This window comes from Sminthopsis crassicaudata, chromosome 4 (assembly GCF_048593235.1).
Source record: "Sminthopsis crassicaudata isolate SCR6 chromosome 4, ASM4859323v1, whole genome shotgun sequence".
Lineage (NCBI taxonomy): Eukaryota > Metazoa > Chordata > Mammalia > Dasyuromorphia > Dasyuridae > Sminthopsis > Sminthopsis crassicaudata.
Genome location: NC_133620.1, coordinates 376909766 through 376981854, shown reverse-complemented (window position 1 = coordinate 376981854; position 72089 = coordinate 376909766). Strand labels below are relative to the sequence as shown.

The 72089-nt window shown below is 33.7% G+C and overlaps 1 protein-coding gene and 1 pseudogene across 1 annotated transcript; both read right to left on the bottom strand.

The window, feature by feature from the left end:
* Window positions 1–13281: 13281 nt before the first annotated feature.
* LOC141540859 (olfactory receptor 10J1-like) lies at window positions 13282–14211 on the bottom strand. The gene has a single exon (XM_074264795.1). It carries the CDS (start codon window positions 14209–14211, stop codon window positions 13282–13284), a length of 930 nt encoding a protein of 309 aa, XP_074120896.1.
* A 29320-nt stretch (window positions 14212–43531) lies between these two features.
* LOC141540858 (olfactory receptor 10J1-like) lies at window positions 43532–45390 on the bottom strand (annotated as a pseudogene).
* Window positions 45391–72089: the final 26699 nt, after the last annotated feature.

Here is a 72089-nt window from a genome sequence, read left to right as displayed (position 1 = left end):
CCACAGAGTTTAGGGGATCAGACAATCATGCTACAGGCCTTCCTTTAAATCAAATATGTAATGAATTTAAATAAATAAAGATGTAAAAAATATTCTTAGCTTTAGGATACTGCAAATTTAGGTGGCAAGGGAGATTTGGCCCTCTGGCTGTAGTTTGCCAACTCCTATTCTAGATTTCTTCAGCTGATATAGATACCCCTGGAACATCAGACTTATCCATTGTTTCCTCCCCATGCTTGTTTCCTGATCAATTCTTTGTCTTTCTTGTTTAGCCAATACAATCATTTATGCCTCTTCTGCAAAATTCTTGTGAGGTTATGAGTTGCAGCCTGCTCATTCCTACTATGAGCCTCTGTTCTTCTTTGGCCACATTCAACTTTAATTCTTCAAATTATAAACTTATAAGATCAGATATTTAGAGATTTAAAGGACTTTTATTAACATCTAGTCAAATTCTATTTTCTCCATTTTTACAAATGAGGAAACTGAGGTCCAGTTAGTGTGACTGTCCAAGGTTATATCGATAGTAAACAGCAGAACATTGTGCTGATCTTCCTGAATCTCAGTCATATCTCAGCAACAGAAAAATGTCAATGCTAAGAACATGACCATTGTTTCTAGGAGAAGTTTGTAATCATTACCAGAACTGCGTAAATTATCCAAGACAATCCAGCTGGTTTTCCTTCACTTTTTCTCTTTTTCCATTCTGGATTCAGATTTTTATAGATAAGTTAATTAAATTTTAAAAAGAATTAGAAAAAAACATTATGGATATCTTAATCTGAAACTAGAACTAGTCTAATTCAATAGCAGACTGACACCTTTTGAGTATTTGTAAATCTTATTTATGAAGCTCTGCAATGTTTCATTTTTTCTTTTTAAAAATATTTTGTTATCTTTTGTTTTCATATCACATGAATTTCCCCAGAGAGATAAACAAGATAATAAATTATACTTTAAAAAAACACAAAAAAGAGGAAAAGAAAAAAATCAGTAAAAGTGATCAATATTTTGAAAAAGTCTGAAAATATTTACCATGTTCCAGATCCAGGGGACCTCCTATCTCTGCAAAACAGTGTGAGTGTATGTGTGTGTTGTCTTTTCATATCTTTTCTCCAAATTCAATTTTTGATTGTTTTGTGATTATTTTTTTTTCTGTTTACATTGTTGTGGCCATTGCATATTGTTTTCTGGACTCTGTTTACTTCATTTTGATTCAGTTCACGTCTTTCCAAGTCTCTCTGTACTATTGTATTCATCATTTCTTAAAGTAATATTCCATTATATTCATGTACCACAATTTGTAAGCATTTCCCAATTGATGGGTATCTATTTTGTTTCTAGTTCTTTGCTACAACAAAAAATGGTGCTATAAATATTTTGCTATATTTGAATATGTCTTTTTAGTTATGACCTCCTTGCAGTTATATGATATATTTTTTTTAATTTTCAGAAATTTTATACATCCATGCCTCAACAACTATATGTAGTCTTCTTATTTTTCTCCTAGTTTCCTAGCCTGCAGTCTGTTTTCCTTCCAATTCTTGCTACACACTGTTGTCTAATTAATCTTTTTCAATGTATCACTCCAATTACATGACTCTCCTACTGAGAACCTGTCAATGGTGGATGTGTTATAGAGAGAATTTTTATGCAGGTAGAGATTAGTATAGATGAACATTGAAGTCCTTTCCAGCTATTAGAGTCTGTGATTCTGAGAGTTGAAATATTAATGAAGAAACTGAGCCCTATAATGCTGATAATAAAAACAAAACTAGAACACATAATGAAGTTGTGGCTAAATGTATTGATGGCATAGATCTACTTAGAGAAGCAAATGAAGGAGTTGGTAGAGTTCATTGCATTGCATACCCAAAGGCTACAAGAATTGTAGATTAATGTAGTGCTTTATCTCTTCACTTTATGGTGCTAAAATGAGCATAAACAAAAAACAAAAACAAAAACACAAACAAACAAACAAAAATTCATGAAAAGAATTGCAACTTATATGCCAACACCTGTTGTAAAGGATCTAGAGGTATGGGGATTCTATGAAAAATTTCCATACCCAATATCTGAAAAGGTGAATATAAAGAAGCATCTTGTAAAATAATATAGTTCTGGATTAAGAAATTAAAGAATCCATAGGTTTGTAAACCTCTAAGCAATCTGACCTCTATACATACTGGAATAACTTTCTTCTAAAATAAATGTTGGCAGGCTCTGAACATAGTAAGTATTGTACAAAAATGTTGACTGTTTTAATAGACAGAAAATGATAGAATAATAATGTGGAGGTTATTCTTGAATCAGCTGCCTCAATGCATTCAGATCACAACTTGCAAAAGCAAAGTTGAAGTCAGCACTAAATAAACAGAAAGATTAAAAGTTAAGAAGACACTTTACATAATAATTAAGTAGTCTTACCTGACTTATTCAAACAAGTTATCATCACTAGAAATGGGAAGTGGATAAAAGGGAAATCGGTATGGATTACCACCATTTCCTAATATAAATCCAAGAGGAGCTATCCAAAAGCTTCCCAGGAGAAACAATTTCCTTTTCAAAAGGAGAGACACAATAGGCAAAAGCAATGTTACCTTAGAATATTAATAAAAAACCAAAGAATTATATGGGATTTTGATAGAAAATTGTGAGCATAAGAAGCAGTACATAAGACAAAAATGTATGGGCAGCTAGGTGATGCTGTAAATAGAGCAATATTCTTGGAATCAGGAAAACTCAACTTTATGAGGTTAAATATTTCTCACTTACTAATATTTCTCACTTACTAGCTGTGTGATCCTATACAAGTTATTTCTCCCTATTTGCCTTAGTTCTGCATGTATAAAATGGGCTGGAGAAGGAAATGGCAAACCATTCCAGTATCTTGGCCACCAAGACACAAAAAATTGGATATGATTGAAATGATTAAACAAAATGTACAGCTTTTGTGTGTTACTAGTACCCAGGGAATGTTGAGAACTAGAAAAAAGCCGTATATGAAGGATTTTACAATTCAGACATGGACAAAAAAGAAACAAGATTACACTAAGTAGATGGGTTTTCTGGCTATACCATTTGAGGGAGTATTCCCATGGATGATTACAGATTCCACATAAACTTCCTAACATGGCTACTTCCTGTCTTTCCTAGCTTCTCACATGTTGCTCTCCTCTACTGTTGTCCTGAAACTACAATTTCCATTTCCATGACTTCCAGGCTTTCTTCCCCTGCCTGGAATGATCTCCATCCTCACCTTCAACTCAGTTCAAATCCCATCTTCTTCAGGAGTCCTTTCCTGTATTGTTCAGTCTTTTTCTCACCCAAGATGCTAGAGCATTTCTTTCTTGGGTTACTTTACATTTTCTCTAGGTGTATATTTCATCTCTTTAGTATTTTACATCCTTCTAGAATATAATCTCTTTGAGGAGAGGGATTGTTTTTGTTTTAATATGTATTCCAAGTGCTTAGCACAGCACCTAAAGCATAATAAATGTTTAACTATATTGCTACTTGGCTTTTCAGGGTTTTATGTTTTGCCTTTCAAACAAGATTATGAACTTCTTGAGGGGTATTACATAATCATAACTTTCTTTGTAACTATCCCCATCCATCTCCTAATCTGGTAGTTTCTGAAGTAATTTCTTACGTATAGTGATGGATTTTTTAAAATGTCCTTTGAGCAATAATAATAGCTAATATCTATGTTACACTTCATGGCTTATAGGTGATTTAGAGATATTATCTCATTTTATCCTTACACCAATGCTTTAAGGTAGATGCTTTATTTACTTCCATTTTATAATTGAGGAAACTGAGACAGACAGGGGTTAAATGACTTATCCAGTGTGACATGGCTAATACATGTCTGAGGCTGGATTTCAGATCTTCCTATCTCCAAGTAGGACATTCTCTTCACTGTGCCATTTAGAACTACCTAGCTTCTCACAAGTTGGTGAATTGACTCCCATGAATTAAATTCACAAAAATCTAATCAAAATCAGACTTCAACTAGCTTATGGATGACTATTTTTGTCAAATGAGCAGAATATTCACAATTACTCTCTAGAATAACATCAAAAATCTAATAAAATGGTGCTACACTAACAAAAATATCTAACACATTAAGTGTTTTACAATATAGAATGTATTTTTCTCTTGACTAACTTTTGATGATAATAGCTGGCATACTATATGCCAGGCAATGTACCAAGCCTTTTACAAATATTATCTTATTTGAACCTCAGTACTATTGTTATCTCCATTTAATAAATGAGGAAAGTGAGGCACAAAGAGGTTAAAATTTGCCCCAGGTTTCATGCTTAGGTGTCTAAGGCTAGAGCACTCTATCCATTATTTCATGAGTTACTTTTTAAAAATATAAATATCCAATATTATATGTGATAATAAATTACATTTAATTGTTATATATAACAAAATCATCATATAACATAACATAAAATTTATTAGAAATATGTAACCTCTAACATAGTCTATAATACATTAAATTATATATAATATTGCATATGTTATATTTGTACATAGTATATCATACCACATGTAGTATAGCCGATAAATCATAGAAAAATGTGTATTATGTTAAATATATGTTCTATAAATGTGTCATAAATATATAATTATAGATAGAATGCACATTAGTATTATATGCAATATATGATTAATATATAACAGCATATTATAATTTAATATGAATACATTAATAAATTATATGTAATAAATATCTCTCAAATCTCAATTTTATTATATAATATGTTATAGCTAAGTGTTACAATGGATAGAGTGCCAGAGTCAGAGAGACGTCTCTTTCTGAATTAAAATCTGATCTTAAAACACTGGCTAGCTGGGTAACTCTGGCAAGTCACTTAACTGTTTCCTTCAGTTTTTTTTTTTTTTTTCTGTAAAGTGATATGGAGAAAGAAATGGCAAAATACTCCACTATTTTTGCAAAGAAAACTCAAAATGGGGTCATAAAAAATCAGAAATAACTGAACAGCAACATCATGTGATATGATTATGAACTATATATTCTATATATTCTACCATAATATTATACATAATAAAATAAATTAATTAATTAAATCAAATAAATAAATACATATTATATCAATATCAGAATATTATATAATATAATTATAGTCCATATTATAATACATATAAGTTTGGTTACATAAATTACCTATATCAGCATATAAGATATATATATATATATATATATCTTTAAGTCTCTGGAAGCAGGAATCTTGGAGTGCAGCGAGCAGTCTGCCTCATGGGCAGCTGTTGGTTCTAGTTGATGCCAGGAGTTTGGGAGATTGCTGATTCTGGGTGTTCTTGACTTAGGGACATAAATGGTGCCAGGAAGTGTATGTGGTAATATAGTAAATTATATATTGTTATATGCTACATGGTATATGAATGTTTTATATAATATATTGATATAGTTTATAAACTCAGAGGACTACATAGTGGCATTATATCCTGTGGAGTCTTGGTGGTGAGTAGAGCAGTGGATCCCAGTGGGAAATGGGTGCCTGCCTCACAGTTTGCTGGTACTGGCCATCCAGGTGATCTGTGATTGTGACTGCAGAAAAGGAATGCCTATGAAGTCTGCAGTGAGAACAGTGAGAGATGGACAACCCTGGTCAAATGGAATAACAAGGCCCAGATTGAACGAGGGGAAGACTCCTCCCTGCCCTCATGGAGGTGGGGTGGGGGTACTGAGAAATTATCTGAATGACATAAGTGACCATGAGAAGATTTTTCCTCTTGATATTCCAACTTTTTATAATTAAAAAATATAATTTCAATTACATAAATAGAACATAAAATGTACAATGTAATTTCAATGTAATATGTACTATTACATATTATAATATTAAAGATCTATTATTAAATAATAAACATAATTTATTTTGCATCAATGGAAATTAATTTATTATAGTGATGGATATGAAATACATAATGTATTGCATATTACATCTTGCACATTATGTTACACAGCTTAAGAATTATAATATTATATTCATATGTATTCAATTATGTATAGTATCTGAATTATTATGTATAAAATAAATATAATTCTATATCATAGCTAATATGTGATAGCATAATTAATTATATAATACATATAATTATAGAATCCTAAAACACACATGATAAATATAAATTACAGATTTAAATTATATATTTAAAATATGTTATATCACAATGACATAAGATATATTAAATAGAATTAACTGATATGCAATTATATTTTTATATATACAGTGTCATACATTATAGATTATATAAAATAGTATATAATGTATGAATGAATTGCACACTTATAATATGTTAATATTATATAGATGACATAGCCTGTATCATGTATTCATATAGAATAAAATTATAGATAGAAACTTTTTTTAAAAAAATTTTATTAATTTTTATAATTATAACATTTTCTTTGACAGTACATATTCATAGGTAACTTTTTTTTTTACAACATTATCCGTTGTACTCCCTTATGTTCCAAATTTTTCCCCTCCTTCCCTCCACCCCCTCCCCTAGATGGAAGGCATTCCCATACATATTAAATATTTTATAGTATATCCTAGGTACAATATATATGTGCAGAACCAAATTTTTTTGTTTTTGATGTTGCAAAGGAAGAATTGTATTCGGAAACTAAAAATAATCTGGGAAGAAAAACAAAACAAAACAAAACAAAACAGTGCTCACAGTTTATACTCATTTCCCAGTGTTCCTTTTCTGGATGTAGCTGATTCTGTCCATCATTGATCAATTGAAATTGGATTAGCTCTTCTCTATGTTGAAGATATCCATTTCCATCAGAATACATAGATAGAAACTTGAAATATATAATTGATGTGATATCCAACTGTATGACATAACATAATATAATAAATCATGGATGGATTATAATATATATGTTATATTATAAGCTAGATATATTATATATCTCTTGAAAAGGAATATATTATATATTTTGCATAAAATAATATAGTTTTTAAAGAATTTAATATACACATGCAAGTTATACTCACTATATATACATAAATATATCTAACACATGTTTATCTTATATATTATACTATAAAAACAATTTAATCTACATTCCACATTCAAAATATAAATATAATGATTTTGTATATGATGTCAAATATAAAAGGTGTTTTTTTACATAAAATATGTATACTATACTATATCACATGTAATTATTTTACTCTCCCTTACTAGCATGTTCATCCAAGTACTAAAGTCTCCAGTGAAGAATGGCAGGAGTGACTGCTAAGGAGTAGAGAGGTTTCTCTATCCTTTCCTATGTTTTTGTGGCCAGAGTTGATACCAGAATTGAGTTGGGGAGCAGAGTGGTGGTTGTTGACCTTGGAAGATCTAGTTGCATACACAGTATAAGGTAGCAGTAGTCAAATGGAATAGGAAAGTCTCAAAATGGTCAGTGAAGGGAAGGACCCCTTCCTTCAGGGCAGGCCCTGAAGGATTGGGTAGTGGGGTGGGAAAGGACCAGTCCATATAATAGTACCAGTCCCCATGAAGAGCCCTTTGGATAGATTCCCAAGCACTAAAGAATAAAGTCACTAAGTATTTTATAATTTATTAATTATAATATGTAATTTATAATTGCATAAATACAGCCTATAAATATTATCTTTATAGACTATATATAACTATATTAGAATTATTCTTATATTTTAAAAGTTTTTTTCATTCATTATGTATGAATGGCAGAGTAATAACTGACTTAACCAGGTTGATACATTATATGTGTTTCTATACAGGGTTACAATATAGGAAATCTATTAATTATTATATAATTTATACAAATTAACCTAATTAATATAACTTTCTAGGTCATATAAATATTAAATATATTATAGGTAATATGTGATGAAAAATTAATCATATTATAAAAGCATAATTTTATATCATATGTGATATAATAAATTAAATGACTATAAAATATATAATATATCCTATGTACAACATATACTATGTGATATACAACATATAAAATGCATTATATAGTATATAAAATACAAAATGTTCTATATTAAAAACATGTGCTTGTGTTTATATAAATTAAAGGTTGGAGACAATCCGTGTATGAGTCTGGAAAAAGCCTCATTGCAATAGCACCAGGTGTCTCTAAGTTACATTATGTATATTCCGTTGTAACATTGTAGCTAGACAGTAATATTAAATGGTAACTAGCAATAACAATCTGGGTACTACAGCATAATCATAAATTGTCTAGTTTGTGATGCCTTATTCCTGTTCCATGCATTCATCATCAAAGTTATATTGAATTTATATCAAATATGTTTTCCTCATGCTTACATATTCACATAGGTAATTTCCAGATTTATTACATCTTTGTGCTAACAGCACTTGTTTGATCTAATCAGTCAACATGTCCTATTCTCAACCTTGGTTGCAGAAGAGTGGTGAACCTGCTGCACATTAATCCACAACTGCACAGAGGGTGTTAACCCCTGCATAGCATTTTAGAAGATCTGCTTGTTCCTAACCCTCTACAGCAGGTCATGTATGTCTTATATAAAATATGCTACTTATTAAATGTATAGCATATTAAATATAATACATTTATTTGAATGGAATAATGTTGTATATTCTTATAACATATAATTAGATGTAGGATATATAATTGGTATGATATATAATGTGTTGCATAGCATATTGTAATTATATAAATTATCTTTCATGTGAAATATACTTTAAATATATTTAAAAATAAATCATCATATATCTTATCCCATTATTATGACTGTACACATTTATGCATCTACATGAATATATGTATATATGTGCATATGTATATGTATAGATACATGCATATGTATATACATATTTATACTGTTCTTCGTGGTTATCATCCTTGCTTCTGGACTGAGGAGGTCAGGGAGGCAGTGGCAGTTGAGGGGATGGGAAATGCTAATGGCTAATTCTAACTACTGGAGATGGTAGTGGCTGTACCTAGCCTTGTCTACAAGATGCAAAGTACAAGTATTAGTAACCTCCATTTTATGAATGAGGAAATTGAGGCTAATTAAATAACTTTCCTATGATTGTATGGCTAATACATGAGAAAAGAAGACTCAGGTCTTCTGATTCTAATTTTTATTATAATTCTAGTGCTCTTTTTGCAATACTATGTTGTTTGTCTTCATAAAATTCTGTCAAGTCTATCTTTCTATTGATCAAATACATGGGCCCAATAGATAATCTCTAACATTTGAATTGTACTGAGAAATCCTTATGTCCCATTCCACTTTTTTCAGATGTAGTGAGAATCATCACTAGTCTTTTGCTTCCCTTTTCCCACTAAATAAAGGCAGGGGACTACATTTCCTCATCTATCATTTAAGAACTTTTAATTTATTTAGCCTTATTGCTTGCTACTTTTGATATATCTTCCAAACAAAAAGAACTGTTTTTACTTTCCCTTTCTCATTTTATCCCCTCTTGTCTCTATTACATGACTCCCATTGACCCCCAAATTTTGAATATATGCTTCTCTCCAATATTTCCATCTCTCAATGTCCTTCAGTGTTCCACTCAAAAATTACCTCCTTTATGAAGTCCTCAGCATGTGAGGGGGTGAAAATAAGCTTTCCTTCCTCAAATTTCTCATATCTTTTTATAGCTCTTCTTTGGTGTTATCACATTTTATTCTGTATAAGTTTTGTATATGTACACATCTTTTGTCCCTCATTAGACTCTAAGGTCCCTACAAGCACTGCCTTCAGTGCCTGTCACAAAGTAAATGGATATTTAAAGTTTGTTGAACTGAATGATTAATTAAACTATTATAATTAAGTCCTTTCTTTCCAAAAGATTCATTAGAGGTATGATTCCCATATCTATAGATTATACTTTTGACTGGTTGTTTCCTGATGATTCCTAGGGTCATTTGACTGTTACCAGTACTCATGTGCAGTCTTGGAAGCTTCAGTCATATTAATTAGATAGAAGCACTCCTTAACTTAACCTCTATGTTCCAGAGTCCATATTTCTATAAAGCCCATATTTTTCTGTCCATTGACTGGAATGTTGAGATAAGTAGGGTGGCTCAGCAGATAGACTGTTACATCTGCAATCAGAAAGGCCTGAATTCGAATTCAGCCCAACATGTACTAGTTATGTGACTCTGGGTAAACTATTTAGTTTCTATCTGCTTCAGTTTTCTCACCTATAAGCTGGGATAATTACAGCATTCATAATACTGTTGTGAAGACCAAATGGGATGATATTTATATGAACTTAAGTATAGTGACTGGCACAAAATAGACACTTAATAAATAAGTTTATTGACTTTTCTTTCTTCTCTACCCATCCAGAGCCACTGGAAGCATTCCCCACCCATTCTGTTTTGAGAACTCAGAATACCTAACATTTTTTTACACAAGCTCAGTTTTTTGGCAAATATATTAAAGGAAGTAAAGGAGGTAAAGGAGAAGGGGCAGTGTGAATGTCTGACTATATCTTTCCCATTCCCTCTTTCCCCCAATATACACTTGGTATGTTGGAATATAATATTGAATATGAGACTTATAGTGCTAATTGTTGTTAGCATCTTTTCAATCATAAGAATCCAAACCAATGTTCAGCGGCTAGAAATGATTTTCTTTTGAGTCTTCTGTGAGCCTGAGTAGGCTAAAATTTGAATTTTTAAATCATCTCAAATGTTGCTAAAGCCTACTTGATATTAATGTTGAATCTGAAGAAGCCATGGGAGACCTTCATTTTGTGCCTCCCTAGACTCTGACAAGGTCTTCAGTTTTACTACATATATTCAAATTCAAATTCAACTTTAAAAAATCCTTAAAGATAGTGTTTTATTTTGGGTGGGGAAATGATGTCATTCAAAGTTGTCCCTAGCTCATGTTTCTGAGTGTACTTCTGTACTTTTTATGAATTAGCCTCAGTCATAAGAATTTTCACCCTTAGATCTCATATAAATCTTGTTTTGCATCTCTCACTTGCATGTACCAAGAAATATTATCCATTAATTTCATCTGTGTTCATGTTCTATCTTTTCCATGCTAGAATTCAAGGTCTATCAGGAGTTATGTCTTTTCTGAACTTTGGATCTCTCATAGTGCCTAACTCAGTACTCTGCACCTAGCAAGCACTTAGTAAATGATTGTTGAACTGTTTTATATTGCGTCACTGAGCTCAGGAAAAGCCAAAGGAATGGAAAACTTGTGGAGGTCAGGATCATTTTAAAATTGGGACCAGACAGGGTATATTTAGTAAGGCCCTATCCTTTATTGGAAAGATTGGAGATCTCTACATATATTTCTCAGAAAAAATGAATACTGTAAGCAGGTTATGTTTAAATGTTTCCTTAATGGGCAGAATCAAAATGAGACAAAAGACTACGTTCTGTATGTAAGATTAAGTCTCTTATATTCAGATAGACATAACAGGAAATTTGAGTAATAAATGTGATAATAATAAGAATGAATTATTTTGAGTAATTCCTCCCAAGAGAGGGGACAAACCTCAAATTATTTGGACTGTTACCCTCACTGGGAACTTAGTGGTTCCTCACTTTGGCAGTTGGGGAATTCTTTCAATTGAGAGAAATCATACTACCTAGGAGGAGGCAGGTCTGATGACTGTGGGTCAAAAATTGGAAGCCAAATTTTAAAAAAGAAATTTATTAGCATGTTAAGGAATACTGTTCTTGTTGAATAGCAGCTTCAATTTTCTAGGGTGAAAATTTGGTTTTTATGACATTTCAGGCCCATTTAGAGTACACAGTGAATTTGCAACATTGTATAGCAATTTAGAATAGATAAACAAAGCACTTCACAGAAAAAGGATGGATTGAGAGAAGGGAGGGAGGATCAGCCAAGGGAGAAAAAGAGAGTATTTTGAATGCAACTGGCAAAATTTATTATGAAAAATATTTTCTGTTCAGTAATAGGAGACAAGAAAAAATTTTCAGATCTTTTTACAATTGTGAAAGAAGTCCTTTTAAACAAGGCTGTATGTTTTTTAATCTAAGGACAACAAGTTTTTACAGAAATGGATAAAATCATCCTCTTTATCATATCCTTGTGTAGTTGGTTATATTTTATTTCTCCTCCAATTGGAGTTGAGGATTTCCTAATATTATATCCCAGTCCCTCAAAATGTAAAATAATTGTTTATCTTATTTTCCCCTGTCATAACTATATTAGCTCTCTCTCTGTCTCTCTCTGTCTCTCTCTCTTTCTTTCTCTCTCTCCTCTCTCTGTCTCTGTCTCTGTCTCTCTGTCTGTCTCTCTTTCTCTCTTCTCCTTCCCTCCTCTCTTCATCCCTCCTTCTTTCTCTGTCTCTCCATCTCTGTCTATCTGTCTCTCTTCCTCTCTCTCTGTATCTCTTTCTCTCTGAGCTTTATATTTTCCTTCTTAGCTCCTTTTTTCCTTTACCCTTTGATTCAATTTCCTTTGAAAAGAATAAAAAAAAACCAAACCTCCCAATACCTTATCTCTGTTACTTAACTTTTACCACAAATCATTCTAATTCTGTATCCCACCCTCCCTATACAATCTTAGGATCCTCATTTTTTTGCTATAGTAGTTCACTTTTATAACCACTTGACCAGAGTTACTAGCATCTCTGAAAATATAGTTTGGATCTAGGTTAGAAGAGGGCCAATATGAAGATGAAATATATTCCTTTTATATTTTTTGTTAAGAATTGTTTGTTGGAGAAGGTTTCATTGGACCTCTCTCAGAGGATAGGCCACTTGGTGTTAACAAGCCCTATGGTCCCCTTCCCATCCATCCTTCTGCAGTTGAAGGAAAGTGGGAAGAAGTGTATGAGAACCATCTCCCTTAAGATTTGCCAACTCATCAGAGTCTCACAAAGAAATTCGAGGGGAATTTGAAAAGAACATATTCCTGCATCATTTCTTAGTCCTATCTCATTTTTCATTGTTCCCTTGTATGCTCATATTTTTATCATTGAAAAAACTATAATCACAGGCTCATACCTTCTTTTTTCTGGTTCTCTTCCAGAGGTAAATTCTTCCATCAAAGAATCTCCCTCTCCTCCCCTCCCACCATTGATTGAGATTGAATATCTGTTTTTTCTTCCAATAAATATCCTCTTGTTGTCAGAGCACAGCTCCATGAACCTAAATTTGAACAACAACACTTAAAGTAGTGCTCTTGCTTTTTATATATAGTGTAATGGTTAAGTGCTTCATGATAATTGCAGTTAGGATTAGGGCTGTTTTTTACCAAAAACTCGGAGCAAAGCATCCTTGACTTCTTTGTTCCTTAGGCTGTATACAACAGGATTTAGCAATGGGGTGATGACAGTATAAGTCACTGAAATTAGTTGGTCCTGGTCTCTGGTGTTCTCTGACTTAGGTTTCAGATATGCAATGGCAGCACAGCCATAATGAACAATGACCACGGTAAGATGAGAGGCACATGTGGCAAAAGCCTTTTGCCGACCCTCAGCAGAGGCAATTTTAAGAATAGTGGAAATAATGAGCACGTAGGAGATAAAGACCAAGCCCATAGGGACCAGAAGGACCAAGACACTGATTATTAGAGTTAAGATCTCATTGATGGTAGTATCAATACAGGAGAGTTTCATCACAGGACGGATATCACAGAAAAAGTGGGCCACTTCTACATCACAGAAAGGCAGCCTGAACACAGATGTTACCTGTGTCACTGCTACAATAAGACCTATGCTAAATGCCACCCATACCAGCAGGGCACACACCCTCCCATTCATGATGACTGTATACCTCAGTGGATTGCAGATGGCCACATAGCGATCATATCCCATTGCCGTGAGCAGGAAACAGTTGTTGATGCCAAAGGTGACAAAAAAGAACATTTGAGTAGCACAGCCTGCCAGGGAAATAGACATATCCCTGGATACAAGGCTAGACAACATTCGTGGGATAATGACCAATGAGTACAAGGTCTCAGAAGTAGATAGCATGCTCAAAAAGAAGTACATAGGTGTGTGCAAATGACTGTCAATTCGTATGATTATCACAATAATGACATTGCCAGCCAAGGTAAAAATGTACAGGGCCAGGAAGACAACAAAGAGTGTGATCTGATGCTCCTGGAAACTGGAAAATCCTTGGAAAAAAAACTCACTCACCTCTGTGCAGTTAAGTCTCCTCATTGAGTGACCTTCAATTCTGAAGAGGAAAGAAGGAACAGAGTTGGAGGGCTTTCCACCAGAAACATTCTCATATTCTCATAACTAAATAAATTCAGATTTTCTCTGTTAACTTAGGGATCACTTATTTCCTTGGGACAGGAGAAATAACATGAATTTTAGAGTCAGCCCTATGGTAACACCATAGCATTGCTAATTGCTTGAATAACTTTGGATAAGTCACTTCTTAAACCCCATCAGTGTCATAGGATCACAGAGATAGAGGCAGGAGGGACTTCAAAGACTATCTAGCTTAACTTCCCTCTTTTTCTAGCTGATGAAACTGAACTACCAAGAGATTATATAACTTATTCAAGGTCTTAGAGGTCCCAACTTCTTAAATTTTACTTCACAACCCTATTCAGGATCTTGTCATTGAATGTGGGGGTCATGAAATTGTGATTTATTATCAGCAAATGTTTAATTGTATATCAGTTTTACATATCTATACATCTCAGGCCATGTAAAAATTTCTTGGGTGAAAAGGGGTCACAGGGAAAAAAAGTTTAAGAAGCCAATAGAGCTAGTAAATGGAGGTAGATGGGATTTGAACTCAGGATCTCTGACTTCAGAGTCAGTGTTCTTTCTCCTGGACCATGCAATCTCTTATTGTATTTTTTAAAGAGAGAGAACTGAAATAGATGATTTCTAAGGTCTTTTGCATCTTTTCATCTCATGATTCTCTGTTCTTCCTTCCTAAATCACAGCTTTATTGAACCTTTGTGCAGAAATCCTTTTTGTAACCAATAATCATCACAATCAACCACACATGACAATTTCTTGTCTCAGGGTCAGTATATTTTCTTTTCACACTTTTCCCTATACATGCTTTGTTCATTCTCCTCTTCTTTCCCTAATCCCCCTGTGATTTTACTCATATAGTTCTTCCTACCTGAAATTATCTATTTTCATTCCCTTTTCCTAATCCAACAATTCCTCCAAAGACTAGCTTGAGTCTTATGTCATATATGAAATCTTCTCTGATATTTCTATTCTCTGAACTCCTACTGTACTTTAAAAATTTTATTCTGAACTTAAGAAATAAAACAAGGGACAACAGTGGCACAGAGCACCAGCCCCGAAGTTAGGAGGATCTGAGTTCAAATGTGACATCAGATACTTAACATTTCCTGGATGTATGATCCTGGGCAAGTCACTTAACCCCAAATGCCTCAGGAAAAAAAAAAAAAGAAAAGAAAGAAAACAAACAATTCTGTGCAAATCTATTATGAAGAACTTACTATTCCTTTTAAATATATATTAAAATGATTATGTAGAGTTCTGTTTCCCCCTTTTTTTCTTTCTTACCTTCCCCTCATATCTTGATGATGCATGCCATTAGTTATACAATACACATATGCATACATCATTCTAAACATAATTTTAATAATCAGTTCTTTTCCTGGATGCAGACAGCTTCTTCCTTTATAGATCTTTCGTAGAGTAAAAATGATTTAGTTGCTTAAAGATGCTCTTGAAATGATATTGCTATTACCATGATTTGAAATGTTTGAATGAGAGAGTGGCAAATGTTGGAGGGAATATGGAAAAATTGGGACAATAATTCATTGTTGGTGGGGTTGTGAACTAATCCACCCTTTTTGGAGAGCAAAGTGGAATAATGCTCATAGAGTTATTAAACTTTTTATATCCTTTGATCCTATTCTACTTAACAGTTTTATACTTGATTGTCCTTTAATTTCTTTTTGTAGGTTAGTGCTGTGTGTCTATCTAAAATGTAGGCTTTCTGAAAGTTTTAAGTCATGTTGTACATTTCTGTGTGTCCTTTATATAGATTAGCACTCTGTTGGGTAGATTAGGCTCAAAAAAAAGCTAAAATCCTACTATCCTTGGCTTCTGATTGGTGGGCTTTCATTTTGTCTTGCTCAAGAGTATAGCATGCTATTTCCACGGCATGCCTTTCCTATGCCTTTCAAACACACATGCATACGCATAACATATACACCACATACACAGTGTAAAATAGTGACTCAACAATTAAATTTGAAGGAGATCTGAATTCAAATCCTGCTTCAGACATTTTACTAGGTGGGGGACCCTGGGAAATTCACTAAACCAACAAACTGGAATCTATAAAGTTGTAATAATTGTAAAACCAACTTACTAGAATTATGGTAAGGATCAAATTTTACATATCTATCTATCTATATATCTTTTAAACTTGATATGTATATGTATATGTATTTGTTTATATTATATATAAAGTTGGGTAAACCTGATTTCAAATTTGGTCTCAATCACTGTGTGAACTCACTGTGTGACTCAGTCCCTGTGTGACCCTAGACAAGACACTTAATTTCTCTGAATCTCAGTTTTTTTGTTTGTTTGTTTGTTTATTAGATGGGGAAAATAATAGTGTCTATCTTGCAAGGTTGCTGTTACATGAGATAATTTGTGAAAAATATTTTGCAAGCAATATGTTATACAATGCTATAATGATGATAATGATAATTATGATGTTGTCTAGCTGGAGCAAAAAGACAGATGATCATGTCTCTCATATTTACTGATTTGATTGATTAGAACACATTGCTCTAGACTTCTTACTCATGTGACCAACAAGATGAAAGTAATCATACTTTGCTCAATTCTTATGATTTCTAAAAATCTAACCCACGGTAGTGAAATGCACTAGAGATAATATAATTTCAGCTAGCAAAATGATCCAAGTCATCAAGAATCCTAATGAGGTAAAAACCCAATGAACTAGTATCAGAGAAGGCTAATCCTTAACCCAATTCCCCACTTTAACCCCTGCTTCATAACTCATAATCCTCTGGCAAAGCTGCACAAGCCAAGTTGCAGGCTTCTTACAGAGTTCAACTCCCATTCTATCTCCTCCTCATACTGTCACAGAAAACCAAAACATAGAATTTCACTCTGTCTGGCACTGTTGTATGGCAATATTCTGTGACAGCAGTGTTCAATAAGAGATTTAAGGAAAGAAGTGGGAAGCAGGACAAAAAACTAGAGAGTGTGTGGAACCACCAGGGTTGTAAAGGGCCCAGAATCTAGCTGGTGAAAATTATGTCTTTCTAGTAGTCACCTAGGGCAGAGATTAAAGCTTGTAAAACATGAATCGTCAGATATTGAAGGAAGCTAAGGCAATTTTAAGATCTGGCTCTCAGCAAAACCACCATCAAAGGAGAAGAAATCAGAAAGTGAACAGTAGAGTAATACAAGGGGAAAAGAATGGAATTATCCAAGATCTTAGGAGGGAGAACATTTAATTAAAGAACCAGAGCACAAGCAAATAAACCAAAAGAGACAATATTAAGAAGAGAATATGGCCTCCAAAACAGCTGAGTGAGTCCAGGCATGTTTGGATAAATATTGCAAGACAAGAAAGAATAAAACAATACCTGAGAAGGCAAAGGACCTGGAGATTATGAAGAGAGTATGGATCACAGTAGGGTACTTCCAAATTGTTTAATAGAGAAATAATAATTGTGAAATAATTGGAAAAATAAGAGAACTTGAATTAGCTATTACAAGTTTTACCAAAAATATAGAAGAAAGAATAACTGATTAGGAATGTAACAACTACCTGGAAATAAAGGGTAATGTGGAAAAAGAAAAGCAAAAAGCACTAGCATTAAAAAGAAATATTATCATCAAACAAGCAAAAAGTATTACTCACAAAGACAGGATGCAAAGAAAATTTAAGGATTTAATTTGTTGTCTCTTAGAGGAACACATCAAAAAACAAAAACAAAAACAAAACCCAAACTATGAGCATCACAACACAAGAAATAATAAATGCTAGGAAATTGTCCATAACTTTTGAATAAAGAAAACAAGCACAAATCAAAGTAATCCACATATTGCTTCTGGGAAAACCAAAACCAAAGCCAAATTTATCTTAAATATTCTAAGACACATGGTTGAATTTAACAATTTTAATGACAAAATATTCTACAAGTGATGAGGAGAAAAAGTTTCAAATAAAAAGGAAAGAAAACTAAACTAGACTATTCTGGAGATATAGCCAAGAACGCAGAGTAAAGGCAGGGACTTGCCTGAGCTCTCCCTCACATCCCTCCAAGTGCCTTTAAAATAATAACTCTAAGGAAATTCTAGGCAGGGATTCTCAAACTACTGTCTGTGGGCCAGATGCGGCCCGCTGAGGACATTTATGTAGCCCACCGGGTTATGGCAAATGGGCTGAGGGGCGGAGACAGTGTGAAGTTTTGTTTTTACTATAGTCCGGCCCTCCAACAGTCTGAGGGACAGTGAACTGGCCCCCTATTTAAAAAGTTTGAAGACCACTTGTATAGAGCATCAAACCCCACAAAAAGATGGAGTGAAGCAATTTTCCTTTTCAAATCAATTTAGAAGGTCAGCATGAAAGATCTGTTGCACCAGGATGAGAGAGGAATGCAGCTCTGCACCAGGGCAGATTAGGTTCCAGCAAACCAGGAGTAGATCTTGGCAGCAACTGAATCAGCAGTAACAGTGGCTGCTTCTGTAACTCTCAGCCCACACATTAAAAGGGGGGCTGAAAAATTAGTCAGAAAGAAATTACAGGGGTCTCTTTCCCTGTACTTGGGACAGAACTCTGTATCAGGGCAAAGAAGAGCACTAGCATACCAGAGCTTGGAGTTCCAGGGGAGCAGGAATCCTGGTCACAATTCTGGGTTGAAAAAAGTGCTTGTAGTTGCTCATAAACCTGTACAGTACAGGAAAGTAGGAAACACTTCTCTCCCTAGATCAGACCACCTTGGAAGAATCAAAAGTTTACAGATCTCCAGAATTATCTTTGAAATTCTTTGAAAATATCTACACAAAATCTGAAGCTTAGGATGGTGCATCCTCCATTTCGGAAGCAGAGACCCACTTTAGTATAGAGTTAAAAGTCAAATAATACGCTTGGAAAATGAGTAAACAATAGAAAAATAATTATGGCTACAGAAAGTTACTATGTTGACAAGGAAGATCAAAACATAGACTCAGAAGAAGATAAAGTCAAAACTTCTGCAAACAAAGCCTCTAAGAAAAATAGGAATTGGTCTCAGGTCATAGAATAATTTTAAAAAGATTTTGAAAATCAAGTAAGAGAGGTAAAGGAAAAATTGGGAAAAGAACTAAGAATAAGAAAAGAAAATGATGAAAAAAGTCAACAGCTTAGTAAAGGATACAATCATAAAAAATGAAGAAAATAACACTTTTAAAAAACATACTATGCCAAATGGTAAATGAGGCACAAAAACGAGTGACAAAAATGCTGCTTTGAAAAGCAAAATTGGCCAAATTGTAAAAGAAACTCAAAAATTCACTGGAGAAAAGAACTCCTTAAAAAGTAGATTTGACCAAGTAGAAAAGGAGGTGCAAAAGCTCACTGGACAATAGAAATAAAGGAAAGATCCATAAATACAGCAATTTAGAACAAAAAGAAGAAAATATCAACAGAGAGACCATGAAGAAATTAATTTGTAAAAGTATACTGAGACAAAGGTGAAAACAGAAGTCACATAGAATTACTGGTAGAGAAACAGACCTGAAGTATTATGGTTTATCCCTCACAATACGTTGCCTACAGGTGCTTATACATGAATCAATTTCTTTAAAACTTAAATTGTAGAATGAAAGGACAAATAAAAGAGGATAGGCAGGAAGAAGATAAAAAGGATTGTGTGATGCATTTTAATCAAATCAGAGATTAACTAAAAAGAGAAAATGACTGTAGTTTCTCAGGAAGAAGCAGGACTATAGAAGAATGGGCAAGGAAGCAAAGGGAGGGAAATAATGGAAAGAAAGTAGAAAGCATTTTTTCAGTAGTGGGAGGGGATACTATTGAAGAATGCTCTCATGAAGGAAGATAATTATTCTAGAAAGGGAATTGGGAATCTTATAATGGGCATAAACTTCAGAGATTTGTTGCCTAAGAGATGACTCATTTTGCCTACAGAGAACAAGAATCAGCATTCTTGATAGCAACTGACACTTATAAGAGAGGAAAGTTAGGGGCATGGGGAAGAGAATTCATGGCAAATGGGAAAAAATCACATTTAGAAGGGCAAAAGTCAATATTGATCTGGAAAATTGGAGAATAGGAAAATTACTAGTATTGGAAATAATCTTGCTATCATTGGTAGGAACTGATATTTCTAAGAATGAGTTATCATAAAAAGGGATCCAGTAGTAAGATCTTCAAGGTAATAACATAGAAACTGTTTAGAAAACAGTATTGGAAAATAAATAATGAAAGAATGAATGAAAAAAAAGTTGTTTTTTAATAAAAGGCATAAATGAGGAAACTACAGTGAAGGAACCATAGGCTATCAATTCTTGTTAATATTAAACTCCAAATGCCTTAGAGAAAATTTTACTTGAATTACAAGAAGATATTAGGAGTAATAAAATAAAAGGCAGGAGAATTCAATGTCCCTTTCTCAGTTTTGGAAAATAAAAACAAAAAAAGAGAAAAAATAAAATGGAACAAATTGCTAGAGAAAATAGAGCTAAAAAGACTTATGGTATCTTTTAAAACTGGGCTGCTAAAAATAATTCTTTTTTCTCAGAACCACATAGAATTTTCTCAGAAATTGACCATGTATTAGGGCACAGAGAGACTTCAAAGAAAATTAAAGGGAAAGAATAGTAAACAAATCATTTAAAGACCATAATCCAAAAAAGAAAAAAAAAAAAAAAAAAAAAAAAAGGAAATCATATCAGGAATACAAACCAAAGACAGAGATTTGACAATGTAAAAATAACTGGGTTGAAAAACAAATCAAAAAGCAATAGTTATGTGAAAGAAATGGTAATGAAACAAAATACCAATATTTTTGGGATCCAGGGAGAATTATCATATCCTTGTGAATATACATTAACAACATAGAAAAAAAGAGTATTAATGAATTGAATATACATTTAAAACCTAAGAATTAAACCTAAAATAAGCTCAAAAGAAGAGATATTAACATTAAAACAGACATAGATTAACTAGAAAAAATATAGAAATGATAAAACTGAAAGCTATTTTTAACTAGCAAGTTTGATTCACAGGGCAAGTAGTATAAACATGTCATAATTTCCATGATACTGAAATACTCAAATGGATCTTAATTGCATTTATTTGATAGTTCCCTTCAATGATATGGCTTTCAACTTATATATTAAGCAACGCTTAATGCTTATTAATTTATAATGTATATATGCATTCATATATATATATATATACAGTCGTGTGTTATAGATGAATGTGTATACATGCATGCATATATAGAACATGTATGCATATGTGTACATACATGCTATATATTATTAAAATATATATATATATATATATTATTATTATATTTTCATCAATGTGGAGAAATTCCAGGTAGAAACTCCTTCTACTTTTAATTGAAATAGTGTATAAATTATGGTCTTAATCATTTGGAAGACTGAAGAGTTAAATGACTTTTCCATGGTTATACAGTTAGTACACATCAAAGACACAATTGAACAGTTTTCCTGACTCTGAGGCCAGTCTTTGTTGAAAACTATCCAGCAAACTCATTTTCACAGGAGGGTGAATTAATTATTATAATGATTCACAGATGTTATTAACAATGGGAGAGTCCTATTTTAACTAATTATTCTTGTCAACTGGATCATAAACTCAGTTGTTTCTACTGTCCAAACTCCTGCTCTCTCTAAATTTCTGAATTCTAGGACAAAGTTCTAGCTGTTCATGTACCCTTAATTATCATTCTGACAAACCAAGTTCAAACATTACTAATTCAGAATTAGGTGATGTTTATTGGTCATGTAACCTTATAATGGCATTTAAACATTTTGCTAAAGGTAGCTATACATGTAAAATTACATATCGTCCCTCTCTGGAGAGAGAATAAAGATATTGCTTGTTTCAATCCAGCACAAATACAGCATGGTTTTTCTGAAAAGCACAATGGATTTGGAATCATAATGGATTGTTGGAGTCATGACTCTGCCATTTGTTAGCTATATGACCTTGGTTTCCCTGAATCTCTAATTCCTTATCTGCATAATGGTAATAATAATATTGCTACCTACATTATCTGCATAATGGTAATAATAATATTGCTACCTACATCAGTGTTATTGCAAGGAAAATGCTTTTAAACCTTTGAGCATTGAGCTGTAATTAGAATAAAAAGGTATGCTATGCAGAAATAAATTTTGTGTTTATTTGAGATTATTTTACTAAAGAATTTATTATATGTTGTTCAGTCATTTCTGTCATACTTGACTGTTCAGTTTTAGAAAAGGGATTTAATTTGTGAATTTTCACATTTTCAGTAATATGTTTAGTATTTATTGACATTTTACTCTGATGTTTCATGTCCTGGAAATGACTCCAAGTTCTTGAAATCTATGATAACAGAAGATAAACTTTGTATGATCCCATGAAATTGGAAAGATTCTTTTAAAATGTGGTCCTCATATTGTACACCATCTGAGTACAGCTAATTAAGATGACGGAGATTAGTAGCTAGAGGTAAAAAAGTCACCCTATCAGAGAATTGATTTTTCAGCCATGGCAACTTATGAAGCCTCTCATGATTCTTTAAAGGGATTGTCCTTTACACTGGCAGGACACAAGGCACAAATCAAGGAAATCATCTTTGAAGTATGGAAGTATCAACTCTATAAAGTGAAGTCAGAGGGAACTTTCCGAACTGGAGAAAGTACAGAGGACATATATGGTTAAAATGTAATTGAATAGATTGAGATTAGAAATCAAAATAATTTTTGATACTTAAATTTACTTAAAATTAGAATTTATGATAAATGATCATAGTTTACCTCCCTTGATAACTTTACTACTGAGAACTTAAAAAAAAAAATCTCAGTTATTTTTGCTTTCAGTTAGTTGTCACCCTCAGTTCATTCTTTTCTCTAAACCTTTCTCAGTTACATCCAACTTTTTATTATAGTTCTATTCAGAACAGACAGTTAGTGGCACAGAAAATAGCTCTCTGGACCTGGAATCAGAATGACCATATTCAAATCTGACCCAGACACTTAGTTATATGATCTTGGGGAAGACACTTCTGATTGCTTCAGTTTCCTCAATTATAAAATGGGGTAATAATAGCATCTACTTTGAAGGATTGTTATGATGATTTAATGAGATAACATTGGTTAAGTCTCTTAACATAGTGTTTGGCATGTAGTAGGCATCATATAAATATTTATTCCTTTATCTTTCCTTATATGTTATTTTCCTTGATAAATTCTAAGCTCCTTAGGGTGGAACCTGCCTTTTCCAGGCATGGTATTTTTCTAGAATTTAGTCCAGGGTTTTGTACATAGTAGGCATTTTAAAATAATTAGGAACTAGAGGCAGCTAGTGGGTGTGGTTGATAAAGCACTTGGACCTGCAGGCAAGAAGATAAGTATTCTAATGTGGTCTTAGATATTGCTAGTTAGGTGATCTTGGGCAAGTTGCTTAACCCCTATTTGCTTCAGGTCCTCATCTGTAAAATGGAGACACAATAGAGAAGGGAATGGCAAATCAGTCCTGTATCTTTGCCAAGAAAAGCCCATGGACTTTGTCTATGAAATCATGTAGAATCGGATATGATTTGAAAGGCTGAACAAGGCACTTAATATTCACTGTGGGATCACATATCTAGAGTTGGAAGGAACCCTAAAGATCACTAAGACCAAATTCTTCACTTTATAGATGAAGAAACTAGGATTCACAAGGTTTAAGTATCTTGTTCTTGCTGAACAACTAGTGAACGTGGAATTTAAACATATCTTCATGACACAATTCCAGTGTCTTATTCACTCTACCTAGCTGCCTCTCTTGTGTTTTATTGAATTGTACTATATTGTGTTCTGTTGCATTTTGTTTTGTTGTTCGGTATTGTATTATATTTACACTTTGTTTCCTTTGGAAGACTTTTAAGACTAAGCTAGAATAGAATTTGTCTGTTTTTTATATGATAAGAATCCTATCTGGAAATGGAGGATAGATAAAATAATCTATAGACTATTATTACTTCCAACATCATAAATTTACTATTTTTTAGAAGGAAGTATAATTTGGAAGAAATAGAAAAGAAAGTCAGGTAAAAGACATAGGTGAAATTCAGGGCATTTATCCCAGAGAGGTAATTAAATAATTTCCCAGTATAATTATAATAAATCCCCATTTTATTTACCTACCTTAAAGTATCACTTACATTTGCCGGCTAGCTCAGTTAGAGCCTATGATTAGGAAGGGGAATAAAGGGATGGTAAGGTCTCTCGGCCTTGGTTAGAGAGCTGTAGACACAGTGAAGTAGCTAGCTGGCAATACAGGCTTCTGTAAGAACCTCATCAGTCTCTCTCTCTCTCTCTAGTGATTGGTCAGGATTTAGAATGAATCTGAGAGCGTGAGTCATGAACTATAGTCCCTTTGTAAAAAAAGAGACTTTTAAACTTAGAATAGTAACTGGAGTTCCCTGAAGAGGAGCCAGTGGGGGTCCTGGGCACATTCTCTGAAGAGATACTAACAGTCGCCCAAGGGCCAAGAGGAATCTGAATCCAAACACCTAGTTCCTCAGGGAGCTCATTATAATTTCCCCAATTCTATAATTAATGCGAAGGAAACCTTTCAGCACTTTCATCCCAGGCAGGAGCTACCTTAGAAGGAATTTGGGTTAAATAGTGAAATTCTCATTTTAATGAGCAGGTTCTATTTTTTATATTTTGTGGAAATAATCTCTAGGAGACGAAGCTTTGTTAAATCTAAGGAAGCTTCGTTGTAGCTTGTTATCAGCTGGCATTGTGTTACCTTCACCTAGTAGTAACCTATAAATAGGACAAAATTCATCTCATTTAAAATAAAAACTCCATGTAATTAAGCACCTGATAAGTACAAAACAAGGTGCTAGGCGCTAGGAGATTCAAGGATATTAAGACATTGCCCCTGCTGTCATAGAATTTATAGTCTGATAATCTATAATATAGATGAAAAATTACAATACAAGATAATATGTAAATGTTATGCAGATCTTCTACTACATATACCTTTCAATTTTTCTTAATTTTATTGCTTTCCCTTTGTTTATTTTTCCTATTGTATACATATATGTATGTATACATATATTCATACATACATATAAATAAATACATACCTATAGCTATATTGATCTTGTTTGTATACAGAGGCTTTCACATTGTCTCCATTAGATTTTGAGGGCAAGGATTGTCTTTTGCTTTTATTCAAAACCCTTAGCACAGTGTCTGGCACATAATAGGTTCGTTATAAATGTTAATTGATTATTTCTCCTGTCATTCCCTTTTTCATTGAGAAACAACTCAGAATCAATGATTATTGGATCAATGATTATGGAGGGTTATGGAGTCAAAGTTATGGACTTTGTTCATTCACTCATTCATTCAATACACATTAATTAAGAAAGTATGACATGCAAGGCTTTGTGTAATATAGTGAGTAAGATTCAAAGAGAAATAATACAACTGACCTTAAAATGGTCACAATTTAGTAAAGGAGATATGAGATATGTATATGAATTGAAGAAGGATCAGTGACTTTGTCAGTTTGAATAATGCCTGATATTATGAGAACTTTCCCCCATCCTAAAGATCATAATCCCTCTATAACTTAGTAGATGAGTTATCTAAGGCACACAAAAGTTAAGTGGCAACTGGGATCATATATCAATTACATGTCAGATGCTGTATTTGAACTCAGGTCTTTCTGACTCCAAACCTAAAATATTATCCTCTACACTATACTGCTTCTATAAGACATGAACAGAAATTACCATACGATACCTAGATAAGTTTGCAGGGCAGGTTTCCAAGAAAAGGCTACCCCAAGGTCAAGCTGTTTTTTATCCACAAACTATAGTTTCCAATAGCTTGCAACTATAAAACTATAGCTTACATGTTTCCCTCACTGAAGCATCTACTTCAGTGTTTACTTATTACTCAGACAACTTTTTAAAAATACAACTATTTAAAAATACAACTACTTAAAACTACAATTATTTAAAAGCAAAAGTATATTAATGAAGTAGAGCAGGAAGAAGTGTGTTAATAAAATATTTTCTACATAAACCTATGTCATACACTCACCATAAATATATACAGTATCAGTAGGAAGAGGGAACACATATGGAATATGAATGGAGAAGCATACATAAAGAGAATATTTGGGGTCCAGGAACACGTATGGAGGGACAAACACATATCCTGAAGTGGAAACTGCATGTAGTAAAGAGTGCACTGAACTTGAAGGCAGGAGGACCTAAGTTGAAATCCTGTTTTAGATACTAGATGAGTGAAAGTTACATGACTGTGGATAAGTCTGAAGCCCTGTTTCTTCATCTAAAAATGAGGAATGGGATGGTGTGTTCTCAATAGCATCTAAGATCTTTTCCAGTTCTAAATCTTTTATTCTATCATCCTATGCAGGGAATATATGTGTCCAGGTACATTCATAGAAGGGTAATTTTCACTGCAGATGCTTCCAGATTGCAATATCTTCTAATATAGACCAACACCCATAAAAATGTTGATAACCTATATAAACTCATTCTTCAATGAACAGTAAACTAGCCTCTCCTCCCTTTTTCTCTCACTTTCCATCCTAGTTATTCTGAACAATCAGTTGTCATTATTCTTTTTTTTTTTAATAGCTTTTATACATGCATATACAAGGTATATGCATGGGTAAATTTTCAGCATTGACAACCGCAAAACCTTTTGTTCCAACATTTCCCTACCCTCCCTTCACTCCCTCCCCCAGATGGCAGGTTGACCAATACTTGTTAAATATATTAAAATATAAGTTAAATACAATATATGTATACATGTCCAAACAGTTATTTTGCTGTACAAAAAGAATTGGACTTTGAAATAGTGTACAATTAGCCTGTGAAGGAAATAAAAAATGCAGGCAGACAAAAATAGGGGCATTGGGAATTCTATGTAGTGGTTTATAGTCATCTCCCAGAGTTCTTTCTCTGGGTGTAGCTGGTTCAGTTCATTACTGCTCTATTGGTAACCACAGCCATCAGAATTGATCATCATATAGTATTGTTATTGAAGTATATAATGATCTCCTAGTGCTGCTCATTTCACTCAGCATCAGTTCATGTAAGTCTCTCCAGGCCTTTCTGAAATCATCCTGCTGGTCATTTCTTACAGAACAATAATACTCCGTAACATTCATATACCACAACTTATTCAGCCATTCTCCAATTGATGGGCATCCACTCAGTTTCCAGTTTCTGGCCACTACAAAGAGGGCTGCCACAAACATTTTTGCACATACAGGTCCCTTTCCCTTCTTTGAAATTTCTTTGGGACATAAACCCAGTAGTAATGCTTCTGGATCACAGTCAAACCTCATTCTTTAATGGCTAATTCCAAATTTCCCTGGAATCACTCAATGACCTTGAAATAAATTCTTCCATTCCTTGAGGTTAACTCAATCCATATCTATCACAATTAAAATTCTGGTAGCTGTTATGTATTAACTTGTATGACATTCCCTTTCTTTCCTCCATGAATTCAATACATGTGAACGGTCTTTCTGTCCCAACTCATAGCTTCACAATAAGGGATCTTAACTCAAATACTCTAATCTTAGAAATCCTCATTTTACTAATTTCACAAGATCTATTCTTTGATCCTATCTCAGTGCCACATAATAATGGTCATACAATTTATCTAACCATCCTCACCCACAAATGCATCATTTTCATGTTCATGGACTCTGAAATCTCCTTGTCTCATTATCATTTACTGTCTTCCCATGTTTCCTTTTTCACTGAAACACTCACACTATGACCTCTAATCCATTGAGCCTTTGTTTTTTTCCCATACCATCATCCACATATTAGTTACACTCTCCTTTTCCCATTCTTTTATCCTCTTAATGAACTAGTTCAACTCTATACTGTCTTCTTTCCATTCCTTTATGCCTTTTCCTGTTATTGATCTTTTCCTGAGAAGACTCATACTTGGGATTATTCTGCTAATCTGCTATCTTCACTAATGTGCAGCTGAACAAAGGTGGAGAAAAATCATGAAATCATTCTGCCTGGCTCCATTACAAATTTGTTACATGATTTCAACTGGGCCCTCACAGTAGCAAGGCAATTTTTTATGCTTCTCTAATTAACATACTCTTCCACTCACTACAACAGCTTTTACAAACCTTAATCATCCTTCCTCTAATCTCTCATGGTTCTATTCTCTAGATCCTTTCAGCTAAGATTCTTGCTTCATATTTCAATATAAAAAATTGAGAGCATTAACCAAAATTTTCTTTTCTTTTTTCTCTTCATCTCCTATCATCTAGATACTTTCTGCTGCCATCTCCTCCTTCATTGTTTGTTTTTTACATGAAAAGTGACCTTTTTCCCCCCCACAGTTAAGTCCTATACATGCACAATTGATCCTATTCTGTCCCAATGTTTCTATCTTGTTCTTTCTACAATACTCATTCTCTCCTTTATCTTCAATTTCTTTTTGCCTACTGACAGTTATCCAGGGACTCACACCCTTGAGTCCTCAATCTCTTTCAATAACCATGTTTAATATACTATCATGTCCTGACAATTTTATCTCATAGCACCTCTCACACACTCCCTTCTCTCCTTTGATGTTATACTGATTTAGTCCCTTATCACTTCATTCCTGGACTATTCTAATAGCCAGCCAAAAGGTTTCCCAGCCAAAGACTCTCACAACTTCAGTCCATCTTCTACTTAGCTATTAAATTAATCATCCTAAAGTACAGATCTAACCATATCATCCTTTTCCTATATGTATAAATGCTATTGCTATTGTTAATTATTATTATTATTGTTGTGTTGTTATTGTTACATCTTACTCCCTACCACATACTCTGTCATCTACTAGCCTCTTTGTTTTTTCCTCAAGCAAAATGCTCCATCTCTTAATTCTACGCATTTTTCCTATTTTCCATTCATGCAATGCTCTGAGTCCTCATCTATACCTCTTATCTTCCCTAATTTTTTTCAAGTCTCAGCTAATGCCCTAATTTCTATAGGAAACTTGTTCTAATTTCTGTTTATTCTAGTGCCTTTCTTCTGCTGAATGTTTCCTCTTTCTCTTCCCCATATCTTGTCCACACTTAGTTATTTGCCTGTCATATTTCTTTTTCCTTTTTTTAAGTCCCCAGTTCTTAGGACAGTGCCTGATCCATAGCAGGTGCTTCATAAATGCTTACTGACTTACAAAAACATTGCATTGCCTCTGGTGGATGCTGCCCCATTAACCACTGTTTCACAGTATGTGTATTTTCCATCAGATGGTACTCTGTTGCATCTTGCTACATTGAATGACCTCCTGACAGCTACATAATTTCCATTGTATGGCTTGGTTTTACTTGATTATAGTCTTTAGCTGTAATGTTTCTCTCTCTCTCTCTCTCTCTCTCTCTCTCTCTCTCTCTCTCTCTCTCTCTCTCTCTCTCTCTCTCTCTCTCCTCTCTCCCTCCTTCCTTCCCTCCCTCCCTCCCTCTCTCCCTTCCTCCTTCTCTCTCTCTCTCTCTCTCTCTCTCTCTCTCTCTCTCTCTCTCTCTCTCTCTCTCTCTCTCTCTCTCTTTTTCTCTCTCAAGGTTTTTTATCCCCATGTGGAGATTCTTTACTCAGTATGTTTTTCCCCACCAGATAATCACCTGAACCTCTCTGGATTAAAATTTCTTGTGCAAGTGCTTGTATCTCTTTGTCATAGATCCCATGACTTATTACTATTCCTGATGCTTCCTTATTTTAATTTGTTATGGCTAGACTATGCCATAACTATGTTGGAATTACTTTCCCCAAAACTACCAAAATAATCCTGGGGTTTGATGTTCTTTAGTTTCTTAATCTTACAGTTTCTTTTACTTTCTCATTTAACCAAAAGGTACCGAAATAAAACTAATCATAGGAATTAAAGCCATTAGATAAATGGCTAGTTTACTTTCTCAGACAATCCCTGGTCTTCAGTATGGATATGGGAACAGCTAAAAATAAAAGGGGCTTTGAACTCACTCTTACAACATGTATGTGTAAAAGAGATACAAAATACTATGAAGGTTCCAAGAAGGAAAGCATCACTCTTGGCTAGGAGTGTCACAGGAAGTGACATTTGAATTTGACATTGAAGGATGGGCAGGATTTTAAAAAAAAATGGACTTGGAGGAGAAGATATATCTGGCACAGACTATGCTTTAAGTCTAATGAGGTGAAAAAATTTAGGACATACTAGGAAGACAAGTAATTCAGTTTGACTACATGTAGGAGAATAGCACAAGATAAGACTAGAAAAATAAATTGAAGCTACATTTTGTGGGGCCTTAAATGTTGGCCAGTGGATTTTTGAATTATAATGATAATTTCTTTCTTCAATAGACAAAGTCAAGAAGGTAACTACTATTCTTATGATAAATAGGATCTTGTTGCTGAGATAGAAATGACAGAAATCTTGAAGGGAGTGACCATTTTAGAAATCATGATGGATGGGAAAGTGGGAAAACTTGGACATAATTCCTTTCACATGAGATTTTGGGATAATAAATTTTAAAAGCTCAGAAAAAAAGGCTAGGATCCTTTATTTCAAATTCTTCAGTTGGTTGTTATCCTAGTAAGGATGAAATATTCTCAAAAATAAAAATAAAATTCTGAACATAAAAATGTTTCCAATTTGGGAAGAAGAGATGACATGCTTATATAACTCAGCTGTCACCCAAAATGGGAGGATGATGGACCTTGCTTAAGTGGAGGGAGATCTTATTCCTGAGGGGTAGAGAGAGGGGTATATGCTGTGTACCTTTATAAATGCACTGGGCCTTGTTAGATTCTAACTAAGTGCTGATAAGGATTTTTGCTTATCCTGACAAGGACTTATTCTGAACCCTTCAGAGGAGCTAGCTGGGACCTTCGCAATTTGGCACCCGAACAGGGACCCTCAGACAGACAAGATCCTGATTCCAGTGGAAAAGCCTCTGATCCCGATCTCAGTGGAAAAGTCTCTCTGACCCAGAAGCATGAATAACAAGGAAACTTTGTTAAAGAGCTAAAGTAGAATTTTCAGTGAAATGGGGCAAATGCCTTCTGTTCATGGAAAATGTTTAGAGAGAATTATCAAGGTTATGAAAAGCCAAAGATTGATTATAATTTTGGAGAAGATTACTGAACTTATAAAAACTGTGCAGGTCATATGTCCTTGTTTTTCTCTGGAAAAAGAATTGGATCCAGATGAGTGGAAATTAGGAGAGCAATTAGGTGAACACTACAATTCCAAACCAAACTTAATTTCCAAAGATACACTTCATACCTACAATTTAATCCAAATGGCTTTAAAAATTGTTAGACTAAACGAGCCAGAGGGGGAGGATCCAACTAAACTAGGTGAAGAGGATGAATCAGATAACAATGGAGTTAAGTACAATTCTGAGCCACAGGAGCATTTCCCATCTCCTCCCTCAATTAATCCTTCAGGGGTAGAACAAGAAGGAAGAGGGGAAGAGGCAGAAACACAAATAGAACTGCCTTTTAAGCAGCCTATGACAAGATTAGAAAAAGCATTGGTTAAAGCTAAGAGAGAAGGACAGGATATAAGTGATTTTATACATGCATATCCTGTGATTGAAGATATTGACTCTATAGGTCAAAAAAGGAGAAGATATACACTTTTAGATTTGAATAAAATTAAAGATTTGAAAAAAGATTGTACCCTTTATGGGGCTACATCAGCTTATGTTAAAATGTTACTAGATGGTTTGTCTTATGAAGTCCTAACCCCGAATGACTGGAAATCCATAGCAAGGACATGTCTAGAATCTGGACAAAACGTATTATGGCTTGTGGAGTTTCATGAATTATGTAAGATCCAAGTTAGATGCAATATAGAAACAGGAGTTAACATACAATTCACTTTTGAGCAATTAGCTGGTGAAGGTCAATATGGAGAGAATTCAGAACAGATTAATTATCCCATGACAGTGTATGAGCAAATTGCTAAAGCTGCAATAAAAGCTTGGGGTTCCCTCCCCAGATGGAAAGATCGGGGAGAGGCTTTTACTAAAATACAGTAAGGTCCCAATGAACCTTTTGCAGATTTTGTGGGACGTTTGCAAACTGCTGTCAAAAGAACTATTGGAGAAAATGCAGCTACAGAAATAATGACCAGACATCTGGCTAAGGAAAATGCCAATGGGATTTGCAAAATAATTATATGGGGATTAGACAAAGATGCTCCTTTAAAGGACACCATAAGATGATGTGCTACAGTGGGAACAAATGCTTTTTACACCCGGACTATGATGAACATGGAAAGACAGGATCCCTCTTGGCAAAAGACTTCTAGAGAAATTCGTCGATGTTTCCAATGTGGAAAAATTGGACATCTAAGAGCTCAATGTAGATATGGAGATAGAGTGAGAAGACAGGGTGAAAGAAGACCTAAAACTCCATGTCCAAAATGTCACAAAGATTTTCACTGAGCCTCAGAATGCAGATTGACCCAGGGAAATGAGAAGTGGGGCCCAGCTCCAAGATATCAATCAAAGGATAGGTGGGGCATGATTGCAACTGAGGTTACACCCAAAGAGCCTTTAGAAGGTCAGGACTCTGATGTGATCTATTAGCCAAAAAACAATCACATGGAAAAAAGGGATTACCTGATCAGTCAGCCAAAAGGCAATTAGATTGCAAAAATGGATTACACTTGGGGAGAATACAGGCCTTTTAAACCAACAGGGCTGTGTCCAGTGCAAACAACTCCAATGTAATTGCCAGATGATGAGAAGAGATTTAGAAAGTGGTAAACAGAAGGAAATTAGATAGGTTAACTGCCTGGGAGAGAGGGTTTATTTGTATTTTAACAGACAAAGGAAACAGATGAAGAAGGAAACAGATAGGTGGCAACAAGCACCTGGAAAGAGACAGAAAAAGAGAAAAACCTCGAAACAAAGGAGAAGATTTAAGAAACATCTGACACTGAAAGAGCATGGCTAATAAAAAGACTGTTAAAGAACTTTAAAACCAGCAGGAATCATTGGATTTCCTAACACAAGATGAGACTAATGGACAATGGACTTATGGACATTTATAAATTCTCAATTTATGATTATTTAATCATGTTATTTGTTACACACTTCTAGCATGTATTATGTTACTATGTTACTATGTGTTTATGTAATCTATATAATTATGTGTAATACCTCCCATATTGATGGATTTATGTTTCAAGGTCATGACCACCCTATGTTCTAAATCAAAAGAAAGGGGGAGATGTTAGGTTATTACTAAGTGCTAATAAGATAATGAGATGTTAGGTTCTTACTAAGTACTAAGTCGGTACTTAACAATTCTCTAATTCACACCTTTTGGTTCCGGCCTTTAAGGGGAGTTTATCCCTTTGAACTTCTGAGGAGTTTACATATGAAAAGGAGTTTACACAACCTTTAAAAGGAGCAAGTTCATTGGTTGAAGTAATTTTCTCATAAGTCCTTGAGTTCTCACACACCCCTTCTCTGGGAGGATAAAAGAGACAACACTGGGCCTGGAGAAGTGAGTCTACTTTAGGTCAGAGTTAGGATGGCTCTCTACAGAAGAAGAGTCTGGCTGGGAGATTGAGTTGATACAGCAGATATCTTCCCAGAGAGCAATCTGTAGTTTTTGGAGACAACAGAACATTACATTTTGGCATCCACAACGTGGGGCAAGGACTTTTGCTTATCCTGACAAGGACTTATTCTAAGCCCTTCAGAGGAGCTAGCCTGGACCTTTACAGGGCCTGATATCAGGAAGACCTGAGTTCAGACCCATCAAATCTATCATTACTAGTTGTGTAACCATGGTAAAAGACACTAGATTGCTGCCTAAATCAATTACCTCAATTTTAAAGTAGGGGCAATAATAGCACTTACTTACCGGAAGTGTTGTGAAGATCAAATGAGGCAAAGTACTTAACATACTGACACATAGTAGATAATTAATAAATTCTTGAATTAAAAAATATAAGAGAATTATTGATTTAGTTCCAGACTTCATAAGACAAATACTTTGATTGAGATACTCTTCAGTCCTTCCCCTACTATGTGTTTATGTAATCTATATAATTATGTGTAATACCTCCCATATTGATGGATTTATGTTTCAAGGTCATGACCACCCTATGTTCTAAATCAAAAGAAAGGGGGAGATGTTAGGTTAAACCATATGTACAAGCATAGTCTTAGGCTTCCTCATGTATAAGGATCAGATCTTATTTGTCTCATACCACCTCAATGTTAGACTATATATTTAGCTAACCTTTGTGTATTCATATATTATGCATAAGATTCCATCATGGGAAACATAGAACTAATAAAAATTCTGGCTGATTTTCATACAATTATTTTCATTTACCAGTCAACAAGCATTTACTGAATGCTTAATATGTGTCAGGCACTATACTAAGAACTGGGGATACAAAGAAAGACAAAACCTGCCCTTGTCCTCAATGAACTCATGTTTTTATGTTTACACAGCTATGAACAAACAGGGAAGGCACTAACATTAAGGGGGACTAGCAAAAGTTTCTTGCAGAAGGGAGGATTGATCTTAGCTTTGAAAGAAGTCAGAGAAGCCATAGGAATTTTTCTTAGACTTTTCTGAAATAATGTATTTTTTTTCTCCTCTAGGAGGAAAGAAAAGAGGATGGCCCAATTTTTTCCAGAAAGATAGTCTTTAAGTAGCACTTCAAATTAAATAACTCTGGGCTCATGCCTCTATCTATAAGTGGCTCTGTAGACTAAGACTTTCATTATTCAGTAGCATTATTTTCATTCTAGAAATTGCTTTTCCAAAATTCTTTTTTTGGTAGTTAGTTTTCTTTTAAGACAAAGATAATTTAAATTTTTTACCTGATTATTTCTGGGAAATTTTTTTTAGAGAGTGTTTCTTCTAAAATATTCCAGTTATTATAATATTTATTTAATGTTTAATTATAAATATTTATATAAATAAATATTTAATATTTAATTAGCTTAGTTTCATTCCCTACCTTAGGCTAGCATGAAAATAGGGTTATGCAGTTTGTGTTTTGAAGACTTTATTAATATTTTGTCTCTAATCAAGTTTGCTGAATGCATTATTAAAGTCTATATGTTAATACGTGAAAAATATATTGGTACTATTCCATGATCTGAACTAATTTCTGTTACTGTAAAATTCTACTGTTTAGTATATTAATTCTGTGATATCTCATTGTATAGTATATTAATCCTATTGGACAATGTTGCTATGATAATGCACATTTATTATTTATTTTAATATTTTAGCATTGATGCAGCCACATTTGAAGTCATCTCCAAAAAAAAGATGAGAGCTGAGACAGTTACACTGTATTGTTGCACATTTGCACTTGAAAAACAGAGGTCTTCTAATAGCAAGAGTATACATAGATCTTAAGAATAAAAACATTTTAGGGATAATAGGAAGAAATGTGAAAGAAAGAAACATTCTCATTGCAATTGTCCTTTCAAAACAGTGATCATTATGAGTCAACTTATATTTATACAAGTGCCTACCTTGTGTCAGGTACTTTACAAATATTACCTTATTTGATTCTTGGATTGTTCTATTGTAGCTTTAATTGCTACTTAGGTATTCTTAATACAAATCTATAATTCCTACACATTTCTAGCTACTTGAGTCTCCTTTTAATCTTTTCCCTCCATCACATAAGTAGGCTCTGATTAGAAAATTAATACCAAACAATGTTATAAAAGGAACTTTATTATTTTTTCTCAGTATTTTATTTTTCCAAAATACATGTAAAGATGTTTTTAACAACATTACTTTTCTTGACTTTGTGTTCCAAATTTTTCCTCTCTCTCTTCCTTACCACCCCCTCACTAAAACAGCAACCAATCTCAGATAAGTTATGCTTATACAATACTTTTAAGTGTATTTCCATATTTGTTGTATTGTACAAGAAGAATCAGACCAAAAGGAGGAAAAAAACTATTACAAAGAAAAAGCAGGTAAGCAAGCAAACAAATAAATAAAAAAGATAAAAACACTCAGGTCCAATCCACATTTAGTCTCTCCTTGTTCTGTCTCTGGATGCAGATGACATTTACTGTTTCAAGTCTATTGGAATTGTCTTGGATCATTGCATTGCTGATAAGAGCTAAGTATAATCTTATTACTTAGTGATAGTTATACAATATATATATATGTATACATATTATACATATATATAGTTATTACTATATCTAATGTTCTCCTTGTTCTGCTCACTTCAGTCAGCATCAGTTCATTTAAGTTTTTCCAGGCTTTTTTTTTTTTTAATGAAATTAGCCTCCTTGTTATTTCTTATAGGACAAAAATATTCCATCACATTAATATACTATAACTTATTCATCCATCCCCCAATTGATGAGCATGCACTTGATTTCCAGTATCTTGCCACTACAAAAGGGCTGCTACAAACATTTTTGCACATGTGGATTCTTTCCTCTCTTTTATGATCTCCTGGGATACAGATCAGTAGAGACTGCTGGATCAAAGGCATAGGTTTATAGTCCTTTGGGCATAGATTCAAACTTCCCTCTAGAATAGTTGGATTATTTCACAACTTCACAAACAAATGTTTCAGTTTTTCCACATTCTTTCCAATATTAAACATTACCTTTTCCTGTCATCTTAGCCAATCAGATAGGCCTGATGTGGCACCTCAGAATTGTCTTAATTTGCACTTCTCTCATCAATAGTGAATTAGAGAATTTTTTCATATATTTAGAAATGGCTTTAATGTCTTCATCTGAAAATTGTCCATTCATATCCTTTGATTATTTATCAATTGAATGATGACTTGTATTCTTATACGTTTGAATCAATTCTCTCTATATTTTAGAAATGAGACATTTATCAGAAAGTGTCTGTTAAAATTGTATCCCAGTTTTCTGCTTCCTTTCTAATGTTGACTGCATTAGTTTTGTTAGTGTAAAAACTTTCTTAATTTAATGAATTCAAAATTATCCATTTTGCATTTTGTAATGTTCTCTAGTTTTTCTTTGGTTATAAATTCCTGGAGAAAGAACTTTAAAGATTATGTAGCCTTACTCACTTATAGAGGAGAAAAATATGTTGAAAGAAGGGAAACAGCTTGACAAGATCACATAGATTTAAAGTAAAACAGAATTTAGATTGTTAAATTTCTTTCTATTGTATCATGTATTCAGTATATAAAAGTCACTTATTTCTACAACTGTTTTTGCTCCTGTCACAACTATATTCTTTTAATTTTTTCTTCTTTTTTCTATTTTTTCTATCTTTTCTATTTATTTTTATTTTTTCTATCTTTTCTATTTATTTTTATGAAAGAAGAAATGTTCCATTTTTTTTTCTTTTTACCATTATTTCTAGGCCAAGACTTTTCAATTCATGAAGACTTAGGATTTGACCTCTTTGTAGTTGATTTTGGTTTGGAAAAGTAATATGTGAAATGAAAGAAACATGGTTTTGACATCAGAAAATAAGGATTTGAATCCCAGCACCTGTGTGATCATGGGTGGCCACTTCCCTTTCTTTGCCTACTTCCTCAATTGTTAAACATTGAAATTGGACTAGATAATTTCTAGGGTCTCTTCAGGTAATATATCTATGATACTATGAACACCTTTACTTTGATATAGTCTTCCTTATATGAAGAAGCTTTCCTTATTAAGACTTTGTTTTAGGCTTTATGCCTTTCTAGAAGGAAATGTTTTTTTCTGAGAAATACTTGCTAGATGGATAAACAAAATAAAAGGAGAAAGTTCCCTTATTATTCTTTCTAAACCCATATCTGCTTAAAGTCTATTATCTCACAATTTTAATAGGAAAAATCACATATTATGGGAAGATTCTGAGAATGAAAATAAGTTTTATTCTAATTGCTCTTCTTATCTTTATCATCCTCATCATCATTTTTCCCCTTTTCAGACTTTATTTGAATAGAAACAAATGGAAAGAGAAAAAGAAAGAAAGAAAAAAATTTACATTCACAATAAATATAGTTTATTCAATAATTTTACAATGATTTGTTGCTGTATAGTCTACAATTTTTTTCTCTTTGAAGAAATTTCATTTTAAGGATATAGTCAATATTTGCAGGTATCTCACATACTATTCAATATAGTATTTCAAAGAGAAAATAATTTTAGTGCAAGTTTTTCCTAGCAAATAACAGCTAGTTTTGGGTTTAGGTAACTTATAAAAATATATTTAACCTGAAACTTGACTCTTAACCTAGAATTTAGTAATAATAGACTTCATGTTTTTAACTATTAGAAATAAAAACTGATCTAACCTGTCTAGGTGGGAAAGATCAGAATTTTTGAACTAGGCATGGTTTCCCCTCCCCTCCTTAATATGCACTCAACTTTATTATTTTTTCTAGCTTGTTCAATTCATTTTATTGATTTTTTTTTCTATTTTATTTTTCCAATCAAACGAAGACACTTTTTTTTTTCCTGTGGAAGGGGAATTTTATTTTGTCTTTTTAACATATTTACTCTCTTCAATTACATATAAAAATAAATTTAAACATTTTTTAAAAATACTCTTATCCTTCTTCCTCATTTGCAAAAGCAAGAAACTTGCATAGTTATGAAAAATATTTCATTATTAAACATACTGTAAAAGAAAATACAATCTCCTTCAAAAACATTTTTTGATCTGCATTAAGACTCATCTTTTTCCTCTGCAAATGGATAGCATTTTAAAAATCCTAAGTCCTCTGAAATTGTATTGGATCATTGTAATGCTGAGAATAGTCAAATCATTCACATTTGATCATGCACAATATTTCTGTTAATGCACAATATTCTTCAAGTTCTGCTCATTTCACTTTGTATCAGTTCTTGGAAGTCTTTTTAGGTTTTTCTGAGAGTGCCCTGCTCATCACTCTGTAAAGCACTGTGGTGTTCCATCATAATCAATATCACAATGTGTTCAGCCATTTCCAAATTGATAGGCATTCACTCAGTTTCCAATTCTTTGCCACCACAAAAATGTTATTATAATTTTATACATATAGGTCATTTTCCTTTTTGTTTTTTGTCTTTTTATATAGAGTTAAGTAGTGTATTTCTGGGTCAAAAGTTTTATAGTTTTTTGGACATAATTTCAAATTGTGCTCCAGTACGGTTGGATCAATTTACAGCTCCATCAATAGTACATCAAATAGTGTCCCAATTTTTCCATATCTCCTCTACATTTGTAATTTTCATATAGTATTAGCCAATATTATATGAGTTAGTACTTCAGAATTTTTTAATGTGCATTTCTCTAATCAATAGGGATTTAGAGAATGTTTTCCATATGGCTATAAATAGCTTTAATTTCTTCATCTGAAAACATCCTTTTCATATCCTTTCACCATTTACGAATTACGGAATGACTCATATTCTTATAAATGTCACTAAATTCTCTCTATATTGGAGAAATTAGGCCTTTATCAGAGATGTTTGTCATAGTAATTTTTTATAGTTTTGATTACTATCTGTGTATGTTCCTCTATCTTATTTTCCCCATTTATTCCTCTCTCCCTCTTCTTTCATGCTGTGTCTCCATAAAAGTGTTTCCTTCTGACCAAAACTTTTCTTAGTATGTTCTCCCTTTTGTCAGTAACCTGTACTTCTTTTACTTTCTTCTACTAGGATAAGATAGATTTCTATCTCCAACTAAGTGTGTATGTCCTTCTCTTTCTGAATCAATTCCAATGAGAGTAGCATTCAAACACTGACTTGATACTTTCCTATCCTCCATTTTTTTCATCCATGGAAAAGATCTTTCTTTCATGCCTCTTATATGTGAGATAATTTGCCCCATTCTCATGGACATATTTTGATGCTTCATGTTTTTTTTTTTTTTTTTTTTTTTTTTTTTAATCCTCATTGTGTGAAGATGGCACTATGTTCTTGAAGATTATGCCAGTGTGTAATGTGCTGTCGTCTCCAGAAGCTGCTGGATCTCTCTCTGGGAAGAGATCTGCTGTGTCTTCTACTCAAATCTCTCCGACAGATTCTTCTTCCTGTAACGAACGTTGTCTCAGGCAGTTGCTGTTAACTCTTGTCCAAAGAAGTGACTTCCCTTCCTGCAGAGAGCCCCGTCAAGCCTGATGCAATTCAGAGTCTTCTCCTCTTCCTGGAGTGCTGTCCTCTTTATCCTCCCAGAGAATGGGCGTGGGATAATGCAAGGGCTTCTGGGAAGAACCACTTCAGCCAATGGGCTTGCTCCTTCTATCAAGTCAACCTGAGTTCTCACCTTGTAATTGTCCAACCTGAATTCTCACCTCGTCACTATCCAGACAACCTCAGTTCTCACTTAGTAATCCTAACACCAGTGAGTATATAAATTCTGGCTACTTCAGCTTGATGCGGGTTGTGCTCCCTTTAAGAAACTAATCCTTTCAGATTGATTTAGTCCTTTCTTATTCCCAATCCCTCCTAGCTGATGCATTAACAATTGGAGAAACTAGGACCTTTGATTCACAAATCCTAGCCAAAAGCACCCCTTTGAATTCCAATAGGAGATCCAGCCCCCATAGGATCTGAGTCAACTTGGTACTCCACAGGCCCCTTTAGCTAAATCTGTCATTATGAAAGAGTCAGACTGAGCCCTCTCTTTGCAGAGGTTCCAAACATGTCAGCCTTACACCTGGCATGCCAAGGATCTCTGCCCACTGGAATTCTGTTTCCGGTGCCCTCTTCTCTTTACTTAACACCCTTTACTAACTAGACTTTAACTTTACTTCCAACCTTTTTTATCAATCTAGGTTTTTGGGTCTTTAAATTCCTTTTCGGGGGACTTTTGCACCACTACTAGACCTCATTTAACTCTGTATCCTTGTGCCAAATCAAAAGGGGTTGCAGGGAAGCTGCATTTGACTCCCTGTACCCCAAATCTGCCACTAGACCTCAATTAAACCCTAATTTCATTTGGGTACCCCAATTCTAGGCCTCATCAAGCTCATTCAAAAAGTCAACCAATCAGTCGATAAACATTTAAGTACTAACTATCCTAGGTACTATGCCAAATACAGGAGATACATTTACAAACAACAAAATTTTACTTTCACAGAGTCAACAATTTTAATAGGGGAGACAAGTACATGCTAAATAAATATAAGAGAATAAATAGATAATCCAATGTATTTTGGGAGTGAATGAGGTGAGATCTTTCAAGACAGTTGTGAAAATTGAGTAAGGTTTCATCTACTTCAGAGTTTGAGTAGGCCTGAAGGACTTTGAGGATTGAGTCAAGGGCATAATTGAGTCCCCTTCCTGCTATCCTCCCATGGCATCATTTTCTCCCTATTTCAGTCAAATATGGGCAACCATGTACTTATTGGTCAAGTTTAATTTTGTGGGTAGATCTGGCGTTTAGAATGTAAGACTCTTAGCCAATGAGAATGAGGGTCAGTGGTGGGAGGGGGTATTTGAGTTAGGGATTAAAGGTGTTAATCCTGCCCACTGGAGGCTCTTCCTCCCTTTGATTGTCTGCTCAAAAGGGTGGGACTCTCTTCTCCTGAGAATGTACGCTAAATTTTGCCTTGCTCTAGAGATCTCTCCAGTTTTTTTTTTTTTTTTTTTTAATTTTATTAAATGGTGACCCCTCACCATTTCTGTACCACACAGGAGGGAGAGCACTAGTAGTAAGTTGCAAAGATTTAAAAGACTTCATAAAAAAGATGGTGCTTAAGCTGAGTGGAAATAAAAAGAGAGGTAAGAAGTAAATACCACCCAAGCATGTAGGAAGGACAACCATTGAAAAGATATAGAGACAAGAGATGATTTTATGAGGAACAAAGCAAAAACAAATTTAGCCAAACTGAATATTGTGGCATAATTTTATTATGGCCCACAATTTTATTTCTTCAAAGCCAATCCAAGGATGAACCTCTCTTTGCTTTAGCTTTGAAATCATGTTTGTTGGATAAGAGTTTTGCAGATGGTTCTATTTTTAAAATTTTAGACCATCTTTGTTCTCCAATTTTATGCTACTTCTTTTATTTTCTACATTATTTTAAATGTCACTGATATTGACTCAGCAATTACATGTGCCAATTCCTTCAGAAAACAAAGATCAAGGTCATATGGGCTAAGTAACTTGAATAATTCAAGGGAAATTAGATGTTCTTTTGTTATCTCCTTATCTTGGGTATCAATTACCTATTAGTCATTTTTGTTTTGTCACTTCCAGTAGAAGAAGATTCTCATTTGTAGAGAAAAAATAAAAATTGAGCAACTCTGCCTTTTAAAAGTCATTTATCATTGTCTCATACACCCCAATGAAAAGTCTCCTGTCTTTTGTTCCTCTTTATCTTTCACAATAGCTAAAGACAAAAGATATTTTGGAGTCCTTAGTTTCCTTTGTTAGTTTCAGATCATTCTGAGCTTTAATATTTACAAAAACTATTTTTAGAGGATCATACCACTTTTCTCTCACTTCTACTTGACCTTGTTTTATCTTCTATCCATTTCTTTTTGAAATGTAAATCTTTGCATTTCCCCTGAGCATTGAGATTAGTTTCTTACCATGAATACCATTGACTTTCCTTATTGGAATTGTTTCTCTTTGTATTTTCCAAATTTTGTTTAAGAGCATCTCCCATCCTTCCTGGGCTTTCTTCCATAGAATTTTACTCAATGGGATACTACTTATATGAACTCTTTGAAGCTTACTTTCTCTAACTGGAGTTTGCATATTAATGTACATGTAGATTTCCCCTCTTCTATCATAAACTCTTAAGAAAAAGGGGTAATTTCCCTAAAATAAGAGTTTTATAATTTTACTACAACAGGAAGATTATCCATCTTTGTTAGGAAAGATACAGAAAAGAATGTTTCCTCATTTATTTCTCTATCTTTGAAAGAGTGAAATTATTATTGAGGTAAATAAAAAAATAATTTGCTACTCTGTTTTTGACAGAGATAACTTCATTAGATGTCTGAATAATTAAAATTTTCAACACTATTATATCATGCTGGGGAATATTCCTCATTTATTTCCTTTTTCTGTCTAAGTGCTTTATAATATGGTACAATGAAAAATTTGCTTTTGTTTCTCCCTCTTTAACCTCCATCCAAGTTCTCTCTGATTCCTGAATTCCTTAATATTTCTTAATATCTAATTTCTTTTGAAAAGTTTAAAGCCATTCATATACAGGCCCTTTCTTATCTACTGTTGTGGTTTCTTGAAACCATGAAGCTATACATTAAAAAAAAGCCAAAATTTTTCACATAAACTTGACACAAAGCATCCTTGACCCTTTAGTTCCTCAGGCTATGTGGAATTGCATTGAGTAGTGGAGTGGTAACAGTATAGGTCATTGAAATCAACTGGTCCTGGTCTCTGGTATTCTTTGATTTGGGCTTTAGATAGGCAATAGATACATAAATATAGTGAACAATGAACACATAGACGTGGGAGGCACATGTAGAAAAGGCCTTTCTAACCCTCTAAAAATGCAATTTTAAGAATGGAAGATGATGAGTATATAGGAGATGAAGACCAAAGCCCTGGGCACCAGGATATCATCACGCTTATTATGAATGTCAAAATCTCATTGACAGTGGTGTCAATGGTTTCACAAGGATGAATGTCACAGAAGTGGTACACTTCTTTATCACAAAAGGATGCCACTTGTGTCATTGCCATAAGATCAATGTTATATGTTTTACATAAGCTGAGTTCATAATGACTGTATATCTCAGGGAATTGCAGATGACTACATAGCAATTATATCACATTGCTGGGATCACGAAGCAGTTGTAGATACCTAAGGTGATAAAGAAAAAGGTGGCTCAGCATTACCTCATGAGATTAGACCGCATTTATAGGATAATGACCAAAAGTATGCAAAGTCTCAGAAGTTGAAAGCATACTCAAGAAGAAATATGTAGGAGTGTGGAGGTGATGATCATTGCTAATGATTATAATTATGATAGTATTGCTAGAAAGATTATGATGTACAGGGCAAGAAACACAATAAAGAAAGTAAGATGGTGGTCTGAAGAATCCTCATTCACTGTTGTCTATCTTTATCTCCATGTCTGAAAGGCATGAAGAAAACAGAATTGGAAAGCTTCCATCAAGCCAACAGAGTAAATTACTTTTAACTAAATTTGCATAGAATATGACCTTGGAATATACACATTCCCTATCTGTATGGAATTTCTCTCTGTAGGTGCAACTGATTAAACCACTGTGTATTTGTTTATTAGAAGTGAAGTAGGGGAGTCATTATTACCTTGCTTCATTTTCTGCAATACTGATCATTTCTTCACCATGTAGAAATTAGGTAATCTAGAAGAAAAACATTTTTTTTTTAAGATGGGGAAAGATAAATCTCAGTCATCTCCTATCTCCTCTATCCTATCACAAGTATTGTTAAAAGTTGCCTTCCAGACATTGAATTAGGTCAAATACATTATAAAACTTGCTAAAATATCAGTTGTATTAAGCTAAGAATTGATTGCACCACTTCTGCTTACCATATGCTAAACACAATTATTTGAATCAGGAATAGTAGTGAGGTGGGTGGAAAAATGGTGGGGTGAGCACCAACTTGTAATCAAGACTTTTGGCAAATATGAGACATTAAATAATTAGCTGTGCAATCACAGCAAAGTTTCTTAACCTTGCTAAGCCTAAGTTTTCTTTTTTGAAAAATGGATATAGTGAAGTCAGAGTCAAAACGAAAGAATAAAAGGCAGAGACTTGCCTGAGCCTTCCCACCCCCCAAATTCCCTCTAAATTTAAAAAAAAATAATAACTCTAAACAAAATTTAGAGCATTAGAGCCCACAAAAAGATGTAGTAGAACAATTTGTTATAACTAAAGACAACTTAGAAGGTCATCAAGAAAGGTCTGTTGCACCAGGGTGGAAGTTCAGTACACCCTTAGCCCAGCTCCAACAAACCAGGAGTGGACCTAGGGGACTTTGAATTAATGATGGTACTGACAGTTTCCAGATCTCTCAACCCAGAGATACCAAAGACAACTTGAGAGGCAAACAAAAAATATTTGTCTCACTAGGGTGAGGAGGCCTCAGAAAACCAGCAAGCCAGGAGCAGGCCTTAGGAGCCACTGAATCAGCAGTGGCAACAGTAATGGCAGCAATGGGCATTAGCAACTGCAGGAGTAACAGTGATAGCTGCAGTACACAGACAGTAAAGGGCAGGAATTGAACTAGTCAGAAGAAGATCTTTTTACTAGAACTGAAGAAGGGCTCTGTTGCTTTAATAAACTAGAACCTACGCTTCAATGGAACAGGAATCCTCTTCATTGGTCTAAGGCAGAAAAAAAGTGCTTGTGGTCACTTTAACACATTTAGATCATAACATTTTGAAAAAACTGAAAACTTTCAGTTCCCTAGAAGGAGCTCTGAAATCAGCTGCACAAATTACCTGAAACTTGGGATGTCATACCTCCCACCCTGGCAAGTGAGCCCTGCTTTAACAGTTAAAGGCCAAGTAATAAGTCTGGAAAAAATGAGCAAACAACAGACAAAGATTCTGATCATAGAAAAGTACAGTGGTAACAAGGAAGAACAAAATACACTCAAAAGAAGATAGCAAGTCAAAGAGGCTATATTCAAAATCTCAGAAAAATTGGTCTCAGACCATGGAATCTAAAACGTATTTTTGAAAATCAAATAAGAGAAGTAGAGGAAAAATATAAGAAAAGAAATGAGAGTGATACAAAAAGAAACAAAAAAGCTAATGAAGAGAAATTCAAAAGAGCCAAATTGGGAAAAGAGGTACAAAATAATTCTTTCAAAATTAGGTGGAAGCTAAGGGCTTTATGAGAAATCAAAAAACAATAAAACAAAATCAAAAGAATGAAAATATAGAAAACAATGTGAAATATCTCATGGAAAATAGATCCAGGAGAGGTAATTTGACATCATTGATTTCCTGGAAATTCATGACCAAAAAATACCCTGGACATATCTTTAAGAAATCATCAAGGAAAACATTCCTTTTACCAAAAGGTAAAATAGAAATTGAAAGAGTCCACTGATCATTTCTGAAAAAAGAGATTCCAAGATGAAAACCTCTAGAAATATTATGGTCAATCTGGAACTCCAAGATCAAGGAGAAAATATTGCAAACATCCAGAAAGAAACAATTCAAGTATAGAGGAACCCCAGTCAGGATAACAAAAGATTTTGCAGCTTCTACCTTAAAGAATTGTAGGGCTTGTAATAGGATATTCCAGAGAGCAGTGCAGCTAGATTTACAATTAAAAATCACATACCCCACACTGAGTATAATCCTTCAGAGGAAAAGATGGAAATTTAATGACATAGAGGACTTTCTAGCATTCATGATGAAAAGACCAGAATTGAATAGAAAATATAATTTCCAAATACAGAACTTAGGAGAAGCATAAAGAGATAATTTTGAAAGGAAAATGATAAGCGACTTAAGGTTTATTTGTTTACATTCCTGCATGGGAGGATGATACCTGTAACTCATAAGAACTTTCTCATTATTCTAAAGTTAGAAAGAGGGCAGAGGTGTGAGTTGAATATGAAGGGATAATGCCTAAAATAATAAAATTAAGAGGTGAGAGGGGAATGTATTGAGTGAAATGGAAAAAAAAGAGGTGGAATGGTATAATTTATCTGCTGTAAGAGGTAAGAAAAAGCTTTCCTGTGGAAGGGAAGAGTGAACATTTCATCAACAAGGCTCAAAGAGGAAGTATCATACATATTCAGTACAGATATATAAATCTATATTATCCTATGGGAGAGTAGGAGAGAAAGAGGATACAAAAAGGAGAGGAGGATAATAGAAGAAAGGGTATATTATGGGAAGGAGTGGTCAAAAGCAAAAGACTTTTCAGGAATATCAGGGTGAAAAGGAGAGAGAGAATAGAATAAACAAAGGGGAAATATAGTAATATAATAATTGTGAAAAGAATTTTGAAGCAAGTTTCTCTGATGAAGGCCTTATTTTTCAAGTGTATTGGGAAGTGATTCAAATTTATTAAAAAATAAGATCCATCAGCCAATTGACAAATGATTAAAAGCTATGAATTTTTCCCAAAGGACTATAAAATTATGCATATACTTTGAACTAACAATACCATTACTAAAGCATGAATGCTGAGAGATTAAAAAAAGAAACAAGGACGTATAAGTACAAAATATTTATAGCAACTATTTTCTTAGGGGAAAAAATTGGAAATTGAAGGGATGCCAACCAATTGGGAAATGGATGAATAAATTGTGATATGTGACTATGATTATACATGATGTAGAAATATGTGGTATTATACAATAATAAATGATGAGAAGGATTCTTTCAGCAAAATCTGGAAAGTTCTTGATGTATTCAAGAAAAAGAAAATGTACTGTGTAGAAAGTAACAGCAATGTTGTAGGATGATCAGCTGTGAATGACTTTGCTATTCTCAGCAATAAAATGATCAAAGCCTACTCTGAAGCACTTATGATGAAAAATTCTATTTATACCCAAAGTAAGAACTGGTTGTGTCTGAATACAAATTGAAACATACTTAAAAAAAAATAAAATAAAACTTTGTTTTTCTTGAGGGTCTTTTTTTTTTGGCGGGGGAAATCTATATTTTCTTTCACAACAAAACTTTTATGGAAATTTTTTGCATAGATTCATATGTGTCTTCTCAATGTGGAGGGGGCAATAAACAACAATTCCTTGTAATTAAGGAATCTGAAAATCAAAGTTTTAAAAACAAATGTAAAGCTTGTTTTAAATTTTTCTGGAGAAAATATTAAATAAAAGTAACTTTTTGAGAAAAATTGAGTATACTAATACAATATCCACTGTCTAGAGTTGTTGTTCATTGACAACATTCAAGTGTTATATAAATATGAATTACTTTTGTGTACCTAGCAATTAGCAAAAACAAATCTTGCATCTGAGTGTTAGGATTACAAGGTAAGAACTCAGGTTCTCTGAACAATTCTCTGGCTCAGAATTCACACCTTTGGTTCAGGCCTTTGAAAGGAGTTTACACCTTTGGACTTCTGAAGTAGAGTTTATATGTTTAAAAGAAGTTTGCACCTTTTAGAGGAGCAAGTTCATTGGCTGAAGTATTTCCCCAGGCCCCATTGAGTTCTCACATGCCCATTCTCTGTGAGGATAAAAGAGGCAACATTGAGCCTGGAGAACAGGCTAGTCTGGGACAGAGTTGGGACAGCAGTCTGGAAGGAGAGAGCCTGGCTGGAGGCTCCAGAAGCTTCCCAAAAAACCTGCTCACAGAGGATAAGATTATACAGAAAAGAAACCTCCTCCCAGAGAAGGATTATAACTTAGAGATGATCAGATCTTCACATTTTGGCACCCAACGTGGGGCCAAAAAAAAGAAAAAAAGAATTGCCCAGACAACCTGAGTTCTCACCTTGTAATCCTAACATATGAGAACCATAAGCTACTCAGCAAATGGATTAAAGGGTAGAATGGGAGATTCACATGGAAACTAAAGTAAGGTTCTTAACCTGGCAGAGTGAAGTTATTACCTAATTAAAAAAACAAACAACATATTTTGGGGCAGCTAGATGGCACAGTGGATAGAGTACCAATCCTGAAGTTAGAAGGACCTGAGTTCAAATCTGACCTCAGACATTTAACACTTCCTAGCTGTGTGACCCTGGGCAAGTCACTTAACCCCAATTGCCTTAGCAAAAAAAAAAAAAAAAAAAAAAAATATATATATATATATATATATATATATATATATATATATATATATATATATATATATATATATATATATATATATATATATATATATGTATTTCTCTCTCAATATAATTGGTTCATTTTGCACTCCCTGTGTAGTATATCTTGTGCAATCTTGTGTAGTATACTGTATGGCACACTGTAGGTATTTATAAATATTTATTGATTTCTTAATTCAATTATTTTATTTCATGAATTCAAAAATGATATTCTTTTCTGAGCAGTATTTAGTCTTCACCAAACTTCCAAAAGGATCCATGAGACAAAAAAGATTAAAAATTTTTTTAAGGATAAACTACTATAATGCATTTGACTTCTTTCTTTGCAAGTTTTTTGAAACACATATCTTAATATGATTAATATGGAAATATGTTTTACATGATTGCACATGTATAATCTATATTACATTGCTTGCCTTTTCAATTAATATTAAGAAGAGTGAATTTTAATGAATGTTAAAATTGTTTTTCCTTGTAATTAAGGAAAATTTAATAATTTAAACAATTATAAAAAAGAAGCATATGTATTGTACAAAGTGAATGACAAATAATGAGAATCAAGGAAAGTATTTAAATCTACAAAAAGTAATTGTACCTTTTATAGAATGATAGGCAACTTTGGGAAGACCGCCAGAGGAAATGGGGACCAATTGTAATAAGATGGTCATTTGGTTAAAAAGTATTATAAATGGAGCCTATGGAGCCTAGCTTCAAATCGTAAATATTCTACTTGCTCATTAAATGGTCATAGGTTGCTTACCCACACTGGATATTAGGTTTTGTAAAATGTATAAAATGAAAACTCTGAACTAAAGGATCTTTAAGGTCCTTTTTAGTTTAAAATCTTGTGATTCTATGAGCCATGGGAAGTAAGAAAAGATGTTTAATAAGATGGTATCTGAGAATGGTAATTAATTTTTTGGGACTATGGCTTAAAATATAAGAATTATAGGCTCCTGGCTAAGAACCAATTGCCTGAAAAGAATATTTGCCTAGTTTCTTGTAAATGCAATCAAAAGGGCTTTAAAGTGGGAAAAATGTGGCAGAGACAAAAATACTTGCATATTTATACACACATATCTATGTATATATATGTACACATAGTTTGTGTATATATATGCATTTTTTCTTCCCCAATTTGTTTTAGCTTATAGTTTTTTTAATTACATTTATAAAAAACTAGGCAAATACATTTTTATCAGGCAATCTGTTTCTGGCCAGCAGTCATTCTTAATTCTTACATTTTAAGCCATGTTCCTAAAATAATCTCAACTCCTATTCTCCTTCCATCATTGTATAGATATCTTTTTGCCTGAGGGTAACTAACAGTCCTCACCCAGTCAGTGAGTTAGGGGAATGTCTACCACAAACATATGAAGACTTCCCCTATAAAAATGGGAAGAGGTGAACAATTTGCTCCATTTGCCATGAGGGTGGCTGAAGCAGATACTGTTGAGCACTTAGAGCTTGGTTAGTTATTGAAGACACTATGGTCATCCACTGCACCTCAGGACATTGCCAGTCATTCTTACTTTTGTCTTATCATTGGATTTCTATGACTCTGGAAAAGAGAATGAAGCTGATGAGTTTATGCAATTCTGACTCATTTAAATATAATTCATAAGCAAGTCAAGCCCATGATTTCTTTGGTCCTCTTTGAAAAAAGGACAAACAACATTTTGACATTTATATTCATGGACACATATGTGTGTATATAATGGGGGTTGAGGTCCCTTTAAGCTAGGATCTTTTGATTCACAAATCCAGGTACCCCACCCCCTACTGGATCTGAGCTAACTTGAGTTTTCCCAACACCCACAGTTTAAACCCATTGAATTCTATTCAATGCTGACCCTGGCTGAAAGTCCGCCAGGAGCTTGGGACTCTATCCACCTTCAAGATCACCAAGATCCCCTATTTTAAAAGGGGCTACATTGGAGTCCACGTTTGCAGAAGTCCTAAGCATGGCATCCTTATGTCAGTCATGCCAAGGGTTTCTGCCCACTGGACCTAATCCGGTGCCCTTTTATCTCTATCCTCAACTTTATTAAATAAACCTTACTTCCAAATCCCTACAATAAACCCTTTTTATCAATCTAGGTTTTCCGGCCTGTAAATTTATTTACAGGGGACTCTGCCTGCTATCACAGGACTATCCTTGCACTGACCCAAGAGGAGTCCCCCCCTTCTCTAACTCTCATCATATGTATGCTTACACACATATATATATGTATAGACATATATAGATACCAATGCCCACATGTATAGATGTTTATATGCACATGTATTTTTTCTTACCAAGATAGATAACAAAGAAGTTCACAAGTTACAAAATCAAAGAATATATTAAACTCATGGTCTAAAATGTCTATATACAGATGGACAATGATTAGACAAAAAGCAAGATAAACTGAAACCCCTAAGGTTAAATTTGATCTCAAAAATATCTTGAGCCTTATTGAAATGAAATTAATGACTAGCCTGTTTGTTGTTCAATTGTTTCAGTCACTTCTGGATATTTATGACCACTTTTGGGGTTTTCTTAGCAAAGATATGAAAATAATTTGCCATTTCTTTCTCCAGCTCATTTTATACTTGAGGAAATGGATTAAATACAGGATTAAATTACCTAAGTAAGTATCTGAGACAGGATTTGAACTTGTGTCTTTTCACTCCAGGCCTGGTGCTCTATCCACCTAACTGCTCCACAACTCTGTTTGGGTTGGTGTTATTCTAAAGTAACAAAAGAGTTTTGTTTGTTTGTTTTTTTTTTTTTTTAATTTAATTTTTATTTATTTTTTTATTTTAAGGAACAGGGTATAGCAAAGATGGCCAACTGAACCCAGGAAGCTTCTTGAACTCTCCCAGTTTCCCTCAAAAATCACTTGAAATCAAGACTCTGAACAGAGTCTGATGGAAATGAAACCATTCTCCAGCTCAAGAGAGACTGGAAAAATTTTAAGAAAGGTCAGTTGCACTGGAGTGAAAAGGGTGTTCATCCCAGCTCAGATAGACTCTGGGAAAATGAAAGAGTGTTAATCACAGCAAATAAGATCCTCAGTCTTGAGGCAGAGAAATAAATTTCTGGGAAATCAGTCTGTTTCCTGAAAAGAATAGGCAAAGCAACCCCCTGCAAACACAAGGGGCCCCTGTGCTTAAAGCCATTTTTGAAACTATTGAACTAATTAATAAAATTTAATTTTATTATTTAATTTATTTATATATAGTATATTTATTTTTATATATTATTATATGTTATATATGATATATTTATATATATTATTTATCATTATTATGTTATTATTTAAATTATTTATTTATTATTTATCATTTAATTTATTTATTAATTTAATTAATTTATCATTTTATTTAATTTTAATTTGAGTTAATTTTATGAAAAAAAAAAACAACAAAATAAACTTTTAGTTAATTTGGTTAAAAAAATGAAAGAGAAAAAAAAAAAGTAACTGCATCAAAAATGAAGAGTGAATACCACCAATGACAAAGAAATTAAAGCAATAATTAGAAGTTATTTTGCCCAACTGTAGGGTAGCACATCTCACAATTTAACGGAAGTGGATAAATATTTACAAAGATATAAATTTCCCAAATTAACAGAAGAGGAAATAAACTACTTTAATAGTGCTTCTTTTTAAAATCTTTTTCATGGTTTTTCCCTTTTGCTCTGATTTTTCTCTCCCAACATGATTCATAAATCAATGTGCATTAAAATAAATAAATTTAATAGAACAATATATAGTATGCAGACATGTCATATGAAGTAATCCAGGAACTTGAGTTACTGGAGTTATGAAACATAATAGATATTATTTGGTTGAAGATGAACGGAGTGACAGTCATAAGCAACATTGCAATTAACCACAGATTGCCAGGACAGAAAGAGGTAATAGATGAGAATTATTTTAAAATATAGAACAAGCCTGGCAAACAGTAGTGGGGATTTAAATTATCAAAAAATCTACTAAAGTTCTCTTCTGGCCAAAAGCAGAATAGCTAATAACTTAGGAAAAAATCTAACTTTACTAATAATAATTTTATCCTTCAAAAGATGGGAGAATTAGTAAAGAAAAATTCTATTCTGGGTGCATTTTCATTAACTTCTCTGATAAAAAGTAAAACAATTAGAGCTAAACATAGTTGTATGCGCACTCTAGATTTTGGGAGGAGATTTCAAAGGGTTCAGAAGACTGATGGGTAGGATCCTATGGTTCCAAATTGAGAAGATATGCAAAATATCAAGAATTAAATTCTGGACATAAAAGAACATAATTCTAATGAAAAAAAAGAAAAATGATAGTTTTCTGAAGTGATTCTGAAGTGAAGTGACTCACCACCCAATTTAATATTTTTAAAGATTTGTGAAGATGATAAAAAAAAAATCAGTAGAGAAGTAACATTTAAAAACCCTGCAATTGTTTATAATAGTACTTGTACCTATAACCCAAAGAAATAAAAAAGAAAAAGGATTAGATATACAAAAATATTTATAATAACTTTTTGGTAGTTTTATAAAGCAATGAAAAATAAGGAGATGACCACCAATTTATTGAATCAATGATAATACAAGCATGTAATAAAATATTATTATACTATAATAAAGGATGGAAAATATTTCAGAGAGACCTAAGGAGAATTATATGAGTTGATACAGAATGAAGTGAGCAGAACCAGGAGACTAATAAGGAATTGATACCCATTTCAGATCACAAGACCCAGATGAACTGTATCCTAATCTGTCATTATCTGTCCCCTTCCTACCTTTCCCTTCTTGTTGTGTTTTATTCTCCTTTATATAACTTTAAATTTTAGGGAGACCTATATCTTTGTTCCTCACATGAAATCCTCCATTTCCCAACTCCAAGCATTTTCACAGGCTATCTTCTTGCCTGAAATACTCTTCTTGATTTTTGTTTCTTGGCTTCTTTAAGTGTTAGCTAAAACACCACCTTCTGCAAGAAGCTTTTCCCAGTCCTCCTTAATGTTAATGCCTTTCCTGTGAGATTATCTCCAATTATCCAATTTGTTTATACATAGCTTGCATCTTTTCTCTCCCATTAGACTGAATCTTCCTTCTGCAGGAGGACTGATTTTCAAATTAAATTCAATTAAAATTTTGGCTTTCTTTGTGTCTCTAGTCCTTATATTGCATGATATACTTAATTCTTAGTAAAGATATTTAATATATGCTTCTGGACTTGATTAAGATAGTGAAAGAACTAATGAATATAATTTAACAGCCACTACCAGTGACATAAAAACTATCGAGAATGGGAAAGTTATTTCAGGATTAAAAAGGGTAATTTTTTAAAAAAAGAGAATAGTCTGAAAACTAGATGCCAATGAGATAGACTTTTATTTATGACATTCTAGTCCTGATTATTAAAGTTATGTTAGTATATCACAAAGGGCCGAGGTGGTTTCACCAAGAACAAGTCAGAGCAGACTAACCTCATTTCCTTTTTTGACAACCTTAGTAAAATGTTTGTTCATACAAATATTAATGATTTAGTTTAACTAGATTTTAGTAAAAGGTCTATCTGTCAGTTTTTCTCATATTATTCATGTGGAAAAGATAGAGATATGTGTGTCAGAGTAAAAGACTATAAAAGTAGTTATTAAAAGTTTAACATCCATTTATAATGAAGTCTTCAGGAGAATTCCCGAGGGATTTATTCTTGGTCATAGAGCATTCAAATTTGTGTTCTGAAAATTAGATCTTTGAATATTGATCAGATAATAGTATTTTAACCTTTTTATTGTTGTTGTTTGTTTGTTTATTTTTCTTATGTTTTTTTCTCTTTTTCTCTGATTTTTTTTACACAGAATGATGGATATGGAAATATGCTTAGAAGGACTGCACATATTTAACTTATGTCAAGTTGTTTGCTGTCTTGGGGGGAAGGGATAAACATTTGGAACACGAGGTTTTGCAAAGGTGAATGTTGAAAACTATCTTTGCATGTATTGGAAAAATAAAATACTATAAAGAAGAAAATTAGATCTTTCAGAAAGTTCATCATGTATGCAATTTTTGAATATATAGGAGTTTGGCATATATATATATATATATATATATATATATATATATATATATATATATATATATATATATATATATATATATATGAAACAGAATGGTGATTCTTCTACTTCAGAAAAGAAGAAAATTTTGACCTTTTCTGAATTGAACTTAACTTACTTTTTATCTATCTGTAAGAAGAGTATCTATTAAGCAAACTGATAGAATCAACTAAAATTATAGGGGAAACAACAAAAAAGATTATAAAAATTGTAAAAAAAATATACAGTTCTTGAGGACTTGGAAAGTATTTATAAACATATAAATACCAGATCTACTAGTTATAATTATTTGTTAGTTTACTGGTCAAAACTTTACCAGAATTTAGTCCAAATTATAATTTTTTGATGATATATTTATGTTATTATGTCATAATTACATGTTTATATGAAATGTTATATATACTATAAAATCATATAGTGTGCATAAATATATATATATATATGTACACATACAGACAAATACACACATATATGTACACACACATATAGCTAAGCAGCCCAGGGAATGAAGAGTCAGCCCTGGAGGCAGGAAAATGTGAATTCAAATTTGGCCTCAGACAACTATGTGACCTTAGGAAAGTCACTTAACCCTGTTTCTCTTAGTTTCCTCATCTGTAAAATGAACTGGAGAAGGAAATAGCAAACTATTCCAGGATTTTTGCCAAGGAAACCCCAAACGGGGTTATAAAAAAAAAATGGGCACGACTGAAATAATTCAATAACAAGTTCTATAGTACTTTTAATTATATTTGAAAGTAGCAGAATTGCACATAATTTTAAACTTTTTAATGTTCATATATTCTCTTCAAACAAATTTTTACTCTGTAGTTAGATAAATGGTAGCATTCATATCGACCTCCATGACTCTTTCACTTCCTGTTAATGTTTCAATCAGCATTCTCTGAACAAATTAACTTAGCCAGAAGCTAAGATCTTATAAATAAACAAAAAATTATCTTTCCACTCCTTTCTCCTGGACAGATAATTATAGTCTTTAATTTAGGGAGAAGTCCCCAAAATTTAGAAACTTAAATATCAATTATAGAGTTTATTCTAGCATTTGATAGCATAACTACTGAGACTTAGATCTTAAATTCTAGTATTTGTTAACTATTTTTGTGGTGCCTTTTGGGTCAAGAAAAAGCAAGGCTCTGTTTTATCAGGCTGTGGATCTTGTCACATCCCACAGAAAGTTTTTCCAGGAATATAAGTAAATTAATTTTTATATTGTATATATAAATAAGTCGCAGCAATCCCAATTTTTATGAACAACTTCATGTGGAAAGTTAAGTTGGTTTGAGAGAAGGGAGAAGTTCTGATAGCAAAACAAATAAATATTTAGGCAGTAACAAAAAGTTGATAATATAAAGATTAATAATTAAAGCAAAGTGATTAATTATATTACTATTGGAACTGAGATTGTTTGATCTGGAGAAAAGACTTAGATTCAAGCACATGTCTTTAAAATTATTTGAAGAGTTTTCATGTAAAGAATCAATTAGACTTATTAGACAAAAGAAAAGACTGAATATTTGAGCCTCTCACATGACAGAAGTGGATGAATAAGAAGGTGGATATGTCTTTCTTGTGGCTAAAGTATTATGTCCTATATTCTCTTGTTCTCATTCAACATTATTATTAGCCTTTTGGGTATTTTTAATTAGATATTCATGATATCTCAAATTTGGTGTGTCCAAGACAAATGTGTAGCATGGCATGGATGGGATGCTGGACTTGGAGTCAGGAAGAACTGAATTCAAATTTCACCTCAGAAACTTACTAGACCTCTATTTACGGAGCTACTTAATCTCTTGTGTGCTTTCTGTCTGAATTTAAATCTATGGTCATATATATTTATATGACTTAGATAAAGGCATAGATAGCAAGACTTTTATACAATTTTCAAATGATTTAAAGTTGGGTAGTTACCACCCTAGATGATGGGGTCAGAATCCAAAAATGTTTCTGACAAGCTAGAAGATAGGGATGGATGTAAGAAGGTGAAATATAATAGAAATAAATATTAAGTTTTTCATTTGGTTTCAGAAATCAGCTATATAAGTAGAAAATAGTGAAAGCATGTACAAATAATAATTTGAAAATGATGGGGTGTGTGTGAGAGAGAGAGAGAAAGAGACAGAGAGGAAAGAATGCAGAATCATAGAATTTTAGAGTTGCAAGATATCTCAATAGCTATCTAGTACAACTGAAACCTTAAAAATAGTGCCTTATACAACACATATTCTGTTTGTCAATAGTGTGATATAAGTAGAATCAAAGGGCCAATAAAGTTTCTTAAACTCTGGAATACTACTATATGAACTTGGATATTAACTGAAACTATAATTTAATCAATATAGGGAATCTTGAAATTCTGACTAATGCAGATTAACAGTTTTCCTGTAATTTATAATCTTAGAGTTACTTAGACCATTGAGAGACTATGTAATTTACTCAGAAACATACAATGAATGTGTGTCAGAAATGAAATTTAATCTCAGATCTTCCTGGCTTTAAGGTTGACTTCTGTTCTTTATGATATAGTATCTTATATGGTATCAGGAAAAATTTCTCAATTGTTAAATTGATGAACAATTAAATTAAATGAAACTTGTTCAATAAAGGAATTTATGATCATGAGGGTTTTTGCAGTTACTTTTCTGTAAACTCTTTAAAATAGTAGTCTTTGTTGGGCTAGATTAAGTAGAGTTCTTCAGGAAATATAGAGATGAATGAAATGATTTTAAGATTCCTCTGACTATAGAACTTTTTAGTAGGAAGTATGTGTTGGGGGACACAAAAGAGGGGAAAAAACAAAAGATTTCTGCATGAAAAATAGGACTTTTAAATCCTCATTGTATCTCTTCTTCCAAAACATTTCTTGCATATCTCTGGTTAGTACTGCAACATATTCTGATAGTGAGGCTCAAAGGAGATAAGGGTGTTGAGATGTGGAAGTTGGACCATATATTTGTAGAAACATTGAGAAATTAAGTGATTGAGAACCTGTGGGACAAAAAGGAAATAGACTCAAAATCATGGAATCATAGAAATTACTAAGGTTGGAAAAGACTTCTTAGAGATCATATAGTCCTAGTTTCTTCTTTTAAAGATGGTAAAACTAAAGCAGCTAGGTAGTATAATTGTTAAAGAGCTAGACTTGGTGCCAGAAAGATTTTATTTTTAATTCTACATCAGACTAATCCTTAGAATCTTCTCCAAGGGATTTGTTGGTCTAAATTAATTATCACACCTCTTGACTCCCATATTCATGGAGAGGAAATCAGAATTAAAGAAAGAGCCAAGGACAACTTTATTCTTCACAACCTAGAACACTGATTGACCTTTATAAATTAGGAGGTATCAAACAGGTTACCAATAAACCAACAGTCATAGAAGAGGAATGTAGTTGTATGTAGGAGGCAAATTACACTTTAGCCAACACTGTCTAGGAATCTCCTTATCTTCCTATAGTTTCCATTGATACTAACATATGGGGCTAAAACAATTGCTTAAGTTTGCTATTCCCTTATGTCTCAAGGAGAGCTCTGTTGATAAGTATTGACAGATATTACACAACTGATCTTAGAATTAGAGGAAGATCCAGGGAAAATGCACAGAAATCCCTTTCTAGAAGAGAAATGTTATTAAATGTGCAACTCCTCTGTAGCAGAATAATGAAATTGTCAAGAGAGACCTGAATTTGAAGTTAGCTTCTGACCCAGTTAGTCCATAGGCAAACCCCTTACCCCTCTGATCTTGTTTCTTCTCATAAAATGGGAAAAATAATACTTGTGATACATACTTCAGAGAATTGATATTTAGACTGAATGAGATAATATATTTAAAGAACTATTTCAATGTCAATTATTATTAAGGTAAAGGGGTAAAAGACCCTACAGTGTTTGCTTAGGATGTCTGGAGTAAGGATAAAATTTTGCAAACTTTAAAATATTATATAAATGTGAACTATTTTTATATGTAGTCTGTCTAGCCTTTCAACACCTTGGAATATCCATTCTTTTCTCTTCTGCTTATACAAATCTTTTCCATCCTGGATGTTCATTTAAAGTCCCATGTTTTCAGGTTGACCCAGATGCTTACTTTTCCTGGTATTCTGTTACACATCCTTCCCTTCCTCCAGACACACCACAACAAAGGAAGAGTGAGTGTCTGAAAACCAATCCAAACCCAGAAACCTCATTCTTCTCCCCACTTTTACTTAGAAGGAAAAGGAAAGGATGGATAAGGACCTACACTCCAAGGCCTCTGAGACAACAACAATCCTTGGAATCTATAAATATTGCAACTCAGTCTTTGACTATTATCCCCATATCTCTCCCACCATTTATTTCTCTCCCTATCCCTATATTAATCAATGTTGGAAACATGAAAGTGAATCATTCTTCAACTTTACTTCTACCTTCTTATTCCACCCCAACTTACCCTATTCAATACCCACTGTAACCTTGCCCATATCTTTTACTATGCCTTTTGGAATCCCTATTCCACAATTTAAAAAATTCCTTTATCCTACATCTCATTGTCTCATAAACTTCATGCTCTCATCTATGTACCTTCACTGAGATCTTACCTCCTTCACATAGCACTTTAATCTCTGTTTATCTTTTCCATGATAGGCTGTACTTTAATTCACAATCCCAATGCACTGGTTCTTTTAGAGATTAAATTTTTGTTGCTTCCCACTTCTACTTCCAATTTCTCCCTTTACTACTATTATTCAACAAAATTTTGAACCTTTTCCAGATGATGGTAACTGTTATATGCTGTCCTCTAGGCCATTATCTCTTCCAGATTATGGTAACTGTTGCATGCTGTCCTCAAGGCTATTATCTCTCTTTTGTTAAGGAGTTCAGCACTTGACTTACCATCTTTCTTTCCTTCTTAAGTTTTAGGGAACTTTAATAAACTCCAGTGGTTTTCTACTGACTTGAGGATAAAATGTAAATTCTGTTTAGTTTTTAAAGTCCTCCGTAGCCTTGTCCCAACCTATTACTCTATATTGTATATGACTTGCATCTCTGTAAATAATTCTCAGATTTACCTATCCTATTTCAGTTTCTCTGCTGACCTTCAATTTCACATCTACAACTGCCTTTCAGACATCTGAACTGGATATTCAGTAGACATCTCAAACTCAATATGTCCAAACCAGAACTTATTATTTTTCCCTTTAAACCCCCCTTTCCCCTTACTTTTCCTATTATCATAAACATCACTCTCCCAACCCCTTGGGGTACCAAACTAAGAGCCATCCTGGATTCCTATCTGCCATCCCCTACAACTAATCTGTTATCAGGTCTACCAATTTTGTTTTTGTAATATCTCTTTAACATGCTCCTCCCTCTCTTTTCTGGTAGTGGCACCATTAATATAGATTTTCATTATATTGTGTCTAGATCTATGAAATAGCTTCCTGATAAGTCTGCCCACCTCAAGTCTCTCCTACTCCAATCAATCTTCCATTCATCTACTAAAGTGATTTTCTGAAAGTGTGAGTCTGATTATGTAACTCTACTATTTGACAAATTCTGGTTACTTCCTATTGCCTCAGGATCAAATATGTTTTGCCATTTCAAATCCTTTCATAACCTAGTCCCTTACTACTTTTCCAATTCTTTTAAACCATAATCCCAGAAGCATATTTTTGATCCAATGACACAAGACATGAGCAAGACATATTATTTCTCAGCTCTTGACATTTTTTTGGCTGTTCCCCATTCCTGAAAATGCTTTCCCTACTTTAGAACTACTGAACTCTCTAGAATCCCAACTAAAATCTTGCCTTCTATAGAATGCTTTCTCTAATCCCTCAAAATTTTAATGTTTTCTTTCTATTAATTATTTCCTATTTATCCTGGATATAGCTTTATAGTTTTTATCTTTTTTTTGTATATACAGTGCTTATCACAATAATGACACAATGTAAATACTTAATAAATGTTTATTGATTAATTGATTGCTCACACTCTCCAATTTAGTTAATCTGATCAATCTCTCTTTCTCAAAGGTAATATTGTTTGTCTCTATGCCTTTGCAATGTCTATACTCCAAGACTGAAATATACTCGAGGTATGCTTCAAAGAATCCTATTTTCCTTAAAGAATAACTCAAGAATATTTTTATTGTTGTATTTCATTATGTTTTCTTTCTTTCTTTCTTTTTGCATATTTACACAATTTTCATGCTGCACAAGAAAAATCAAAACAAAAATAAAAAAAAAGAAAAAAATGCAAGCAAATAACAAAAAATATATAATTTTGTGATTCATACTCAGTCCCTACAGTCCTCTCTCTTGGTACAGATGGCTGTGTCTATCACAAGACCACTGTAATTGGCCTAATCACTTTGCTGTTGAAAAGAGTCATGTCCATCAGAATTGATCACCATGGAACTATCTTGTTGTTGTTTATAATGTTCTCTTGATTCTACTCATTTTAATTAGCATAAATTCATGTAACTTTCTCCAGGCCTTTCTGAAATCATCTTGCTGATCATTCCTTATAGAACAATAATATTCCATAATATTCATATACCATGACTTATTATTCTCCAACTAATGGGCATCCACTTAGTTTCCAATTCCTTGCCAATACAAAAGGGGCTCCTATAAAGATTTTAGCACATGTGGGTCCTTTTTCCTTTTTTGTAGTCTCTTTGGGATACAGGCCCAGTAGAAACACTAATGTATCAAAGGATATGCATACTTTGATAGCCCTTTGGGCACAGTTCCATATTGTTCTCCAGAATAGTTGTATCAGCTCACAACTCTACTAATCAAGTATGAGTTTTCCAGTTTTCCCATATCCCCTCTAGCATGCATCATTATTTTTTTTCTATCATCTTAGCCAATCTGTGAGGTATATAATGGTACCTTAGAATTGTCTTAATTTGCATTTCTCTGACAATAGTGTCTTTCATTTTCTTTTTTTTCCCACAATTTACCCAACCATTCTCCAACTGATGGACATCCATTCAACTTCCAGTTTCTAGCTACAACAAAAAGAGGTGCCACAAACATTTTGGCACATACAGGTCCCTTTCCACTCTTTAGTATTTCTTTGGGATATAATCCCAATAACAGCAATGCTGGGTCAAAGGGTATTCACAGTTTGACAACTTTTTGGGCATAGTTCCAAATTGCTCTCCAGAATGGCTGGATTCTTTCACAACTCCACCAACAATGTATCAGTGTCCCAGTTTTCCCACATCCCCTCCAACATTCATCATTATTTGTTCCTGTCATTTTAGCCAATCTGACAGGTGTGTAGTGGTATCTCAGAGTTGTCTTAATTTGCATTTCTCTGATCAGTAGTGATTTGGAACACTCTTTCATATGAGTGGAAATAGTTTCAATTTCATCATCTGAGAATTGTCTGTTCATATCCCTTGACCATTTATCAATTGGAGAATGGTTTGGTTTCCTATAAATCAGGCTCAGTTCTCTATATATTTTGGAAATGAGACCTTTGTCAGAACCTTTCCTTTTAAAAATATTTTCCCAATTTGTTACTTCCCTTCTAATCTTGTTTGCATTAGTATTGTTTGTACAGAAACTTTTTAGTTTGATGTAATCAAAATCTTCTATTTTGTGATCAATAATGATCTCTAATTCTCCTCTGGTCATAAATTCCTTCCTCCTCCACAAGTCTGAGAGGTAGACTATTCTCTGTTCCTCTAATCTATTTATGATCTCATTCTTTATGCCTAAATCATGGATCCATTTTGATCTTATCTTGGTATATGGTGTTAAGTGTGGGTCCATATCTAATTTCTGCCATATTAATTTCCAGTTTTCCCAACAGTTTCTTCCGAATAATGAATTTTTGTCCCTAATGTTGGTATCTTTGGGTTTGTCAAAGACTAGATTGCTATAGATATACCCTTTTTTGTCCTTTGTATCTAATCTGTTCCACTGATCTACCGGTCTATTTCTTAGCCAGTACCAAATGGTTTTGGTGACTGCTGCTATATAATATAGCTTTAGATCAGGTACACTTAGACCACCTTCGTCTGACTTTTTTTTTTTCATTAGTTCCCTTGCAATTCTCGACCTTTTATTCTTCCATATGAATTTTGTTGTTATTTTTTCTAGGTCATTGAAATAGTTTCTTGGGAGTCTGATTGGTATAGCACTAAATAAATAGATTAGTTTGGGGAGTATTGTCATCTTTATTATATTCGCTCGGCCTATCCAAGAGCACTGAATGTCTTTCCAATTATTTAAATCTGACTTTATTTTTGTGGCAAGTGTTTTGTAATTTTGCTCATATAATTCCTGACTATTCTTTGGTAGATGGATTCCCAAATACTTTATACTCTCAACATTTGTTTGGAATGGAATTTCTCTTTGTATCTCTTGCTGTTGCATTTTGTTGGTGATATATAAGAATGCTGAGGATTTATGTGGATTTATTTTGTATCCTGCCCCTTTGCTAAAATTCTGAATTATTTCTAATAGCTTTTTAGCAGAGTCTTTGGGGTTCTCTAAGTATACCATCATGTCATCTGCAAAGAGTGATAGTTTGATTTCCTCATTTCCTACTCTAATTCCTTGAATCTCTTTCTCGGCTCTTATTGCCGAGGCTAGCATTTCTAGTACTATATTGAATAGTAATGGTGATAGTGGGCACCCTTGTTTCACTCCTGATCTTACTGGGAAAGGTTGCAGTTTATTTCTATTGCATATTATGCTTACTGAAGGTCTTAAATATATGCTCCTGATTATTCTAAGGAATAATCCATTTATTCCTATACTCTCAAGAGTTTTTAGTAGGAATGGATGTTGGATTTTGTCAAATGCTTTTTCTGCATCTATTGAGATGATCATATGGTTTTTATTAATTTGATTATTAATACTAATAATTTTCCTAATATTAAACCAGCCCTGCATTCCTGGTATGAATCCTACTTGATCATAATGTATTATCCTGGGGATGATTTTCTGAAGTCTTTTTGCTAATATCTTATTTAAGATTTTAGCCTCAATATTCATTAAGGAAATTGGTCTATAATTTTCTTTCTCAGTTTTCGATCGACCTGGTTTAGGTATCAGTACCATGTCTGTGTCATAAAAGGAGTTTGGTAGGACTCCTTCATTCCCTATTTTTTCAAATAGTTTATATAGCATTGGGGCTAATTGTTCTTTAAATGTTTGGTAGAATTCACATGTAAATCCATCTGGTCCAGGGGATTTTTTCCTGGGGAGTTAATTAATAGCTTGTTCTATTTCTTTTTCTGAAATGGGACTATTTAAGCAATTTATCTCCTCCTCTGTTAATCTAGGAAGCCTATATTTTTGGAGGAAGTCATCCATTTCACTTAAGTTATCAAATTTATTGGCATAAAGTTGGGCAAAGTAACTCCTTATTATTTCTCTAATTTCCTCTTCATTGGTGGAAAGATCCCCCTTTTCATTTGTAAGACTAACAATTTGATTTTCCTTTCTTTTTTCTGATCAGATTTACCAAAGCTTTATCTATTTTATTGGCTTTTTCATAAAATCAACTCTTGTTTTTATTTATTAATTCAATAGTTTTTTTACTTTCAATATTATTGATTTCTCCTTTTAATTTTTGTATTTCAAGTTTAATTTTTGGTTTGGGGTTTTTAATTTGGTCTTTTTCTTGCCTTTTAAGTTGCAAGCCCAATTCATTAATCTTCTCTTTCTCTATTTTCTTCAAATAAGCCTCTAAAGATATAAAATTTCCCCTTATTACTGCTTTAGCTGCATCCCACAGATTTTGGTATGATGTCTCATCATTGTCATTATCTTGGGTGAAATTATTAATTGTTTCTATAATTTGCTCTTTCACCCAGTCATTCTTTAAGATGAGATTATTCAGTTTCCAATTACTTTTTGGTCTATTTATCCCTAACTTTTTACTGAATGTAGCTTTTATTGCATTGTGGTCTGAGAAGAAGGCATTTATTATTTCTGCCTTCCTACATTTAATTTTGAGATCTTTATGCCCTAATATATGGTCAATTTTTGTATAGGATCCATGAACTGCTGAGAAGAAAGTATATTCCTTTCTATTGCCATTCAGTTTTCTCCAAAGGTCTATCATACCTAGTTTTTCTAATGTTCTATTTACTTTTTTAATTTCTTTCTTGTTTGTTTTGTGGTTTGATTTGTCTAAATCTGAGAGTGCAAGGTTGAGATCTCCCACTATTATAGTTTTACTGTCTATTTCTTCTTGCAACTCTCTTAACTTTTCCTTTAGAAAGTTAGATGCTATACCACTTGGTGCATATATGTTTAGTATCGATATGGCTTCATTATTTATGCTATCTTTCAGCAGGATATGGTTTCCTTCCTTATCTCTTTTAATTAGATCAACTTCTGCTTTTGCTTGATCTGAGATAAGGATAGCTACCCCTGCTTTTTTGGCTTTACCTGAAGCATAATAGATTCTGCTCCAACCTTTTACCTTTACTCTATATGTATCGCCCTGCTTTAAGTGAGTTTACTGTAAACAACATATTGTAGGGTTCTGATTTTTGATCCAGTCTGCTATCCGTCTCCATTTGATGGGAGCGTTCATCCCATTCACATTTACAGTTAAAATTACTAATTCTGTATTTCCTGCCATCATATTATCCCCAGATTATGCTTTTTCCCTTGACCCCCCTGAACCTCTTCCCCAATATTTAATTTATAGATCCCCCTTGTGATGCACAGCCCTCCCCCCCTTTTTTTAGTATCCCTCCCCACTCCCTCCATGTCCCTTCCCTTATTCTCCTTTTCCTTTTCCCTTTTCCTCTCCCCCCTTTTAATGAGGTGAGAGAGAATTCTCTGAAAAACAAATATGAAAATTATTTACTCTTTGAGCCTCTTCTGATGAGAGTAAGATATACACAATGATTCTCCCCCTCTCTAAATTCCCTCAGATATGGTGTATTTTCTATGCCTCTTCCTGGTTTGTAGTTTCCCTCTTTTTATCACACCCTCCCCTGTTTCTGATACTACCCCCTTCCCTTTACTACACCCCCTCCTTTTTTTTTCTTTCATATCAGTAAAATCAAATTATCCATGAGTACTTTCTATATACCCACAACAGAGTTACAGTTCTCAAGGGTTCTGTGTACCTTTTTCTGTTTCTCTTCAGTCTTGTGGATGTAGATCAAATTTTTTGTTTAAGTCTGGTTTTTTTCTTAGAAACATATGGAATTCCTCTATTTCATTGAATGACCATCTTCTTCCATGGAAAAAGATGCTAAACTTAGCTGGGTAGTTTATTCTTGGTTGCAGTCCTTGATCTTTTGCCTTTCGGAATATCAGGTTGCAGGCCCTTCTATCTTTTAATGTGGAGGCAGCCAGATCTTGTGTGACCCTTATTGTGGCACCTTGGTATTTAAATTGTTTTTTTCTAGCTGCTTGCAGGATTTTCTCCTTTGTGTGGTAATCCTGCAGCTTAGCCACAATATTCTGTGGTGTTCTTTTTTTTAGGGTCTATTTCAGAAGGAGTTTGATGAATTCTTTCCACATCTACTTTCCCTTCTGTTTCTATTATCTCTGGACAGTTCTCTTTGATAATTTCCTGTAAAATAGAATCTAGGCTCTTTTTTTGGTCATAGTTTTCAGGAAGTCCAATGATCCTCAGATTATCTCTCCTAGATCTATCTTCCAGGTCTATAGATTTTCCCAGTAAGTATTTCACGTTGTTCTCCAACTTCTCATTTTTTTTGTTTTGTTTGACTGATTCTTGGTTTCTCTGTGAATCATTCATTTCTATTTGTTCCATCCTGACTTTTAAGGAGTTATTTTCTTCTTTCACAGTTTTTAGTTCTTTTTGTAAATGCCCAATTTCGTTTTTAAATGAATTATTTTGCTCTATTGAATTTTTTTCCATTTCCCTAATTTTTTTTTTTGAGAATTATTTTCTTTTTCCAATTCAGAAATCCTATTTTCTTGGGACTTTTTTATCTTCTCCAATTCAGAAATCCTATTTTCCTGTGATTTTTTAACCTTTTCTAATTCACTAATTTTGTTTCCCTGCATCTCCTGTGAATTCTTTATTTTTTCCAACTCTAATTTCAGGACGTTGTTATTCTCTATCATATCTTCCCTTTCCTTTCCCCATTTTTCTTCAAACTCTCTTAACTTTTTAATAGTCTCTTCATGGAGAGAGTTATGTGATGGGGGGCAGGAATCATTCCCCTTTAGGTTGTTATCTGCTGACTCTCTGCTGTTAACTTCCTCGGGGTTGGATACCCACTCTTTCTCTGTGTAGAAAGAATCTATGGTTTTTTTAGGCTTCTTGCTCATACTTTAAAAATCTTTGGGCGTCTGTCTCTGGGGTAGGAAATTATTTATTTATTTCTTTACCAGCTTCCTCCCAGACCGGATGGATGCAGCGGCCCCTGCGCCTGAGCTAAGAGAGAGCTCTGGGAGAGAGTTGCCCACTCCCTCCCTGGAAGTGCCTCAGAGATGACTAGCACTGCCGTGCCCTGAGGGCGCTGTGTTTTAGCGGCTTCCCTGAGGTTGAGACTGAACAGCAAAGGCGACTCAAAGCCTAGCTTAGGCGTCCCCGTGGGGCGTGGATGTCTGCAGCAGGTGATGTGAAAAGTCCCTGCGCTCAAACTGGAATTGTCTGCCAGAAACCTCGGTCCCTAGTTCAAAGGTTCAGCTTCTCTGGGACTTTTGTTCCACAGCCTCCAGCCCAGCCAGGGACTATGAGTTACCGCCCCGCCCACTCTTCAATCTCTTAACTACCCCGAGGCGAAAGCCTGGATTGCCTATGTCGGCCACACCCCTGGTGCCCAGATCTGCTGTGTCACCCCTGGATCTGGGAAGATCCAATGTATTTTTAAATTTTAAAGTGACTTATATTTCTCCTCTGAACTGCTGTTTTATAAGCAGAGAAGAGTTAACAGCCTGTTCCAGATTCTTTTATGTCAGTGGATTCTCTGATCCCAGAGCCCTCCCCAGCGTGACCGGCACAGTGTGCCACTACCCCACCGTCTGTGCTGGCCTCTCCTCTTCCTCCCCTGGGAGCTGACCTTTCCTGCTGAAACTCCAGATTCTCTTCAGCTGGTAAGTCGTGCTTCCAGTCCTTGTGGATTCTATCAGTCCAATGCTATTTCTGAGGCTGATTAAATCTAGTTGGTTGTGAGGGAAGAAAGGAGCTTACACAGTGGCGTGTATCTTCTCTGCCATCTTGGCTCCGCCCCCCGTGTCTTTCATTTTCAAAGAGGACCAATGAAATCACAAGTGATATCTTAACATGTGTGTAAATTGGATTTAAATAAGACAGAGTTGTAGAGAGTTGTTAGTCTTTCATACTCTCCTTCTGATTATCAAAATCCCATGGCAGAAGAAGTCAAGACAATTATAAATGGTCTGGGATTCAGGGAATGACCTTGGCATCTAAGATGTTTGACCAAGCTCCAAATGCTCCACATCACCTACTTCTAATGCCTTCATGACTGTTGGAATAAATTTTTATCATCCATCCATTCCACTAGATGAAATCTTCATATGGTTGGGGTAGTCATCCCCTCGCCTCATTGATGGGATTGAGACTTGTTCATTTCCCTCAGTTTTCCTGGGGTGTGGCCATTGTGCATACTAAAACTTCTTGGAGCCACAAATAAAACCCAACCAATATTCATTTGCAGTTCCAAGCTCAATTATAACCTTCTACATGAAACTTTCCCTGATCTCCCCAACTGCCAGTGTTCCCTTTTGTTTCTTTTTCTTTTTTTTCCATTTCTTTAGTATCCTATTTTTCTAAATATAAAGATAGTTTTAACATTCATTTTTGTAAGACTTTGTGTTCCAAATTTTTCTCCCTTCCTTATTTTTTCTCCTCTTTAAGACAGCAAGCAATCTGATATAGGTTAACAATGTATAATCCTTTAAAAAATATTTCCATATTTGCCATGTTGTACAATAAAATCAGACTACTATATAAAAAAATAAAAAAATTAAAGAAAACACAATGAGGATGAAAATACAATGCTTCAATCCACATTTATCCTTCATTGTTCTCTCTCTGTGGTTGATATTTTTTATCCCAAGTCTATTGGATTTATCTTGAATCACTGACCCATTTCTATGACTACTTTATATTTAACTTTGTATTTATTCTATAGGTAATTATAAGTATCCTTATGTTCCCTGTTAGAATGTAAGTTCTTTATGATTGAGAAATATTTCATTCCTTGTTATATATTTCAAGTGTCTAGCACATAGCAAGTTTTTAATAAATGTTTTTGATTAATATAAAGTTTGTTTCAAAGTTTTACATAATTGTTGAATCCTACTAAACTTGTGAAAATTCAAATAGATATTAATAAAGTTGCCATAGTCACTGTAAGGTTTACATGGTTTTCTAAGTGTAAATATTTAATGTAAATCCAAGATACCAAAACAAATAATTTAAATGAATATTTATAACATTAGAATGAATGCAAACAAATTACTGCTTTAAAAAAGAATTAATCACCAAGGAGAAAAAAAAACAACACAACAATTATGCTAGTCCTAGAGCACTGATTTTTTTTTTTTAAATCAGTTCTTCATTGCCAACATGACTTTATGTTCCAATTCCCTAATTGGTCTATAATTTGCTTCAGCTATTGATTTTTCCATTTTAATTTTTAAACTTACTTCTGCTATTTCTCACTTCATTAGGAAAAAAAACTTGGCAAGAAACATCTCAATCATCATTCTTTAAGTCATCTTCCAGACAAGGAAAAGGATCAAGTATTAGAATGAGTTTCAGCTCTGCACATATTTCTCTGTAGTTATCATAAACTAATTTGAGTTTCTCCAACAGGATGGTGATTAAATGAAGATGATTTTAAGGTTTTGCATCTTCTGTAGAGTGCTTCCAAGTAATCAATCCTTCAGTAGTTGCAGGTGCCTCGATTACTGGAACATATCTTTCAAAAGGTTTCTTGCCAACACAGAGATGAACATAAATTCAGCCTGAGCTTGGAATCTTGGGATAGCTGTGGTGAAGGGTTGAGTGGACATCTGCATCCCTACATGAAAATTTTCACTTATATACTGGGAAGAGGCCTCTGTCTTAGATCCAGGGGTACTAGCATGCTGGGATTGAAGACTTAGGTCCAGGCATTAAATAGTTTCCCTGGTTTAGCACTGGCACATTCACTCAAACCCAATGCCATGTACTGAATGTAGATTAGGAAATTGATTTGGTTTCCTGTGTCCTCATCTGCTCAATCCCTGATTTTTTACTAGTTTTTTTTTTTTTTTTTTTTTTTTTTTTTTTTTTTTTTGGTCCAGCAAGTGAATGTCTATCTTCCCATTTTGTGTGATCCCATAGCATTTAATAAAACCCAAGGATCATAGAGTGCAGAATAGGTGAGTACCTTAAATATGTTATCCTTATATATTTTAAAAATAAAAAAAAACGAAGGTGGAAAGTGACATGCTAAGATGATGCAGTTACTTATTGTCAAGTATGTTCTAAACTATGGAATTCCAATTTCCAATCCAACAATCTTTCTATTCATTTCTATTCATTAGCACTTCATATCAATCAAATAAAAAATAAATAAATAAAGGAACACATAAGACAATGACAATACAAAGAGAACCTTGCCAATGGAGGACAACATGCATAGATATAAGTATATAGAAAACAAATATCAGCAAGCATCTATTACCTTTCTGCCAGACACTTGTCTGAGCATTGAGAACAAAAGCCAAAAAGTAGAAGCAGAGTAACTTTGTCAGAGAAGGCACTAACATCTAGGGGAACCAGAAAAAGTTATTATGCAAAGAAGTGGCATTTCAGTTTAAGCTGGAAATATCATATCCATTCAATATGCCATTGTAAAGACTTCTTGAGAGAACTCCAGGGAAGGTTGAGGAGATTCAGAACCAGGATTCAAGAAGAAGATTCAAGATTCTTCTTTCCCTCTGGCTGGAGGCTCCAGAAGCCTCCCAAGAAACCTGCACACAGAGGAAAAGATTATACAGAAAAGAGATCTCCTCCCAGAGAAGGATTATAATTGAGAGACCACAGAACTTTACAATATTGAGGTTCAAAGTTCAAAGTTCAAAGGGGTAAACTCCCCTTAAAGGCCAGAACCAAAGGTGTGAACTAGAGAATTGTTAAGTACCGATTTAGCATTTAGTAAGAACCTAACAGGCCATGACTTTAAAATTGGGGTTTTAAATATTTTTATGTCATGGTCTCTTTAGACAGTCTGGTGAAACCTAAAGATCCCTTTCTCAGAATAAGGTTTGTTACTTACATTCATAGTTGAAGGAAATGCTAAATTTAACTTAGATTTTAATGAAGATAAAGAAATCCTTTCTTGAAATCTCTACATGGAAAAAAAGGTTAAGGATCCTTGCTCTAAAATGAGATCTTGTTAAAAGAAAAAAATATATATGTATTTGTGTGTGTGTGTGTGTGTGTGTGTGTGTACACACACACACACATATATATATACATGTATATATATGTATATATAAGAATATATGTGATACACACATATATGTATATATACATATATATGCTCATATACATAGATGTTCACATAAACACACATGCACATGTATGCATGCACATGTATATGTGAAATAACATTGGCTTACGTTACAGGACTGCTTTGCCCTAGTTCATTCATCTTGAAACTATAATTTTTGAAAGTTTATCATGAAATATTGGATGCAATTCTAACAACAATATCCCAAAACAAATAGTATACTAAAAAGTTTTCTTTTTCTTTTTTGTGAACTTTTAGGAATTGGGGAATGGAATGGGACTAGAAAGAGTGAATGGAGCTTGGTGGAAGAGTGAATATAATGCTAAGCATAGAATCAGGAACATTCCTCTTTCTCTGTCCAAATCTAGCTTCAGAAACTTGCTAACTATGTGATCCTGGGAAAGTCATTTATCACTGTTTGTCTCAGTTTCTCATCTGCAAAATAACCTGGTGAAGGAAATGTCAAACCACTTAAGTATCTTTGCAAAAAAACAAACCAAA

What these genes read in the sequence shown, in the direction of transcription:
- LOC141540859 (XM_074264795.1), bottom strand. Translation starts at nt 14,211, where the DNA reads ATGAGGAGACTTAACTGCACAGAGGTGAGTGAGTTTTTTTTCCAAGGA.